Here is a 72089-nt window from a genome sequence, read left to right on the forward strand (position 1 = left end):
ACCTGATTTGGCATTCATTTTTACCATGAGAAACAAATATCTGTATTTAATTTCTTTTAAATTTCACAATCACTTTATCTTCAACTTTTACTACTGAACGCTTGCTCCTAAAAAGTGTAGCCTCTCTTCTTGTTGCCATTGTTTCCTTTCCATCTAAGTATCACCAATTTTTAAAACAAAATCTCATTTCAAAGCACATTCATGTAAACAGACGAAGTTCCAACGCAACCACAGCTACGTGGAATGAAAATACTGGCACATCTTTTTATATTACTTCTAGCAGACGTCTCCTGCAACCGTCTTTTAAATCTTTCAAGTTTTATTTGTTAACGGAAATATCTAAATTCTTCAGCAAGAGTTATCGCACTGCACAGTCTGTAAAACTTGATATACGGTACAATGCAAATTTCGATAGATTTGATCTTATACTGAAATAGAAGTATTAAAACGGAGATAAAACAAAAGTTATCCTCCAGAGCAAGACAAGCACCATGAAATTGTCGTTGATTGGTGCTACAAACTATAATAATTTCTAAAGCCGAGTAATGCATGTTTCTCCGTCAGTCTTATATTAATCTCGAAATATTTATCGCTTCAACGAGACAACAAATAAATATTATAAAAATATCGTTATAATATTAATATTACTCTAGTTTGTGTGTACCTGTCTTTACATCAGATACACGGCTTCCTCAAGTCAGATAAATTTCTTTCTGCTCGATGTTAAATTCTGGAAAGAACAACACGGGGTGGAGGGAAAGGCATAATTAGACTTCAATAAGCAATCACTGTGACACTTTTTACACAGAGTAACTTCTTGTTTTTTTTAATTATTTTTTTTAAATATAGTGATACCTAAGCACATTTCAGTCAGTCTAAAGGAAAAAGGTTTGTTGATTGGCTTGTAATAGAGGATCGTTCAAACTTTTCCAATAAAAATTGTAAAAAATCAATAGTTTCCTGGAAGTCACACATCAGGCTGCCTACACTGTTTTGTATGAACTTGTGTCCAAAAAATGGAATTTGTTGTGCCGAATTAAAGGGGTCCGAATTACGCTTGAGCATTACTCTCTGTACATGCATAAACGACTACGACATATATTAAGAATACACAGCACTTCTCTGGTTGCATCCACCGTAACCGAGCATATGAGGACCTAGGGAGGACAAGTAACCAAACGTTACACACTTCAGTTACGCTAGCCTTCAAGGTTTGCTCGATTCGTGTGACTTTATCAACAATGTCGCAGTCTTCAATTACATCACAATGCATGAGAAGTAGGATGTACATGTTATGGTAGTTTGTCTTGCCCAATTTGATGTTTAACCAGATCTGTGCCAAGATCTTTTACTGTTTGATAAGATAGATAAGGCGTATCATCAAGGAACAAGCGAGAAACCGTTTCATAGGGATAGTCACTGGCCAAGTTGGGGTTTGATGTGAGGATCAACTCTGATTTCTTACGATTTAGTTTCCGGCTTAAGGTTTGGGCTTATCTTATTATTGAACAAAGGCAGTAATTCATGCCTCATTTGGCAGAAACGACTTTCTTAGGACTGGCATATAGGTGAGAAATGATAATGACATTAGTAAACAAAACTAATGGACAAAGATCTGAACCCTAAAGGATGCCTGACTTCTTCATTCCACAGATGACTCATTGATACATGTTGTTCCCGAGAGATCCGTCAAGGCTCACCATTAACTTTTTGTTTTGTTTTGACTTATTAAAATGTTCATTCACATCTATCCACATCTCTTCTGACATCATCAGTCACCCATATTCATGCAGTAATTGTGCTGCGGCGTTATCAAAATCCCGAACGATATTTGTAGCAGGTTTTATTAATTTTAAGCCAGTTCACTACTTGATGATATATGATGATCTCTAAAGCTACGAATAGTGTGCAGTTTAATTCACACACGTGTTACACTTTGGACTACCTTCGTATCATATAAGGATTTATATGCACTCTGTTGTAGTAGTAGTAGTAGTAGTAGTAGTAGTATACATCCTTACTGGTACTGAAATTGAGCTATCTGCGGCCAGCGGAATAATGGCTTCGGCAGCGTTTTCAATCACGTCTACACTCACTACATCCTAGCCCATCACCTCAAAAGAGGTTCTCAACTTGACTTTCGTTCGTTGATATGTGTTATGAGACCAAGGCGTCTGATACATAATTGGTATGACCGATAAATTTATGATGAGTAAGAGCTATCTTTGTTTTGATATTCACACTTATTTATCAGAGTGATCTGAAAGTCCATATCATTGTAAGCTCGACAAGCAAAGTATTAGCACCAACGTAAAAGAGGACACTAGTCGCTTTGGAGATCAGCTACTAGGCGATCATCTGACGCTCCACCGGTGGCGTAAGTCACAGCAGTTACGTGGTGTGTATGTGTTGGCTCGTTGTATGGAATCTGTGCAGTAAGATGGGTCGACGTGTAGACGTGATAGAATGGCTGGAAGGAGCTGTGGTGTTTGTACTTTTCTGTCACCACACCGCGAATGAAACTGCCTGATTCGTTGGTGTATCAATATGCACTGCCAAACGTATATTTAAGGAATGGCAGTCATTTGCAACCATGTAAGACGGCGAAAGAACGGTGGTCGTAAAAACAGCCTAACCGACAGGGACTGAAGACGAGAGTACGCCTTCTCAATGACAATCGGTTTCAAACCCTACAGAAATTGCTCCTGTTAATAAATATAGGTTCCTCTCAATCAGTTTTCTAGCAATATTGTGAAGGGAACCGTGTTAGAGACCTATACCTCCAACATGGTCTTTCCTCACAGCGTCACATGAAGCTGCATGTGTTTAGTAGTATGGATGGCGTACTTCAGACAGGAGTGAGTTCTGTGATATTTGGGTGGTGTTATTCGTACCGTGACTAGGGTCCACTCGTTCAGGTTGACATGAACATGAAGCAGGGTGTTTACCTCAAGATTTTCGCTGACCAAGCGTTGCCCTCCCTTCTACATCCCGATGATGAGTATTCTGCAGACCCTCCCGCCTTCCAAGACGACATACGTTACTAGTTTGACGAACACTCACGCATCTTACTGTATCACCACTGGCCCTTGAAATGACTCTGTCTTACTCCCACAGAAAATGTCTGGAAGTATTTGGAATGTCGGGTGGAATGCCGGAATCAACATTCCCTCAACTGCGTAGCTCTATGAGATTTATAGCAATCGATTTCTTCAACTGGATATGGCATACCAGAAGAAACTTATGGGTTGTCTCCCTCACCGAACTGAGGCAATTATGAGGGGGAGAGGTGGCGTTATGCGGTATAAGAATGGTTTCTGCTGGGTATAGGTAATATCTTGTCCAGTGTCCTTACTTGTCATGCTGACTGATCCTCTTGTCGTTTGAAAGCTCATAAAATACCCTGAATAATACACTGGGTGAACATTAATAAAACCGACAAACTGCAGGGACGGATTTCTGACTGGATATGGAGGGAAAACGCTCGTATGAACATGTGTCCGGAAAACTCTGTCTAGGTTAATGCGTGTGTGATCGTTTCCCTATTCATCTCAGTTCTTTTTTCTAACATCATTCGTAGTCATTTTGGATAATCGCGGTGATCCGCCTCGTACTTACACGATATTTAGATTGCGCGTTACGCGATCGAAGTATCATGCAAACAGTAAACCTTATTTTCCAAGATGACAACGTTTAGCCGGAGAAACACGAAAACCTACCGGTTTAGATATCTTGCTTGGTTTCTTTTTCATACACCCAAATTTGTCTTCTGCTAATGTTGGTTATTCAGTGTATCCATATTTTTCTTTCTACTTTTCACGACACGGGTTGCATGTAAGTACAGGATGGCTACATCACCCACGCTATTTGAGCCAGTTTACAAGGAAAGTATTTACTGTGTGGGCACTCAACTTTATAGGAATGATGTTCGTACTTTACGCCACAGTATTTTCGTTGTCAATATTGTTAGTGTCGCGAGTGGCCGTTAGGCGCCGGTGCTGGTACGGCACGTATGGTTGAAATACAAGCGTTCGTGTGAATGACGGCTGCAGACAGTCAACACGAGTCTGGACGAGGTGAGCAGGGCTTTATTCGTATTCTCGTCTCATTAAAACATTAGCAATAGTGCTGCTACTCTTCGAGAGTATCGACGCATTAAAAGAATACGTAGAGGTCCTCTTTCAGCGGCAGATCACCGGATTTTGCCCCGTATTGCGTCCGGCTGTGGAGTAATCTGAAGGACAGTGTTTTTCAACGGGACAGTAACGCACGTTGGGGGTGTAAAATAAGCATAGCGAGAGAGCTAGCCAACATTGCACCTGAGATGTCTCGTGCAGGAGAAGAGCAATCTCTTTTGCACTTCCAGGCTGTCGTGGATGTGGATGGCCGACACCTCGAGTAACGTTCGTAACCTAGAATGTAAATAGGGTACGCAATAAACAAATGTTATGTTCTCAAGTCGAAATTAGTGTTTCTTCCACTGGTTTATTCGTTATTTCCCTTCCGTACGTCCTTACAAATGTTTACACAACGTTTCATTGTCCTACCATCACTCGTTCATAGGGGCCCCTCTCAAGCAGCGAAAGTTTAATTGTAACCATCCTAAAGATTCAAAGATGATTAAAGGATTTGTGTTTGTATCTGACAGCTTGATGGAGGAGACGGGAAGTGACGAGCGCGCGCTGCTGGGCTCTGGAGCCTCCCTGCGCCGGCTGCTAGGCCTGTGGTGGCCCCAGAGGGGGCGTGGCCGCTTCCGGGCCGCCGCCTCCGCCTCCTTCTCGATGCTCGTCGTCGCCTGGCTGCCGTCTTTCACCGCCCTGAAGCTCATCATGGACACCTCACAGGAGCTGGACGAGATCGCACTCTGCTCTCTCGTCATTTTCGTCTCTTTCGGATTTGTGACCAAGGTAGGCATCAAGTTTTTGTAAGAGCTGGTCCACAGATATGTCCATCTGTATGTGGTCACCTGCAACCGTCTGCCGACAACCCAGACTTGTACCAGCGTACTGAAGGAGCGTGGCTGCGCAGGCAGTGGTCTGGGTTAGCATCCGCTGATAGAATTGACAGTCAGAACCATCTACATCTACACCCATACTCCTCTAGCCACCTGACGGTGTGTGGCGGAGGGTACCTTGAGTACCTCTATCGGTTCTCCCTTCTATTCCAGTCTCGTATTGTTCATGGAAAGAAGGATTGTCGGTATGCCTCTGTATGGACTCTAATCTCTCTGATTTTATCCTCATGGTCTCTTCGCGAGATATACGTAGGAGGGAGCAATATACGCCGGCCGGAGTGGCCGTGCGGTTCTAGGCGCTACAGTCTGGAGCCGAGCGACCGCTACGGTCGCAGGTTCGAATCCTGCCTCGGGCATGGATGTGTATGGTATCCTTAGGTTAGTTAGGTTTAATTAGTTCAAAGTTCTAGGCGACTGCTGACCTCAGAAGTTAAGTCGCATAGTGCTCAGAGCCATTTGAACCATTTTTGAGCAATATACTGTTTGACTCCTCGGTGAAGGTATGTTCTCGAAACTTCAACAAAAGCCGTACCGAGCTACTGAGCGTCTCTCCTGCAGAGTCTTCCACTGGAGTTTATCTATCATCTCCATAACGCTTTCGCGATTACTAAATGATCCTGTAACGAAGCGCGCTGCTCTGCGTTGGATCTTCTCTATCTCTTCTATCAAACCTATCTAGTACGGATCCCACATTGGTGAGCAGTATTCAGGCAGTGGGCGAACAAGCGTACTGTAACCTACTTCCTTTGTTTTCGGATTGCATTTCCTTAGGATTCTTCCAATGAATCCCAGTCTGGCATCTGCATTACCGACGATCAACTTTATATGATCATTCCATTTTAAATCACGCCTAATGTGTAATCCCAGATAATTTATGGAATTAACTGCTTCCAGTTGCTGACCTGCTATATTGTAGCTAAATGTCTCATGAAACAGTCAGCATTAAGACTGCATAAAAATTTCTTTGTTAAGTGCAGAGGTGAGACCAGACAGATGACCTACAAGTGGTCGGAAGTGTCTGCTAAAAATCTGGAAAGAGAATTGTGTGCCAACTTGGACGATATGTGGACGAGTATTAGGGTAAGTTTGACACAGCTTTGGAAGACTAGCGGTGAAAAAATGGAGAAAGAACAGCATTCGACAACGTAAAGTGAAGTATGATGTTCAAAATCTTCTGAAAAATAGGCCTATGCTGCAGGGCGAAGCGGGTATCACATAACATGTTCAACCAAGAAGACCGTAATAAGAACAGGAGACCAAGAAATATGTGCTCAGATTAAAAAGGCTGGGGTACAATATTTATCCTTTACTGTTCAACATGTATATCGAATAAGTAATCAAGGGAACACAAGAAAACTTCAGAAATCGGTTTAAAAATCGGGGTGAAAACATATTAATTATAAAATTTGCTGATGACAGTGCTGATCTCTGTGAAAATGAGGAAGAATTGCAGAACCTGTTGACTTAAATACACAGTCTATTCCTACTCAATGTGGACTGAGAGTAAACTAAAGAAAATGAAAGTGCTGAGGAGCAACAGAAATGAGTCTAGCGACAAACTTACATCAAAACTGGGGGTGACGTAGCAGACTATGTCGAGGAACTGCGCTGCCTTGTAATCAAGTAACACGTGAAAGGTGAAGGAAAGAAGATGTAAGAAGTAATCTAGCTCAAACGGAGGGAGCATTCTAATTGAAGGAAGTCTATTTGTATGAAACATAGTTCTTAAGTTGTTGAAGAAATTGATGAGAACGTGCTCCTGAGGCACAGTATTGTATCGAAGTAAAATATGGGCTGTGGAAAAACAAAATGGAGTAGAATAGAAGAGTTTGAAATGTGGTTCGAGAGAAGTACGCTGAAAATTGAATGGACTGATAAAATAAGAAATCAGAACTAGCGAAGAAAGGAATACATGGAAGTCACAAACTTGAAGAAGCGACAGGATGGCAGGACATGCGTTAAGACAACAGGGAATTAGTTTCTTTCGTGTAGGTCTGAAAGAACAGACACTGTATGTATTCACTGACTACGAATTCGATAACGTCAGCTGTTTAGGTACGTATCTACTATCCGAATGTGACATATGAAAATTTGTGTTGGGTCGGGACTCGAACCCGAGCTGTCAGCTTAACCATTTCGGCTATCTGTGCACTATTGGAATTCCGAAGTGGTTAAGGCGCTCGCATGCGGCAAGCTGGAAATCCGGTTTCGAGGTCCAGTCCGGCACAAATTTTCATTTCTCACTACTGGATAGTAGATATGTAGCTACACAGCTGATTTTATGGAATTCACAATTAGCCAATACATTTTAGAAGAGTAAGTATCATATAATTTGAGAGGTCTGTAGAGAGCAAAATTAGTAGGGGAAGACAGAGATCGAAATTTATACAACTAATTATGTAGGGCTGTAAGAGTAAGTGCTGCTTTCAGATATAGGTTGACAGAGGAGAAGAAACCACAGCATGTTACATGAAACCAAACAGAAGACAAATGACTACAAAAAGTCTCATTAAGTCGAAACTGATCCACGTAATAAGAGAAGTATGAAATATGGCACTCGAAAAGCTAAGTCATGTGACAGAAACACTAATAAGTAAGCAACAACCATTAGACCGTGCGAGGTGACGCAGTGGTTAGCACACTGAACTCGCATTCGGGAGGACGACAATTCAAACCCGTGTCCAGCCATCCTGTTTTAGCTTTTCCATTATTTCTTTAAATCGCTTGAGGCAAATGCCTTTCCTTCGAAAGGGCATGGCCGACTTCCTTCCGTGATTCGAAGGGACTGATGAACTTGCTGTTTGGCCCCCTCCCCCAAACCAACCAACCAATCAACCATTAGAAGTTGTGATTAAACAGCGGTTTTAAAAGGCATCTTGCTTTTTGTTTGGAACGTCCTGTCACTGTCCACTTCCTTGATGGAGATCCATGCGCTACTTGTAGTTACTGCGGGCACATCTTGCATGAGACAAACAGCAAAGCAGATTAGTTGCCTTGAGCGGATTGTACGCTGATCAAAGTGAGCGAGTAGCTGGATTATTGCTCATCTCAAGGTCATGCATTTGGGCTTTGAAATACGGTCTCTCACGAAGTAAAACGAGGTCACGCGACCAATGTGCAAGGCACGCGATAAGCGCGTCACGTCTCATGAAAAAAATACCACCATAGTACAAGTTTTCACACAAAATTAATTTTCAGTTTACTAAAGATATCACGTAGACTGAAGTTAACGTTATGTGCCCTTAATCCATGAACTGCCAAATTATTGTTCTTCAACGTACATTTGTTTTTGGGCTACCTGATTGACATGGAGACTGGAAAAATGAATGTAAAATAATAAAAAAAGAAATGGAATGATCTTGAAGTTCAAAATGTTCAAATGTGTGTGAAATCTTATGGGACTTAAATACTAAGGTCATCAGTTCTTAAGCTTACACACTACTTAACCTAAATTATCCTAAGGACAAACACATACACACCTATGCCCGAGGGAGGACTCGAATCTCCGCCGGGACCAGCCGCACAGTGCGTGACTGCAGCGCCTTAGACCGCTCGGACCTTGAAGTACTCGATATATTTTAGACGATTCCCAAATGGGGGTCATGGTAGCTATCGGGTTAAGGCCCATGTTCACAGGGAGATCGCTCGGGGTACCTGTCTGGCCGACAGGTCTGCCGTTATTGGTCCCCCTCTTGCAGCGGTGTACCGTAGGTCTCTAGAAGAGCGTATCGTTCCAAAGGATTGGAAAAGGGCGCAGGTCATCCTCGTTTTCAAGAAGGGACATCGAACAGAAGTGCAGAACTGTAGACCTATAGCTCTAATGTCGATCAGTTGTAGAATTTTGGAACACGTATTATGTTCGAGTATAATGACTTTTCTGGAGACTAGAAATCTACTCTGTAGGAATCAGCATGGGTTTCGGAAAAGACGATCGTGTGAAACTCAGCTCACGTTATTCGTCCGCGAGACTCAGAGGGCCATAGACACGGGTTCACAGGTAGTGTTTCTTGACTTCCGCAAGGCGTTCGATACAGTTCCCCACTGTCGTTTAATAAACAAAGTAAGAGCATATGGACTATCAGACCAATTGTGTGATTGGATCGAAGAGTTCCTAGATAACAGAACGCAGCATGTCATTCTCAATGGAGAGAAGTCTTCCGAAGTAAGAGTGATTTCAGGTGTGCCGCAGGGGAGTGTCGGAGGACCGTTGCTTTTCACAATATACATAAATGAGCTTGTGGGTGACATCGGAAGTTCACTGAAGCTTTTTGCGGATGATGCTGTGGTATATCGAGAGGTTGTAACAATGGAAAATTGTACTGAAATGCAGGAGGATCTACAGCGAATTGACGCATGGTGCAGGGAATGGCAATTGAATCTCAGTGTAGACAAGTGTAATACATAGAACACAAAGTACCTTGAAACTTAGGATGTGTGAGACTTTGCTTTTCTCAGTTAACGGTCTTTATTATTATTTATTCAGACTTTAAGGAAGGTGAAAATTTGATAGTGATTAAGGACTGGAATCTGATAGCAGGATAAACAGGAGAAGGGAATACAGAAGAAAAATGTAGACTGGAGGCAAGGAACGAAAGATAAGCTGTTTGGCAGAATTTTGTACAGAGCACAAATTAATCATAGCAACACTCGGTTTAAGACTCATAAAAGACGCTGGAGACAACGAAGAAAGCATTAAATAATGACGATCACCACGACGAAGATTGCGTCTCTGATGATGCAGCAACAATGACAAGTTTCCCACATCTCACCACGCTCATTCAACAAGTTCCGACAGGCAAAATATGTGATTAATAAGCACTAGCCAGCAAGTTCTAACTTACTGACGAAGCATCACATTTCAGTTTTCCACATTCGTAAGGTACATCGTCTCAGAATCATGCAAGCTTCGAGATAGGCATATTCAAAGATACTCAATCTCTAAAGTGCGTGTTGTATCTCTGCATTTCAAAATTAGAGGAAAAAGATATGCATGTTGCAGGAACTAAAATGTTTCTCTGCATCTCTGTGTTGTTGCTGACCACAGTTTTGCAGTAAGGCGGATTATTGAAATACTGCTATTTAAAGAGTACAAGGTAATGCAAGCAAGCATGTCTCACATACCATATCGGTTGTCAGTGATCGCTAGCCTCCTCGGAGATAGAACATAACTCCAGCTGGGTGCTACTATAGACGCTGCAAAAATGATTCAAATGGCTCTGAGCACCATGGGACTTAACTACTGAGGTCATCAGTCCCCTAGAACTTAGAATTACTTAAACCTAACTAACCTAAGGACATCACACACATCCATGCCCGAGGCAGGATTCGAACCTGCGACCGCAGCGGTCACGCGGTTCCAAACTGACGCGCTTAGAACCGCACGGCCACACCGGCCGGCATATAGACGCTGCACTCTATTACATACCGAGGTGCTAGATGTAATACTGCCTATGTTTTTAGATCTCCTTTGAAATCGAATACAATCTCTCGTATCTGTTCCCAAAATCCAATACTTGGTGTCGATGCTGATAATGGTCTGCATTAAGATGAAATTGATGAAGACATTGACGAACAGGCACTCACGTCAAACTGAGGAAGATATTAATGAAATAATTAGACAGCCGCCTAGACATTAGACAGAACATTTGCTTTAGAGCAAAGTAATCCTTTTTTGTTTTACGAAGATTAAATTGAAAAATTAATGAAATTATCAGATTAATGTAAAGTTCTGTGTCATAAAACTTTTTATCGAAAGTATTTTTCTTTGGAAGATTTGTTTATTATTACTATAGTTGATGCAATTCAAAAGGATAGTTTATTACCACAAAAACTCAACAACTATGCTCTATTACACTAACCCCATGAATATGAGGTGTGATTCTATCGTCATACCACATGTGCCGTTCCTAGTTTAATGGTACAATGAATCTCAATTCCATTTTTAAAAATGAATCGTTAGCAAATAACTGCTGAACTATTGCATGCAAGTAAGAAATACAAAGAGAAAGAGAGAAATGGAATCTGACGTAAGATTAGCAGAGTTGATAAGTGTCGTGTCTCTTAGTAGGCCAGTCGGGGTCTTACCAGACACTCCCACTGCAGATATGTGAAGATCCTCCTTAAAGTCACTGTCACACTCCCCCCCCCTTTCTCTCTCTCTCTCTCTCTCTCTCTCTCTCTCTCTATCTCTCTTTTCTAGGCCAAACAGCAAGTGGTTGCACGTACATTAGTAGTATATCAATACAGAGCGTATGTGTGTGTGTGCGTGTGTGTGTGTGTGTGTGTGTGTGTGTGTGTGTGTTGCATGGGGGCTTAATTATTATTTTTGAAAATAATTTTTATTTTTCGTAGCTGTATGTCCGATTACGCTGTGTCGTAAACGGTTGGCCCTGACTAGTTTTAGTACGCAATCTGACTGCATAGAACAACAACAAAGAATGAAATGAAAATTTCCTGTTAACACAATTAATTAATTAAGTCCCCAGCAACTATAAAACCTACGAAACCAAAGCACAAGTGTAATTGCTCTGTGTGTGGGGGTGTGACTCAGCGTACACATCTCGCACGGTTCTTCTTCAACAAGACAAGAAATTTCAAATACCATTTATACTGACGTGATAGAAAAAAATTAGAAATACTATAATTGCGCAAGAAACCCAGAATTACACTCTAATACAAGAACACTCGCCAGATGCTTTGTTGACTGAACCTGTAATGACGCATTATTCAGGACACTGAAATAATGAGAGAGAAAAGAAATTTTTTTTTACCTTCGTTTATATTGATGAAAAGCACTCTAAACATTACAATCTCTCCACACCGACTCGCTACTATCACATCTCAACAAGAACTTTTCAGTATCACATCTCAGGAAGCACTGACTCCCACGAGTTCTCCCCAAGCACTCACTACTACGAGTTCTCCCGAAGCACTGCCTACTACGAGTTCTCCCCAAGCACTGCCAGTGGAGGCGGCTGAATAATACTCTTCGGCGCAATCTCTGGCGCAGTGGCTCAGTGTAGCCACCTTTCATATGCCCCTCCTCCACGGGCCAGAATTTGATGGTATTTTTGCCAGCATTGGTGGTGAAAATACCACCAAATTCGTCCACAAAAATACAGACAAAAATAAAAGATAATATTAATACGTAAATATCACATAATTAGATAAAATTTTGGCTTTGCACTGACCTTTCAATAACCTAATATATAAAATACAGTAAGCAATACAACTTCTTTTCATACATGTGACTTTACATAATATTTCACACAATACACAAAAAATCAGTTTATACAAATGTTCACATAAAATGCTTTCAATGATTAAAAAAAACAAGTAGTTGATAGTTCCAGCAGTAGCACCCAGCAATGGTCAACAGGTACAGACACCAACAAGTGACATTATTTCAGTAGAAGCAGTCCATCAGTGGCACCCAGTAATGTTGAGCAGGTGCAGACACCAACAAGTGACATTATCTCAGTAGAAGCAGTTCATCAGTGGCACCTAGCAATGTTGAACAGGTGCAGACAGCAACAAGTCACATTTCTCAGCAGAAGCAGTTCCATTAGTGGCACTCAGCAATGTTGAGCAAGTACAGACACCAACAGGTGACATCTTTTCAGTAGAAGCAGTCCATCAGTGGCACCCAGCAATGTTGAGTAGGTGCAGACAGCAACAAGTGACATTATGTCAGTAGAAACAGTTCATTAGTGGCACCCAGTAATGTTGAGCAGGTGCAGACAGCAAGAAGTAACATCATTTCAGTAGAAACAGTTCCAACAGTGGCACCCAGCAATGTTGAGTAGGTGCAGACACCGACAAGTGACATCATTTACATAGAGCAATGTTGAGTAGGTGCAGACAGCAACAAGTGACATTATGTCAGTAGAAACAGTTCATTAGTGGCACCCAGTAATGTTGAGCAGGTGCAGACAGCAAGAAGTAACATCATTTCAGTAGAAACAGTTCCAACAGTGGCACCCAGCAATGTTGAGTAGGTGCAGACACCGACAAGTGACATCATTTACATAGAAGTAGCTCCATCAGTTGCACCCAGCAATGTTGAACAGGTGCAGACACCAACAAGTGACATTATGTCAGTAGAAGCAGTTCCATCTGTGGCACTCAGCAATGTTGAGCAAGTACAGACACCAACAGGTGACATCTTTTCAGTAGAAGCAGTCCATCAGTGGCACCCAGCATTGTTGAACAGGTACAGACACCAACAAATGACATTATTTCAGTAGAAGCAATCCATCAGTGGCACCCAGCAATGTTGAGTAGGTGCAGACAGCAAGAAGTAACATCATTTCAGTAGAAGCAGTTCCAACAGTGGCACCCAGCAATGTTGAGTAGGTGCAGACAGCAAGAAGTAACATCATTTCAGTAGAAGCAGTTCCATCTGTGGCACCCAGCAATGTTGAAGAGGTACACACAGCAACAAGTCACATTTCTCATCAGAAGCGGTTCCATTAGTGACATCCAGCATTGTTGAACAGGTGCAGACACCAACAAGTGACATTATGTCAGTAGAAGCAGTTCCATTAGTGGCACCCAGCAATGTTGAGCAGGTGCAGACAGCAACAAGTGACATTATTTCAGTAGAAGCAGTTCCATCTGTGGCACCCAGCAATGTTGAACAGGTACACACAGCAACAAGTGACATCATTTCAGTAGAAACAGTCCATCAGTGGCACCCAGCAATGTTGAGCAGGTGCAGACAGCAACAAGTGACATTATTTCAGTAGAAGCAGTTCTATCTGTGGCACCCAGCAATGTTGAACAGGTGCAGACAGCAACAAGTGACATTATTTTAGTAAAAAGCAGTCCATCAGTGGCACCCAGTAATGTTGAGCAGGTGCAGACACCAACAAGTGACATCATCTCAGTAGAAGCAATGCATCAGTGGCACCCAGTAATGTTGAGTAGGTGCAGAGAGCAGTCCATAATATTCACTATCACTGATCACACTGCTCATCAGAGTTTATAAGCAGAAATTAAACATGTCCTAGTGGCACCAATCATGTAGAAAAAGTACAAGTAACAGTCCATAATATTCACTATCACTGATCACACTGCTCATCAGAGTTTATAAGCAGAAATTAAACATTTCTAAGTGGCACCCATTATGTTGAAAATGTGCAGGTAACAGTCCATAATATTCACCATCACTAATCACACAGTTCATCAGCAGAAATTAAACATGTCTAAGTGTCACACCCCCCCATGAACCATGGACCTTGCCGTTGGTGGGGAGGCTTCCATGCCTCAGCGATACAGATAGCCGTACCGTAGGTGCAACCACAACGGAGGGGTATCTGTTGAGAGGCCAGACAAACGTGTGGTTCCTGAAGAGGGGCAGCAGCCTTTTCAGTAGTTGCAAGGGCAACAGTCTGGATGATTGACTGATCTGGCCTTGTAACAATAACCAAAACGGCCTTGCTGTGCTGGTACTGCGAACGGCTGAAAGCAAGGGGAAACTTGAGCCGTAATTTTTCCCGAGGGCATGCAGCTTTCCTGTATGACTACATGATGATGGCGTCCTCTTGGGTAAAATATTCCGGAGGTAAAATAGTCCCCCATTCAGATCTCCGGGCGGGGACTACTCAGGAGGATGTCGTTATCAGGAGAAAGAAAACTGGCGTTCTACGGATCGGAGCGTGGAATGTCAGATCCCTTAATCGGGCAGGTAGGTTAGAAAATTTAAAAAGGGAAATGGATAGGTTGAAGTTAGATATAGTGGGAATTAGTGTAGTTCGATGGCAGGAGGAACAAGACTTCTGGTCAGGTGACTACAGGGTTATAAACACAAAATCAAATAGGGGTAATGCAGGAGTAGGTTTAATAATGAATAGGAAAATAGGAATGCGGGTAAGCTACTACAAACAGCATAGTGAACGCATTATTGTGGCCAAGATAGATACGAAGCCCACACCTACTACAGTAGTACAAGTTTATATGCCAACTAGCTCTGCAGATGACGAAGAAATTGAAGAAATGTATGATGAAATAAAAGAAATTATTCAGATTGTGAAGGGAGACGAAAATTTAATAGTCATGGGTGACTGGAATTCGAGTGTAGGAAAAGGGAGAGAAGGAAACATAGTAGGTGAATATGGATTGGGGGACAGAAATGAAAGAGGAAGCCGCCTGGTAGAATTTTGCACAGAGCACAACATAATCATAACTAACACTTGGTTTAAGAATCATGAAAGAAGGTTGTATACGTGGAAGAACCCTGGAGATACTAAAAGGTATCAGATAGATTATATAATGGTAAGACAGAGATTTAGGAACCAGGTTTTAAATTGTAAGACATTTCCAGGGGCAGATGTGGACTCTGACCACAATCTATTGGTTATGACCTGTAGATTAAAACTGAAGAAACTGCAAAAAGGTGGGAATTTAAGAAGATGGGACCTGGATAAACTAAAAGAACCAGAGGTTGTACAGAGATTCAGGGAGAGCATAAGGGAGCAATTGACAGGAATGGGGGAAATAAATACAGTAGAAGAAGAATGGGTAGCTTCGAGGGATGAAGTAGTGAAGGCAGCAGAGGATCAAGTAGGTAAAAAGACGAGGGCTAGTAGAAATCCTTGGGTAACAGAAGAAATATTGAATTTAATTGATGAAAGGAGAAAATATAAAAATGCAGTAAGTGAAACAGGCAAAAAGGAATACAAACGTCTCAAAAATGAGATCGACAGGAAGTGCAAAATGGCTAAGCAGGGATGGCTAGAGGACAAATGTAAGGATGTATAGGCTTATCTCACTAGGGGTAAGATAGATACCGCCTACAGGAAAATTAAAGAGACCTTTGGAGATAAGAGAACGACTTGTATGAATATCAAGAGCTCAGATGGAAACCCAGTTCTAAGCAAAGAAGGGAAAGCAGAAAGGTGGAAGGAGTATGTAGAGGGTCTATACAAGGGCGATGTACTTGAGGACAATATTATGGAAATGGAAGAGGATGTAGATGAAGATGAAATGGGAGATATGATACTGCGTGAGGAATTTGACAGAGCACTGAAAGACCTGAGTCGAAACAAGGCCCCCGGAGTAGACAATATTCCATTGGAACTACTGACGGCCGTGGGAGAGCCAGTCCTGACAAAACTCTACCATCTGGTGAGCAAGATGTATGAAACAGGCGAAATACCCTCAGACTTCAAGAAGAATATAATAATTCCAATCCCAAAGAAAGCAGGTGTTGACAGATGTGAAAATTACCGAACTATCAGCTGAATAAGTCACAGCTGCAAAATACTAACACGAATTCTTTACAGACGAATGGAAAAACTAGTAGAAGCCAACCTCGGGGAAGATCAGTTTGGATTCCGTAGAAACACTGGAACACGTGAGGCAATACTGACCTTACGACTTATCTTAGAAGAAAGATTAAGGAAACGCAAACCTACGTTTCTAGCATTTGTAGACTTAGAGAAAGCTTTTGACAATGTTGACTGGAATACTCTCTTTCAAATTCTAAAGGTGGCAGGGGTAAAATACAGGGAGCGAAAGGCTATTTACAATTTGTACAGAAACCAGATGGCAGTTATAAGAGTCGAGGGACATGAAAGGGAAGCAGTGGTTGGGAAGGGAGTAAGACAGGGTTGTAGCCTCTCCCTGATGTTGTTCAATCTGTATATTGAGCAAGCAGTAAAGGAAGCAAAAGAAAAATTCGGAGTAGGTATTAAAATTCATGGAGAAGAAATAAAAACTTTGAGGTTCACCGATGACATTGTAATTCTGTCAGAGACAGCAAAGGACTTGGAAGAGCAGATGAATGGAATGGACAGTGTCTTGAAAGGAGGATATAAGATGAACATCAACAAAAGCAAAACAACGATAATGGAATGTAGTCTAATTAAGTCGGGTGATGCTGAGGGAATTAGATTAGGAAATGAGGCACTTAAAGTAGTAAAGGAGTTTTGCTATTTGGGGAGCAAAATAACTGATGATGGTCGAAGTAGAGAGGATATAAAATGTAGGCTGGCAATAGCAAGGAAAGCGTTTCTGAAGAAGAGAAATTTGTTAACATCCAGTATTGATTTAAGTGTCAGGAAGTCATTTCTGAAAGTATTCGTATGGAGCGTAGCCATGTATGGAAGTGAAACATGGACGATAAATAGTTTGGACAAGAAGAGAATAGAAGCTTTCGAAATGTGGTGCTACAGAAGAATGCTGAAGATTAGATGGGTAGATTACATAACTAATGAGGAAGTATTGAATAGGATTGGGGAGAAGAGAAGTTTGTGGCACAACTTGACCAGAAGAAGGGATCGGTTGGTAGGACATGTTCTGAGGCATCAAGGGATCACCAATTTAGTATTGGAGGGCAGCGTGGAGGGTAAAAATCGTAGAGGGAGACCAAGAGATGAATACACTAAACAGATTCAGAAGGATGTAGGTTGCAGTAGGTACTGGGAGATGAAAAAGCTTGCACAGGATAGAGTAGCTTGGAGAGCTGCATCAAACCAGTCTCAGGACTGAAGACCACAACAACAACAACAAGTGTCACACATCAATGTTGAACAAGTGCAGGTAACAGTTCATAATATTCACCATCACTAATCAGACAGTTCAGGCATGAACAATAGTTTGAATCCACATACAAATGCTAATAAACACACAAATGATATCAGATAATTGTCATATTAACTATTACAAATACTCAAATATCAGTAAACCTATAATATTTATGGGTGTCAGTGCAAGCCACTACAAACAAATAAAATAATATTTAGGAGATTGGTGGGTAGGATTAGGAAAGGAAAACACACAAAACACACTCACTCATCTTTCATCCACATTAAGCACTACTGTGTAATTGAATAGTGTTAACTGTGTAAATGCAATTCTGTCAAAATTTCATGTTCATCATGTGTATCAAGTAGTAGTGGCAGCAATGTATAACAGTCAATAATAGTTAAGTCAACATCATAGTCATCATGTCAAGATCAATGTTTGCCAAGCCAGATCAAAATGTACGGTTGCTGAACAACTGTCAGTGAGCCAAGATATGCAACTACTTCCTCTCTTCAAAAAAAAGTATGTACTGCTTATTGATATAACAAAGTGTGTGTAGACAATCTTCCTTCCACTTTAGTGTTCTAGTCTGCTATCTTCATCCTCCTTGTTCCATATAGACCAACAAAAAAAAAAGAAATGCACCTCACTTACTTTACCTCTTATCCTCCAAAACTCCAATAATCATCAGCATCACATAATCTCAATACTTCAATAATACCTCTTACGTCGATGCATATAAATCTTATCATCAATATCATTTACCTTACCTCTTGTCCACAAAAACTCCAATAATCATCAACTTCACATAATCTCAATACCTCAATAATACCTCTTTAATACGTCGATACATGTAAACCTTATTACCAATATCATTTCGCTTCCATAACAACTCTTTCCTCTAGTCAGTCCCCTTCTAACAAGTACAGATAAAATCCTAATGCAAACCTCATCATCCCATACAATCCGAAGACACATTGTATCATTTACCTTACCTCTTGTCCACAAAAACTCCAATAATCATCAACTTCATATAATCTCAATACCTCAATAATACCTCTTCAATACGTCGACACATATAAACCTTATCGCCAATATCATTTCACTTCCATAACAACTCTTTTCTCTAATCAGTCTCCTCGAACAAGTACAGATAAATACTTATACAAACCTCATCATCCCATACAATCTGAAGACACACTGTCAACACACAACCTCTGTGTAATCCATCTGAGCCAAATCTTCTACTCATTATGAATTATAAACAAAGAAATGCATACATGACCTCTAACAGACTTAGTTCGAACAACTCTCAGTAATTAAGTACGATTACGGAGTGTGAATGATCATAATATTTCACAGTGTGTACACCACTTCAAGAATTATGGCAGAAGCAAACATGTGGAGTATTTCTTGTGTCAAGTGTCACTTCCTATTTCAATTGCTCGCTAAAAATGCAGTGTAATAACTGTCAATGGTCTAAACCTAGTTTTGGTATGTCATGTCGTTAGCTTCCTTCCTATTAGCATAAATTTATACAGCTTCCATAAAACCTCAGCTCATGTGACTTCAACGAAGTTCTTTGTACCAATGTCGTTCGTCGAATTATAGCAGTTCATTTTCTTATCTTAAAAATACAAGGCACTGAGCGTAAGCAAAACAAGCACTAGCGAGTAAATATACCAGTAGAGAACAGAATGTCAAAAAGTGGATGCAGCACAATCCTTACAACGAGGCTCTGCCAAGCAAACAGTCTATAATTAACACCATACTGTAACCTAAACTCTATGTTCATACACAGTATATCAGCATTTCTATATACCAAATTAAAGAGTAGTTATGACAACAACAGATATGTATAAATATGCAATCCATACACAAAGCAGTAAACATGTCATTAGCATCATATCAGCATAAGCAAATAAATGTTCATATGTCATCTTAATAAGCAAACATGAAGGCGCAAGCAGATAAATCACAAAGTATAACTTACATACCTAACCACATCAGCACGATAAATCAGGTGACAATTATAATTTAAATAAATAAGCACAGCAGGCACATAATAAAAAAATATGATATGAGTGAAAAAGCAGTGCAGCCAAACGATGCATAATATACACAAATTACGACCCAGTTCATTACTAATCATTGTCAAAATCAGTTAAATGTACGCAAGCACGTCGCTTCACACGTAAATTCATAGAACATGAAATTAGCACAAAGTATGAATCACGTAATCGCGAGCAGCAAATTACGTCTAAAGTACGTACCTAAGCGGAAATATGTTACCTGAAAAATGAACTCAATTAATAGTTACCTTTTTTAGTTTATTAGTTTCTTCTTCAAAATTACATTCTTCCTGAAAATTTCTCGACAGCAAGTCGTCTTAACGTCGGAGACACACAGAATTTACCTGGAGTTCTTAAATATTTTATACAACCGTATCCTGAAAAATACTGAACGTTAATAACATAATTCATCAAGTCACTATAGTTTTATACTGAATTTAGTCGGAGAAATTAGACTGTGTATTTGTTTACGGCTGTCAGTGCATTCGCACTGAGCGCTCGATCAGCTGTAGGCGCGTGACGTATGAAGTAGTTGTTTGCGGTCAACGACTGCCTTGTGCGGCGCGCAGACTTGACTGTTGCTTTGAGTATATGCCGCCGCCAAAACACAGGGCGGTATCCTTGTACTCTCTGCGTGTTTACATGTAGCTGTTAGTTTCTCACAAGTATGTCATTCCACAAAAATTTTCAAAAGTATATCATTCCACAAAAATTTTAACGTTAGATATATGATGTATTCCCTTAGAGCGTCGTGATTTAAGAGTTTCTACTTCGACAGTGTTACCATGTATAATTTTGTGAATTCTATATGGACCGTTATAAAGCAGAAAAAATTTGCGACACAAGCCTTTTCCTTTGTGAGACAAACGATGAGACTTAATTAATACCTTTTGGCCAACTGAAAAAGTTTTTAAACGACCAGGATGCTTAGCTGATTTCTCTCTTCTAGCAGCCGCAGATGCAATATTTTGCAGAGCCAGGTTGACAACTTCAGAATGCCGCAGTTTCCGTGAAGGCGGAAAAGGAACGATTTCAAATATGCGATTTGTCGGTGCTTTGTTTTTTAATATCAGTATAGGGGGTAAAGAAGTTGAGTCATTAGGAAGTTCATTCAGAATGTTTTGAAAAATATGAAGATACTGATCTCACGTTCTGTGATTCTGATGACAATAAAGACGACACAATTTATTGATTTCCTTCATCCATCTCTCTGAAGCATTAGATTGAGGGTGAAAAAGTGAAATGAAAATTGGTTTAATGTTACGACGCCGTAGAGTACGAAGCCAATTTTTAGAACGAAACTGTGATCCATTATCTGATATAACCTTATCAACATGACCAACTTCTTTAAGAAAATGGTTAATGAAAGCGTTAGATACTGAACGAGCTGTTGCTTTGCGTAACGGTGTAAAACACCCATATTTTGATGTCAACTCCACTGCTACGAAAATGTACGCAAAACCATTAGTAGAACGAACCACTGGACCGAACAAATCGACTGCAGCCATCTCCTTTAATTTCGCTGGAATGATAGGAAACAACGGTGCTCTGTGAGAAATTGTTGGCGGCTTAGCCTTTTGACATAATTTGCATTTGGCCAGAACAGATCGAATACGTTTTTCCATATTACTGAAGTAGCAATTTTCCCGTAATTTATGAAAGCATTTTCTGGGACCAAAGTGTGCATAACTGAAATGCGTATACCAAATCAGCTTATTAACCCACTCGTCAGGAATACAAACTAACCAAACAGAGTTGTCGACCGATTTTCGTTTAAAAGGAATGTCATTGCGAACTGAATAGCATCTAGTTTCTCTGGATCAGGAAGAATACCTTCTGTAGAAATAATGTGACCGAGAAATTTCAGATTTTTCCAAGTTCTCTGTAATGCCAACTCTTGCAAAAATACGTAATGATGAATCCAAAATTTTGTTGTGCTCACTCTAAGAATGTTTAGCAATAAGCATATCGGCAACATATGAAGTAATATTGTCACGAAGATAAACAGGTAAAATTTCGTTTAAGCTACGAATGAATGCTGCTGAAAGTATAGTAAGTCCAAACGGTAATTTCCGAAATCACTTTTAGGTAAAATAGTCATATCAGGTTATTGTTTATCTACTGTCTAGATAGATTGATAGTCGAAGAGTTGTTTTGACAGATGCAAAGAATAGTAAAAGAGTAGGCAGCGGTACAGAAAACTAAAAGGGAAATAGCACCACTACAGCTCGGGGCCCTATGCTCGCTACGGCACATATTCACTTAGAGTAGTGAATCCTCTGAGGACTTTAATAGCCACACATAATTTCCAGTTTAAGACTTAGTGGCAAATTTGGTGGAAGTGCGTACATAAATTGATCTAACCATGAACATGGATGTATGTCATTCTTAGAATTGCGGAAGATCTTAAATTTCCGAACAGTCAAAAAGTGTTTATAGTCAAAGTTTTCGCCTCATGGCGACAAAGACCTACCGCGTCTGTCCCAGTCCCAATGACGATTATTGTTAAATTCACGCGCCTGGCGCTCTCTTGTTGCATCCCGTAAATGAAAAAAATTATTTTCTTCAAACCCCTCTAGTTTCTGTGATTCTAAATTTCTTTTGCCGTCTTTTCCTACGATTTCGCCTTCAATTTGTTTGACTTGCTCTTTTAATGCCTCAAATTCCCTTTTCACGTGTTCATTAAACTTTCCCTGATTTTCAACATGCTTATTTATGTTCTGGTACTCTTCGGTTTCTGCAAATGCTAATGGAGCTGTATCATCCGAATCTCTGTCCCCATGTAAACTAAGATTTGCCAGTTTATCTGAAATTTCCTCAACTCTTTCCGATAAGTCACCTAATTGTTCTTTCTGTTTATTTACGTCTTCCGTAAGTGTCGCGACTCGGGTTTCAGTATTGACACATTTGGTAGTTAGCTGTTCATATTGTTGTGTTAGGTTATTTAATCTGTCATTTGGTACGGATTCCTCGATTCTCTCAAATATTTCTTCCTTATCCTTTGCACGTTGTAAATTTAACTCTGAAAATTTCTGTACCATTACGCGATCTCTTTCTTCCTGTTCTCTATCCTGTTCCCTTTGTCTAATCTCTACTGCAATTAATCTGTTATTGTGAGTATTCAAAATCGGTTGTACTTCTTCTCTGATTTCTTTCTTTAATTCATCTTTCATGTTTTTGAAACATGTCCCTATTCGTGAGTCTAACCGTGTTTCCATTGTTCCCATCTCAGTTTTAATTGTCCCTATCTCTGTTTTTAATTCAGATCCTAACTGTGATCCCACCGTGTTTCCATTGTTCCCATTTCTGTTTTAATTGTTCCAATCTCTGTTTTAAATTCAGATCCTAACCGAGTTTCCATTGTTCCCATCCGTGTTTCCATTGTTCCCATTTGTGAGTCTAACCGCGATCCCAAATTTAATATTGCACCCATCAACTGCTCCATATTAAATGATTCAAAATTCTTTTCACCCCTAACATTTCCCGCAAAACTAACTTCCTTCTGCATAGCCATAAAGCTATCTGTGTTCGATACTATTCCAGAATCTTCTGTTGTTAATCTCGGATTCTGTGAATTTTCTGATTGAGAAAAATTTTGAAATGTTTCCGGACTATTTTCCCGACTTATTAAATTGTTTTCCACTTCATTATTCATCACACTGTTCTCCTGTGTTGGCGAGTTCGCCATGTTAACAATTTCGTCATTCTCACTATTCATCATTTTTGCCTTTTTCATTGATCGTGTAATCATTTACAAAACATACAAAACTCGCCACTGTACGAAAATTACACACAATGACCCTTTATCTCCTACAATACCATTCACACGAAATGTTTCCCTCAAACACGATTAACGAACAATTGAAATAATTGCACTAAATTGTCAAACCCGTAGACAAGGCAACAAAAATTCAATTCTACAAACAAAAAAAAAAAATACCATTAGAAGAATGCCAATTACCAAATCTACACATGTAATATAGACTACAATTACTAGGCTACAAATTACTACAACAATACTACTGTCTACTATTTTTACAATCAGAAGAATTCCAAGGGACGATCCGAAGCAGCGGTCGCCACATGCATGGGGGCTTAATTATTGTTTTTGAAAATAATTTTTATTTTTCGTAGCTGTATGTCCGATTACGCTGTGTCGTAAACGGTTGGCCCTGACTAGTTTTAGTACGCAATCTAACTGCATAGAACAACAACAAAGAATGAAATGAAAATTTCCTGTTAACACAATTAATTAATTAAGTCCCCAGCAACTATAAAACCTACGAAACCAGAGCACAAGTGTAATTGTTCTGTGTGTGGGAGTGTGACTCAACATACACATCTCGCACGGTTCTTCTTCAACAAGACAAGAAATTTCAAATACCATTTATACTGACGTGATAGAAAAAAATTAGAAATACTATAATTGCGCAAGAAACCCAGAATTACACTCTAATACAAGAACACTCGCCAGATGCTTTGTTGACTGAACCTGTAATGACGCATTATTCAGGACACTGAAATAATGAGAGAGAAAAGAAATTTTTTTTTTTTTACCTTCGTTTATATTGATGAAAAGCACTCTAAACATTACAATCTCTCCACACCGACTCGCTACTATCACATCTCAACAAGAACTTTTCAGTATCACATCTCAGGAAGCACTGACTCCCACGAGTTCTCCCCAAGCACTCACTACTATGAGTTCTCCCGAAGCACTGCCTACTACGAGTTCTCCCCAAGCACTGCCAGTGGAGGCGGCTGAATAATACTCTTTGGCGCAATCTCTGGCGCAGTGGCTCAGTGTAGCCACCTTTCAGTGTGTGTCTTAAATTTAATGACCAGAGAGGACAGTACATACAGAGGACAAGCATTATTGTGCAGTGTTTGTGTGTGTGTGTGTGTGTGTGTGTGTGTGTGTGTGTGTGTACGGTCTTTGAAAATGACGCTAGTTCAAGTGTAGCTCATGTAAGTTTTCCGAAATACTGCATATCTTCTAACTTGGTGCTATTTCTATACAATTCAACTGACTGGCCATCTTACTTTAACACTAGACTGAGATTCACGGGTGCGGGGGAGGGGAGAGTGGGAAAGGGGGAGAGGAGGGCATGGAGTACAATGCACAACTCGGCTAGTTCTACAATGTCGCCATTTTAATATTTCCCACCATCATTGTGTTCTTGCATTTGATTAATTTACCACCGCTGTTACCCCGCATTTTTCAATTTCATCTTGCATTTTTAAATTTCCCATCACCACTGTATTATTTTCTTTAAATTTCCTGCCAGCAGCATCTCGAACTATTTTACTTTCTCACTGCTACAATCTTTGATTTTTTCGGCGACTGCTGCGTCAGTTACCGGCAGAAACCTGATCTATGAGTCAGAAAATATAGATATACTGCTGATCAAAACGACGTTTCCTTGATTTCCCGAAATCTTTCCAGGTGAATGGCAGGACGGTGCCTTTGAAAGGCACTGCCGATTTTCTTCGCTGTCCTTGACGCAATCTGCGTTTGTGCTCCATCTCTAATGACCTAGATATCGACGGGGCGTTAAACCGAATCTTTCTTCCTTGTTCTTCAAAAATACATTGTCAACTTTTACCTGCAGTCTCTCCCTGTAGCTAACCAACTTCTACCCTACCGACGACGACTTACAACCAACTCAAAAATCTCCAACACGTGCAAAATGCCCTGTCGTTACTAACTTCTGTTATCGTAACTGACTCGTCTAGTAACGGTCTTACTTATTTTCCAGCAGTAATACTTTAAAGTGATATTCCAGTCCTTTATATGGGCAACACTCTCTTCAGGATTTAGCAGAGTACTGAGTAATTTACTCTCTACTTTTCTGCTATTTGTCCTAAATTACAGAATATACTACAAATACGGGCAGTCTGCATTACGATCAGTAAGTTTACTAGTACTCGCGATTTGGACTGGATATGAAAGTTGATTATGTTTGCAGTCTACAAGTAAGTACTATTATAGCTGTTGGTATTATATGTTGGCAGGCCTCGTTCTTCATCTACCAGAGTAATACTCTGCACCAGCTGCTGCAAGTGCTGCATGAATCGAGGCGTTTCAACAGCGGCCGAAAAGACAGTGAGGAAATCCGGCGCCGATACCAAAAGCTGTCACGCCGCATGTATATCTTCATGCAGGTCTGGACCCACAGATTTCTATTTGGCAAATTATATTACAGGTGACACAGTTCCGCGCATGAAAAGGTTTTCTCCAATTAGTAATGACAGTTGATATTTTACATTAGATTAACGAAGAGAAGCAGAGTTCTGTAATGACAACTATGCCTCTAACTTAACTTCTTTGCTTGAACTAGTCAGCTAAGTGATGGTTTTTACAGAAGTTGAGCAAATTAATGTGAATATGGTGGAAGGCCGCCGTTTCACGTCGATATAGCGAAACATCTCCTGGGGATCGATTCATATATATCCTGAATGATGTTCAACCGATTCTGTATCATTCTTTGCAAATATTCAGTTCCATTCCCTTGAGAAATTGTGAAAGAGATTAAGGACCCTTAACTTACGTTTCCAAATATAATTAATACTGAAATTTAATTCTTATGGACGTCAGCAGATAAATGTCTCTACATAAACAATGTGAATAAAATAAAACATAGCTAAAATGTGACACGACCCACCCATGTTTTGGGTGGAGCAGTCTGTGGACAATATAAGCCTGATCTTCCAATAGCTGCCATAGTCCTCACGTTCACACTTATGAAATTCCGTTTTGTGACATTCCAGTTGGCGAATTTGCAGCTTTTTGCTCAAGATGGCCAGCGAATGCAATACCAGTGACTTACTAGCAACTCCTGCATCTCCAGTACTTCCAAAAAAAAAAAATCCAATTACTCACTTGTGTAACAGGCAATCAGTTTTTGATTACCAAAAGTTGTATGAGGAAGATATGATGATCTCAGAAGATGCAGTCACCTGCCGAAAATAATGACTGCGCCACTGGCTGATCATTGTCATCTAAAAAAACGTTTACGCCTTAAAAGTTATATTTCCTTAGAGTGTTAGCAGAAGACCGCAGAACATCACAATATGACAATCCAAATTATATGAGAAACTCTATCGAACTTCGCGATATGAATTAGAGGCTTCCAGTGATTTCGCCAAATGTAAACGCGTTCTGCGGTGGAGAACAGCGTAAAAGTCAACTCGGCGAATCACATAAAACATTCCCTTCGGCCATCAGTCGCGGTTTCTCTCCTATTGCACCACTGAAACCTCTTCTGGTTTGTACTAATCTTGTCGTTTCGACTCTATGCAGTACCGGCAACACTGTTTCCGTTGATAGTTTCATCAAGAAGTATGTTTAGTGGTTTTTCCCCTGTATTTAGAGCAAAACACGAAGTCTTCGTTATCTCTACCACATATGCGATTCTTGTTACAGATGCTACGATTAAACAGTTGTTGACAAATTGATCCGGTTGAAAGTTGTAAATTGCCTCCCACTATAATTCCCTTATTCTTAACTGGCGGCGATTGGAAATGTGTTCGAATCCTGCATCGGGCATGGATGTGTGTGCTGTCCTTAGGTTAGTTAGGATTAAGTAGTTCTAAGTTCTAGGGGACTGATGACCTCAGCAGTTAAGTCCCATAGTGCTCAGAGCCGTTTGCACCACTTGCAGATGTGTGAGGGATCATTAACAGAGAGAACAGACGTGGCTTTGGGTCTTGTCGACTCGTCTCGTATAGGGTGCCTAATGGATGCCGCGTTCTTGGAATGCTATACAACAATTCCAGAAAATAACATTAGTAGTTTTATTTCTATAAAGCAGGTTGACAGCACTTAACTTTAATGTACAAAGCGATTGGCGACATGCAACATAAATCCGAGTCCAGACTATTTAACATTTTATTATTACTGTTAAACACTGCATTCAGTCGGGAGAATCAATCGTGTGGACAATTTGTTCCTTTTACGAAAGATTGCGAATTCCAGATATGCACGAAGCCTTTTTGGACGATTTAAGACAGACTCAGTGATTGCAGGCTCTCTTCGACACAGCTGAAACTTCCCCACTAATTACAGGGCCAACGTGATCATCAAATGATTCAGAAAAAACTCATTCGTTCATTCACTCCAGAACCAAAAATCACAAACCTTATTTATGAAGGAAATTGTGTATTCAATCCATCTCCATTACATGTCCAGATCTCCGGTGATTCCACGTCTTAATTATTTTCCGTTTACAGTCTCTTTCTCTTCAAACAAACCGCTAGCGGTACAAATGTTAATTGGCTCGCTTTAGCGAGAAGAAAAGCAAAATATGTATCTCTCAGAAACACGTCAGTCCCTCAACAAATACTCCAGAAGCTGTCCTAGTTACCACTCTCACAACCATGGAGAATGCATATACATCTCTGTTATTTCAAAGAATAAACTCACTAGAAAATACTTTGGCGTCGTCGAGCTGTCGCCGCATATGTTACGGGAAAATCAGATCAGATACTTTTCCAAAGTGAATGAATGTGGATGGTTTGATTGACAATGATTAATTGGTGCGTGGTAGAGGGTATTTTCTGTGGGGACATTACAACTATACACAATGTTCCTGCAAGTTGACACACGTCACTGATAACGGTTCTCGTAACACTCTGTGCAAGGCCGTGCTAATACTCCGTGAACACTTTCCACTAATGTCCGGGCGAGGCTCGCGGGAGTCGCGCTTATATTCGCCACTTGCAGGTGTCGCTCCTGTCGTGGCGCGGTCGGCGGTCCTAATCAAGCACCACAGGCCGACGGAGTTTCACCGCCTTCTCTGGTCTTGCGTTCTTCGTCTTCGTTTCAGCGCTTGTGGTTATGCCAGACCGCTTGGTATGAAACCTGTCCGGGTTTCCTAAAACAAAAGCGTGACTCCTATCTTTAGGGAACATCAAAGTCATCAGTTGTTCAAATTAACCGAATCGGTTGCTCTGAACGGATAACAATTCATACTATTTACTTCGTTTATTCATTTCTTAAGTAACAAACCTCATACCAGTGGTTAGAGCCAAACAAACGCATTTTCTCCTAGTTGTCAGTCTTCTGGCTGGTTTTATGCGGTCTTCCTGAGCCAACCTCTTCATCTCACGGTATATGCTCAGTTACGTGTTGGGCGCATACGAATCTCTGTTTTCCCCTTCAGTTTTTACCCTCTACAACCCCCTCTAGTACCATGAAAGTAATTCTTGAAAGTAATTCTCTGATGTTGTAAATCATGTCCTACCATCCTGACCCTTCTTCTTGTCAGTGATTTCCTTATGTTCCCTTCTCCATCGATCCTATGAAAAACCTCCTCATTCCTTATCAATCTACTTACGAGGGCTGTTCGATAAAGAATGATCATAGTTTTCTATGGTCATAATTTCCCGCGCTAAAATTTAATCTTATGATATTCTGTTAGCTTCATGTACAACAAACACGCCATAATAGTTTCATTGTTGGGACTCCTGGTACCCGCCTGCGAGAGGCAGGCATGGTCAGACATATATAGTGTCGCCTATCGCTGCAATGGAAGTAGCACGCGAGGAACAATATGCGGCTTCGGAATTCTGCTTTCGTCTCAACAAATCTTCAGCTGAGGCCTATGCAATGTTGCAGGAGGCCAGGAGGCCTATAGAGAGTCTGTTCTTCCCTACAGCACCGCTCGAAGGTGGTTTAAATGTTTAAAGAGGGGAGACAATCAATTTCGAAGGTAGATGGACCCCGTGCTCCAATTACTGCTCTTACAGAAGGAAACATCAACTCTGCTGCTGTCATTGTGAGAGAGGATGGACGAATTACCTTTCTGAAATACTGAACATTTCATTTGGTGCCACCCACACGTTGGTGACAGAAAAATTACACATGACACCTGCTTGTGCGCAATGGGATCCAATACTGTTGATTCCCGAACAAAAGGACGTTCACGTGCAGGTTTGAATGCAATTAAAGCTAATGTTAGAAGAAGATCCGGAGTCTCTTTCAAATATAATCACTGCTGATAAAACTTGGCTACATCATTTTGATCCTGAGAGCAAACAGTGTGGAAATGTCATTCATCTCCAACCCCCAAAAAAGCAAAAGTGGTTGCGTCTGCTGGGAAAGTTACGTTCATCTCATTCTTTGATATTCATGGAATGGTTTATCAGCATGATGTACATACACACACATCAGTAACTGGACAATACAACAGGGATGCCCTGAAAAAATTGCCCATATCAGGCGCAAAAGACCACATTTCCGTGAAGCAGTTCGGATGCTGCACCACGATAGTGCGCTAACGCATATTGCGAATGTTGTTGCTGAATATGTTGCAAAACTCAACTTGAAGTGCATCCCTCACCCTTCCTATAGTCTGGATTTAGCTCCATGTGACTTTTTTCTATTTCCTGACATGAAGAAACGACTTCGTGGGAGGCATTATCAATCATCAGAAGGAGTGGTGAAGGATGCGGAGGCGATTTTGAAAGACCTCTCAAAACTGGTTTCCAGCATGTATTTGAAGACTGGCAGAAACGCTGGGACAAGTGCATCGTATTCAAGGGAGACTAGTTTGAGAAGGACCATCAAAATAATGAGGATGAGTAAAAGTATGTTGTCAAAAAAAATTATGATCATTCTTTATTGAACAACCCACGTACATTCAGATGGACGTAGGCTATATATTTTAAATAGATAACTATTTACGCAATATGTAAATGGGAAACTTTACCAAAAATCTAGAAAAGTTCTTGCCCAATTTACGTCAAATTTTTACACGATACTCTAATGTAGAATGATATGGACATAACACATTTATTTTTTTAATATATGTGCTGTATACATATATATGTAACGTACAAAGGGGAAACATTGTTACCAAAAATCTCGAAAAGTTCTTGACCAATTTATCTAAAGTAGTTACAAGATACTCTAATGAACGTTCGGCCATAGGCTATGTACAGTTTATTGTATACAATATATAAATATATATGCAATGTATAAAGGGGAACTATCATTACCACAAATGTCGAAAATTTCTGCACCGATTTACTGCAGTTTGTACACGATAGTCTCATGAACAGTCGGACAAACATATGCCACATAAACAAGTGGATGATATTTCTCCGAAAGTCTGATAGTATGTCGCCAACCCATAGATACTACACACCAACTTGAACAGTGTATGCTTGCCTTCCCCCCCCCCCCCCCCCATGGTTTCAGAAATTCAGGTGCAATGTTATCAATTCCTTCTGCCTCATTTGACCTCATGTCTTCCAGAGTTCTATTAAATTTGTTTGTACTACTGACACGTCTTCCATATCGGATCCAATTTATTGTTTTGTCGCTTCATAATGACAAGTCCTCCCAGTACTAGGGACCCTCAGTGTACTCTTTCCATCTACATCCTCTCTCCTCTGCTTTCAACAGCGGAATTCCCGTTGCACTATTAATGTTACCACAGTTACTTTTAATTTCACTCGTCGTTTTGACCTTTATATACGATGTCAGTCCTCCAGACGGCAATTTCCTTTTCGATTTCTTCACATCTTTTCTACACCCATTTCAGCCTGACTGCCCTGCACTTCCTATCTATTTAATTCCTAAGGGATTTATTTTCCTGTGTTCCCGTCTTGTCCTCAACACTTTTGTAACATCCTTCTTTCGTCGATCAATTTAAGTATTTTTTTTTTGTACCAAAAGTTTCTATGCAGTTATCTTCTTGTATCTATGTTGTCCAAAATCTGGGACTGCCCTTATAAGCAGTTAAATAAAATTTGACTTTCACAATGAAGTTTCCATTGTTGTTCTCAGTCTCCATACTGAAACATCACACTATAACAGTTCTCGGTAGCCTAATAATTGTTTATACAAGAATGTAGTTCACCGACTGCTGCTACTAACTAAGAATGACGATATTGATTTGTCAGCTGAGTTGTAATTACGCGCATTATCGGCAAATAAACCAGTTAATCATTCACTGCTGCCCTACCGTTTGACGGAAAACTTCTAAACTCATATTTGATCAACATCTGCAAACTGTTCAAGGTTTATACTACACATAATCTGAACAATGATATTTTCACCCCACATAAAGGCATTGGTGGTACTTGAATTAGATAGCAAGATATGTCTCGTACAGGAGAAGGTGCGCTTAGCTCCCAAAATTCCAGAGAACCGGCGATGCATAATGGATCACATTGATCTCCAAAATGAAGAGGTGGCACAGGAGAAGACTTTGTGGCGGGCCGCAGCAAACCAGACAGAAGACTGATGACACAAAAGAAGCAATACCTGTTAGGAAGTTTGCTAATACCAAAATAACGATGCAACAATGTAATTATCGCAGACGTACTGATGTGCAGACCAGTTTCAAAGATGATACCATTTTTGTGTCGTCACCTCCTCTCCTGTCCCAGCTTCTTCGTCTCAGAGTAGCACTTGCACCCTATATCCTCAATTATTTGTTGAATATGTTCCAGTGTGTCTCTTCCTCTATAACTTTGACCCCCTACACCTCCATCTACTACCATGGAAGATATTCCCTGAAGTCTTAACAGATGTCCTATCATCCTGTCTCATCTTCTTGTCAGAAATCATCCTGTCCTTTCTTCTTGTCAGTATTTCGATATGTTACTTTATTCGCCGATTTTACGGAGAACCTCCCTTCCTTATCTTATCAGTCCACCAAATTTTGAACATTCTCCTATATCTCCACACATCAAACACTTTGATTCTCTTCTCTTTTGGTTTTCCTACAGAACTTACATAAGCGAAAGGTCGACCAAGAGTGAAATGAATTACTGATAAGTTCCTAAACAAGCTCCTGATACAGGATGTGTATTCCTGGTTGTTCATGTTATTTCGTTCAGACCTTGAATATAGTGTATGGCACTGTTCTGTCGTGAACGTAACAGTTATTTTTTCTTTTTGTTTTTTCAGGTGACCTCGTTACAGGCGCTCGCCGGTTGGGTCTCTGCTCCACTACTGGTACGCGCTTTCCGGACCTCTGACGAGGATTCAGTTGAATCCTATCGCCAGTTTCCGGTTCCTCTCTGGTTCCCGGGGAATATATATTCGTCACCAACATACGAAATACTTTATCTAGTTCAGTTTCTATGTATAATAGTAGCACCTCAAACATCCACTTGTATAAATATCTTCTTCATACACATGATGCTGATGGTTGCAGCAGAACTCGAAGTTTTGAATGTCAACATCTCATCTATTCAGAAAGTTCACCTAAGGCTTGAAGGGTCTGAAGATCAAGAGCAGAGACGTCGGAATAAAGAAAAGTACGAAGAATTCGACATTAAAAGTAATGCATTTGTTCATAACACAGGCGATTCGTCGACGGAAGATGTCTCAGACGAAAATACAAATCTGCTACTGGTGAAGAACATTCAGCACCATCAGGTAATCCTCAGGTAAGCAAGAACGACTTCTGTGATAATTGGACACACATTTCAGATTGTAGCTACCACTCTACGGCAAACAGTGAGTCGTGTTGTAACTTCATGAAATATTAGAGCTGTATATTGGACTGGAGATGTTTTCAAAGACCTCAACGTGTAGATAGAAGTACGGATAGTTTGAAGATTTGTAAGAGAAAGGAGGGATAAGGCGTGGCTCCGCAGCTAATTCAGGAAGATCATTTCCTTCAACGGTGACGGTCGGAGTTCGCTTACGGTCTAATTCAGCTTTTCTCATGTGGCTTGTCGCGACACATTGGTGTGTCGCCAATACGTCTCAGATGTGTCGAGTGATTTTTAATGTCTTCTCTTCGGCTGATAAAATATCTAGAACATAGGAAATTGGTGCCAAATTGTTTCTTAGAGTTGCCCAAATTGCAAGAAATCGCCTATATTATAAGTGATTATAGGCACTTAAACATGTATCATATCATGGTAATTGGGATTTTTTTTGTATTCAGCTCTAAAGCGAACCATCCCGCATTCCATGGGTAATTTTCACCCAAGAGTACCGTTTTCGGTGGCGTGCAGCATCCATTGATCTATTTCCCGAGCGGTCTCCATTATATTTTTCGGCATTTTCGGCTGACTCAGTAAAAAATGTCGGTGGATACTCAAAGTGGATTTCTGGAAATACTGGATTATTTTTTGTCTATCAGTTCTATCAGAGCCAAAGAAACTGGTACATCTGCCTAATATGTGTTGGGCCCCACGATCACGCAGAAGTGCAGCAACACGACGTGGCATGGACTCGACGAATGTCTAAAGTGCTGGAGGGAACTGACAAAACGAATCCTGCAGGTCTGTCCACAAATTCGTAAGAGTACAATGGGGTGGAGATCTGGTCTGAACAGCACTTTGTAAGGTATCCCAGGAATGGTCACTAATGTTCATCTCTGGGGAGTTTGGTGGCCAGCGGAAGTGTTTCAGAGGAATGTTCCTGGAGTCACTCTGTAGCAATTCTGGACGTGTGGGGTGTCGCACTCTCATGCTGGAATTGTCGGAATGCACTTCATACGTGTCACCTGTCAGAGTCGTATCTAGGCGTATCAGGGGTCGCATATCACTCCACGCCCCACAACATTACAGAGCCTCCAACAGCTTGAACAGTCCTCTGCTTACATGCACGGTCCATGTATTCAAGAGGTTGTCTCCATACCCATACACGTTAGTCCGGTCGACACAATTTGAAATGAGACTCGCCCGACCACGCAACATGGTTCTAGTCATCAACAGTCCAATGTCGGTGTTGACGGGCCCAGGCGAGGCATATAGCTTTGTGTCGAGCAGTCATCGAATGTACATGGGTGGCCCTTCGGCCCATATCGATGACGTTTCGTTGAATGGTTCGCACGCTGACACTTGTTGACGACCCAGCATTGAAATCTGTAGCATTTTTCGGAAGGGTTGCACTTCTGTCAGGTGGAACGATTCTCTTCAGTCGTTTTGGTCCCGTTCTTGTAGGATCTTCTTTCGACCGCAGTGATGTCAGAGATTTGATGTTTTAAGAGATTCCTGATTTCCACGGGACACTCGTGAAATGGTCATATGGGAAAATCCCCACTCATGACTCTCGGAGATGCTGTGTCCCATCGTTCGAGCGCCGACTGTAACACCATGTTCAACCTCACTTAAACCATGATAACCTGCCGTTGTAGCAGCAGTAACCGATGTGACAATTGCGCCACACACTTGTTGTTTTATATATGCGTTGTCAACCGCAGTGCCGTGTTGAGCCTGTTTACATAGCTCCGTATTTGAATACGTATACCTATACCAGTTTCTTTGGCGTTTCAGTTGATAACAGGGCCGGCGTCAATTTCTCAGTATTTTATTTTTGGGTAATCAATCGTCATTTGTTTCGTTGCTCGGGCCAGTTTATCTACGAGTTTCAATAGTTTTCGTGCCTTTGCTAGTTCCTTGTGAGGTTGATTTGTAATAGGAAAGCAAAAAGAAAGCCTTAGACATCAACAGCTCTTCTACGTTTGGGGAGAGTGGAGATGAATACAGAGTTACTAACATTAGAAGCAGACCATAATTTGAGCCGTCTCTGGCATCAGCTCTCTATAACAACATAAAACCAGGATCAATCAAGGTCCAACATAACGGCCTCTGTAGAGAAGAATATATAAGTTTCGGGTTCACGTGCACAGGCGAGGAGGGCAATCCTGCAGTGAAACGTTTAGTGTGCGGCACGATTTTGTCAAATGAGAGAGTGGTACTTCACACGCTGGAAACCTTTTCAGAAAGATTTCAGAAAGAAACCACCCCCGCGTCTCTCAAAAATGTCGATAGCATTTTCAGTGTCTGTATGTTTCCACTCAAACATCTTCAGTCGTGATGGGAAAACAAGTAAAGCCCTCAGATAAAGCCCTTTTGGCAATATTCAAAATGTCTGAAATGATTTCCAAGAAACAGAAAACCCATAACAACGACGAAAAGCTTGTGTTCACGAGCATGTAAAGAAATTGTTGCTAGTATGTTGGGACCGGAAGGAGTCGGTCAGATTTCAAAAGTACCTCTGTCAAATGATACAGTTCATCGGCTCATTATGGATATGTCGGTTGATATTCAAAGTAATGTTATAGAAAATTTAACAAACACGCAGTTCGTCCCCAGCTACATGAAAGCACAGACATTTCCGAAAAAGCTCAATTATTATCTTTTGTAAGGTCTGTTTGTGTATCCGAAATTACTGAGCAATACTTGTTTTGTCAAGAACTGGAAACGGCAATCATTGGAGCTGATATATTTCTGTTGTTGCGAGTTGCTTTCAGCAAAACGGATTCACATTGACGGACTGCATTGAAGTATGTACTTGTGGCAGTGCTGCAACGATAGAAAATATAAAAGGGTTGCTAACTTTTGTGCGGAATAAAAAATCATCAGTAATAACTACTGATTTCTTTCTACATAGAGAGGCTTTATTAGTGAAGACTATGGACGGAAATAGTTTGGGGGACGTTATTCAAACGATTGTTTCAGTTACCAAAAAACTAAAAGTTCATCCTGTAAAATCGCGAGTGTTTGAGAAACTATGTAAAGTGATGGGTACAGATCATAAAGTGTTGTTATTCCATTGGAAAATCTGTCGGCTTTCCAAATGAAAAATACTTACCAGAGTCTTAGAACTTCAAGACGAGTTGCTTGCATATTTTGAAACTAACGATAATTGTAAGTTTGATCACTCTGATTGTCTTAAAAGCCTAGTCTGGTGAGTCGAGGTGATGCACCTTTCCAATATTTTCAACAAAATTCATGCTTTGAATTCAAGTGTGCATGACGGCATGAAACGATCATATTATCAGCGTATTTTCTAAGAAGCTCAACCTTTGATCTCAGCTGTAAGGGGGAACGATCAATCCGCTTTTCCAGCAACGGCTACTGCCTTAAGTTAGCTGAATACAGAAGAAAAAATCAGATAAGAAACATATGAAAGGGCACCTGTCTGAGTTACAAGAAGGGATTTTTCCCCATCTCGAGTAGTGGCTGGAAGTGTTCGATTGTACATCACGAGGAAAATATATTCAAAGCAGAATTAAACAGGTTCGAAAAACAGAAACTTAATGGAATATCATCGAAAACAGTCCATAGATCGAAACTTAAAGTAAATGTTCCCCATGTTTAATGGATCTCACACAAAAATGAATGTCCGGATAACGCGAACAAACCAATATCCATTACATTGTCCTTCTCAAAACTCTACATGTGCGAGGCAGCATTCTCTACATTGAAGTTTATGACGAATATTAAACACGACTACAAGTCTCGTGGATGGTTAGATGATTGTTGTATTTGTCAAGAGATCGTCCAGGCATGGGCCCACTTTGAAAAATTGCAAGTCTCTCACTAGTTTATGTCTTTTTGTATTTCTGATGTTACTGTTTATTTTTATATTCCTGCTTAAGAGTCGTAAGTTCCTTTTATGTTCATATGTTTCTACTCATGAATCTTATGTAATTATATTGTGAAATTCGTATCTCACAATCTTCCCATGAAAACAAAATATGTGTTCTATGTACTTTATGTGTTTTCGCTTTTTCTTTTATTCCTGTTTAAGAGGTATAAGTATCTGATCTGAATAATGAAACCTGCACCAGTTGCTTATTTTTTCAAGCTTAGCACAAAACACTTGGAAAATTTTTTCTCAAGTGCGTCTGTTTACATGAGTATCTTTGGTCAGGTCTGCGTGCGCGATTTTCTGCGTCTCACGCGTCTGTTTGAGGATATACTGCTATCGTAAGATCGAAAAAAAAAGAGTCTTTGAGTGTTCTTAAATACTAATGTTAGAAATGGTATTTTGTTTGTCTGACTATCGGTGTTATGCCTGCTCCATTTTACAGAATATCGCACACACACAAATCATCAGTTACACTGTTTGTTTTAATAATCAGAACATGCTACAAAAATATTACGATACTATGGTTTCACAAAGAGTTTGTACACAGTCAGAAGTGTTACAGTGTTTTTGGATAACATTATTTCTATAAGGCTGTCGATTACAAAATGTATTTCTGGCAGTACTGACTACTGAATTACAGATTAAGTTTTTAGAAAACTGAGAATATGTACATATTTATGAAAACTGCTGCAGCTATCTTATGCAAGAGAAACATTTATAGAAATTAACTGATTCACTATCTAGTCCGGTTCATGAAAATCTCTGTTATTGGGCCAGATCTAGATGAGCGCATGACCTCATGTGTTCGCTGATAAATGTTATCACTGAATGCAAAGTAATTCTATTTGAGAATTATTTTTAGTAACTCTATAAATTCAATAATAACAACTTGCGAACACTTTTTGTGGTTTATAAAGGTGTTCTTTGTTACTGCAATGGCATCTTTAACAGGGATATTGGAATATAGTTTTCGTGATACGAATATATGTTTCGTGATATGTGTGCAATACTGTAAAAAACCGAACCATATTAGTCAGGAAAATGAAAGAAATAAACTTTCCAGGAAGTGCACATTTTACAGCACTAGACATCACAAACTTACATTCCAATATCCCTGTTACAGAAGGCATTGCTGTAATAAAGAACAACTTATTAAATCACAAGATGAGTTCACTAGCTGAAATTACTGAATTTATAGAGTTACTAGAGATAATCATCAACTACAACTACTTTACATTCAATGGTAACACTTGTCAGTAACCAAATGGGATAGCCATGGGATCAGCCATATCTGCACAATAGCAGACATTTTCATAAAACACCTAGAACGGGAAATATTCAAGGAACCCTGCTTAAAAAACGTAGTATTCTAAAAAAGATATGTAGATGATACCTTAATTTCTCTCAAAGAGAACAGCATAGACATCAATAAGATCATAAATTTGTTTAATGAAGTAATAAGTAAAAAAAACTTCACAGCTGAATACTAAAACAATAATAGCATTAATTTTCTGGACCTGTGAGTAGAAAACAGAAACAACAGGCACAATTTCAAAATATACGAAAAAAGACAACTTCCAGAAACACAATCCATGCCATATCATGTTACCCACGTGTACAGAAGAGAGCAGAACACTTAACGACGGTACACGGAGCAAACAAAATCCCAATGAACAAAGATACAGGAAAAAAGAGTGTGACATCATTAGGCAAACTACAGAGGCCAGTGACTTCCTCAGGCTAATGACAGACAGTATGCAGAGAAAATAACAAAAAAATGTAATCCAAACACACTGTAACACCTCTGATAGTGTACAAAGTCTTTGTGAAACCATAGTATCGTAATATTTTTGTAGCTTGCTTTGATTACTAAAACTAACAGTGTAAGTGATGACTTGCGTGTGAATTTCTGTATAAAGGAGCAGGCCCAATACCTGTAAGTAGGCAAACAAAAATACTATTTTCCTTTGCGGCATACTTTTTGCCTAACATACAATCATCAAAATCTTGGATGATTTGCACAGTGATGAATTGAAGCAAATTTTGTCTCTAATCTTAGATTATTACTTCCCAGTAACTCCTACTATGCTGTGTAAGGATCTTTAATTAAAAAATAGTAGTAACTGATGTCAGTATATATACTGTAAACACGCACAAGTCCACATCCGGAAGCGGTGTCGTCAGTGAAATACAATACATTCGCATTGAAAGCAAATTTGTTACGAACACCAATTTGTAGCCAGAAGACAACTGACTTCCTGGGTGGAAATTGCAGCTGTTTATTCAAACATCGAATATTGCAGAACATACAAATATTAGAGTCGTTAGATATGTTAAGAACCTTCTAGTAATGATAAATATTAAATAACAAATAATTACTGATGGTCTGATTTGAAGTTGCGACCCAAGTACGCCAACTAGTGATACTAGCTACTACGCCATACCGCATACACCACAGCCATTGACACTGCTCTCTCTCCTAGAAACACAGTGACCCGCGGTTTCAGAACTAAAAAAAAAAAAAGGGAACAAGGTTAGAGTGTAGCGTCCCGTCGACAGTGAGGTCGTTAGAGACGGAGTACAACCTCGCGTTATCGAAAGGCTGGGGATGGAATTTGTCCATGTCCTTTTCAAAGGAAGGATCCCGGCATTTTCTCGGAGCGATTTGGGAAATCACGGTAAACCCAAATCTGGGTGGCCACATGGTATTTGAAACGCCGTCCTCCTGAATGGGAGTCTATTGTGTTAACCGTTGCACCACCTCTCTCGATCAGAAGTTCTTAGTGGAATCGACTACAACACCCTGGACCTAAATCTAATCCTTCTCTCCTTCGGAATTAGCGTACCTTTCATCAACGATCTCAAGACTGACCAGAAATTACGTCATAGCATCAACACAAGAAAACCACTACAACACAGAGGTGTATCCAAAGCTGAATGTTTGGGCTGAAGGAGAATCCTATATATTCTGCGGGTTTCAGATAAAACTGCTCTTCCTTTCATGATACTTTGTTTCAGTGAATAGATTTCAAGAGCACTATCATGGAAAGTCTACAAAATACCAACGAAGAACCTCTGTAACTTCTTCATTGGACTTTCTCAGCCACTGAAAGTTGCCTGTTCATTCCACTGAAAGTTATCTGTTCATTCAGCACATTTGTTTCTTCTCATTATATTTTGCTTTCAATATATTGCGACAATTATCTTTGGTGTATTTTCCGTGTATCTGCTATGATCAGCTTTGGTTAACCGATATAAGCACTCTGAGCAACCTTTTCGCGTGGTTGCTGTATATGAATTTTTGGGGAGTCAGTTCGTTTCGGCCAATGGGCTACCTTCGCAGTTTGTACTTCACATAGCTCACATCCTTTTGAATGGGCATTCTCTGTTCCCATTCGTATTCCTGTTTCTGTTCTATTACGTGTTCTGATGACGAGGAGTCGTGTTTTGTATTCCGACTTGTAAGACAAACTGTCTTGCATTTGGGGCGATCTGTGCTGGTGTGGACCTTCTACAGAGATGGAAGAACTGGATGAAATCATTTCAGTTATTTGTAGTGGTGGAGCTTAGATAAAGTGGTCACACTGTTTCTGGATAGCTTGATCACGAGTACTTCACCATTAGGGAGGCAGCAATGTTGTAGCGTATAGTAAAAGTGTATGAGGATATTGAAAGGGTAATGCAGTATGTAAAGGGGGACGAAAATCTAATAGTCATGGGCGACTGGAATGCAGTTGTAGGGGAAGGAGTAGAAGAAAAGGTTACAGGAAAATATGGGCTTGGGACAAAGAATGAAAGAGGAGAAAGACTAACTGAGTTCTGTAACAAGTTTCAGCTAGTAATAGCGAATACCCTCTTCAAGAATCACAAGAGGAGTAGGTATACTTGGAAAAGGCCGGGAGATACGGGAAGATTTCAATTAGATTACATTATGGTCAGACAGAGATTCCGAAATCAGATACTGGATTGTAAGGCGTACCCAGGAGCAGATATAGACTCAGATCACAATATAGTAGTGATGAAGAGTAGGCTGAAGTTCAAGACATTAGTCAGGAAGAATCAATATGCAAAGAAGTGGGATACAGAAGTACTAAGGAGTGACGAGATACGTTTGAAGTTCTCTAACGCTATAGATACAGCAATAAGGAATAGCGCAGTAGGCAGTACAGTTGAAGAGGAATGGACATCTCTAAAAAGGGCCATCACAGAAGTTGGGAAGGAAAACATAGGTACAAAGAAGGTAGCTGTGAAGAAACCATGGGTAACAGAAGAAATACTTCAGTTGATTGAAGAAAGGAGGAAGTACAAACATGTTCCGGGAAAATCAGGAATACAGAAATACAGGTCGCTGAAGAATGAAATAAATAGGAAGTGCAGGGAAGCTAAGACGAAATGGCTGCAGGAAAAATGTGAAGACATCGAAAAAGATATGATTGTCGGAAGGACAGACTCAGCATACAGGAAAGTCAAAACAACCTTTGGTGACATTATAATCAACGGTGGTAACATTAAGAGTGCAACGGGAATTCCACTGTTAAATGCAGAGGAGAGAGCAGATAGGTGGAAAGAATACATTGAAACCCTATATGAGGGTGAAGATTTGTCTGATGTGATAGAAGAAGTAACAGGAGTCGATTTAGAAGAGATAGGGGATCCAGTATTAGAATCGGAATTTAAAAGAGCTTTGGAGGACTTACGGTCAAATAAGGCAGAAGGGATAGATAACATTCCATCAGAATTTCTAAAATCATTGGGGGAAGTGGCAACAAAACGACTATTCACGTTGGTGTGTAGAATATATGAGTCTGGCGATATACCACCTGACTTTCGGAAAAGCATCATCCACACAATTCCGAAGACGGCAAGAGCTGACAAGTGCGAGAATTATCGCCCAATCAGCTTAACAGCTCATGCATCGAAGCTGCTTACAAGAATAATATACAGAAGAATGGAAAAGAAAATTGAGAATGCGCTAGGAGACGATCTGTTTGGCTTTAGGAAAAGTAAAGGGACGAGAGAGGCAATTCTGACGTTACCGCTAATGATGTAAGCAAGGCTAAAGAAAAATCAAGACACTTTCATAGGATTTGTCGACCGGGAAAAAGCATTCGACAATATAAAATGGTGCAAGCTGTTCGAGATTCTGAAAAAAGGAGGGGTAAGCTATAGGGAGAGACGGGTCATATACAATATGTACAACAACCAAGAGGGAATAATAAGAGTGGACGATCAAGAACGAAGTGCTCGTATTAAGAAGGGTGTAAGACAAGGCTGTAGCCTTTCGCCCCTACCCTTCAATCTGTACATCGAGGAAGCAATGATGGAAATAAAAGAAAGGTTCAGGAGTGGAATTAAAATACAAGGTGAAAGGATATCAATGATACGATTCGCTGATGACATCGCTATCCTGAGTGAAAGTGAAGAAGAATTAAATGATCTGCTGAACGGAATGAACAGTCTAATGAGTACACAGTATGGTTTGAGAGTAAATCGGAGAATGACGAAGGTAATGAGAAGTAGTAGAAATGAGAACAGCGAGAAACTTAACATCAGGATTGATGGTCACGAAGTCAATGAAGTTAAGGAATTCTGCTACCTAGGCAGTAAAATAACCAATGACGGACGGAGCAAGGAGGACATCAAAAGCAGACTCGCTATGGCAAAAAAGGCATTTCTGGCCAAGAGAACTCTACTAATATCAAATACCGACCTTAATTTGAGGAAGAAATTTCTGAGGATGTACGTCTGGAGTACAGCATTGTATGGTAGTGAAACATGGACTGTGGGAAAACCGGAACAGAAGAGAATCGAAGCATTTGAGATGTGGTGCTATAGACGAATGTTAAAAATTAGGTGGACTGATAAGATAAGGGATGAGGAGGTTCTACGCAGAATCGGAGAGGAAAGGAATATGTGGAAAACACTGATAAGGAGAAGGGACAGGATGATAGGACATCTGCTAAGACATGAGGGAATGACTTCCATGGTACTAGAGGGAGCTGTAGAGAGCAAAAACCGTAGAGGAAGACAGAGATTGGAATACGTCAAGCAAATAATTGAGGACGTAGGTTGCAAGTGCTACTCCGAGATGAAGAGGTTAAGACAGGAAAGGAATTCGTGGCGGGCCGCATCAAACCAGTCAGTAGACTGATGACCAAAAAAAAAAAAAAGTAAAATAGGAACCCGTAGGTCGCTAATACCTTACCGAATGGAAGCTGAATATAGCGTCGTTATTATCTCTTCGATTCGCGGTGTTGTCAGACTGGTCCCCCTTTCCGTATTGTGAAGCAGTTGTTACCTTCCTCAGTGTCGTGCAGTGGGTACGTGATTTTCCGATCCCTTGTCGTGAATTTGAATTTTGTGTCTATTGCTTGTAATTTTAATGGTTCAAATGGCTCTGAGCACTATGGGACTTAACAGCTATGGTCATCAGTCACCTATAACTTAGAACTACTTAAACCTAACTAACCTAAGAACATCACACAACACCCAGTCATCACGAGCCAGAGAAAATCCCTGACCCCTTCGGGAATCGAACCCGGGAGCTTGTAATTTATTTACTGTGCTTAAAAACGCTGTATAGTCTTATCAGTCTATTTCTTCCTGAATTATTTCGATTTAAAATGCATCATTCCTCGTTACAGGTGCATGCCACAGTTCATAAATATTGTGAGGTACCGAAAACCACATACTGAGCTACAGTCACGAAACATTAGTAACAGCAGCATTTGTTTGTACGTTATCATGTTTTACATGCATACAAGGTAGGTCGATGGATGCAGTTTCCACGATTGCTGATAGCTAAATATTGAGCTGAGCGATTTCGCTCATTTTTATCACGTAACATGAGAAAGATATTTTGTTCATCCAGTCGTATCCGAAGGCTAGACAATATTTTCCATTTATGTTTTTACTCTAGCCGAGATAATAAGTTAGAGGAATCTTCTTCGCATATTTCTGGTGGATGCATACGACACCGCCTGTTTTGAAATATGACCATCACTTGCTTTAACTGCTGATTCTTTTCTGGTGGCTAGCCGTTCCCCCAAAGGCAACACATCAGTGGAGGACAGTTTTCAAGAGAAGATAATTCAATCATCCATTCATTAAATGTCGAAAAAACGGGACAGCTTGCTTATAAAACTTTGCTTAACAGATTTGAATAAATTTCCATTTGTAGTTCTCCAGTTTATCCATTTCATTCAGTTCAAGTTGACACATAACTTACGGTGCGACATAACAAAAGGAAACTTCATTGTGTCATCCCAGCAATATCAATTATCTCAAAACTTCCTGACATGTTAAAATGTTAGCTAACCCAAGTTTCTCAACCGTTTTTGCTTTGGGGCACACCCAAGTACGTTTCCAACTTTCTTGACACTCTTATGTGCGATTTCTTCCCTAAATGCAAGAAACCAAACATACAAAGTAAATACAATAATTTTTTTGTAATCAAACGATTATTAGGTAAAACTCTTCAACAGGCACATATGAACACAGATATAAGGCCCAGTTTATCCATTTCATTGTAATATACTCACCATGACTACTTTAAAAAACTTTTAAACACATCTGTCTACAGTTCAAGTTGACACATAACTTACGGTGCGACACAACAAAAGGAAATTTCATTGTCATCCCAGCAATATCAATTATCTCAAAACTTCCTGACATGTTGAAATGTTAGCTAACCCAAGTTTCTCAACCGTTTTTGCTTTGGGGCACACCCAAGTACGTTTCAAACTTCCTTGACACTCTTATGTGCGATTTTTTCCCTAAGTGCAAGAAACCAAACATACAAAGTACATACAATAATTTTTTTGTAATCAAACGATTATTAGGTAAAACTCTTCAACAGGCACATATGAACACAGATATAAGGCATGCAGTAAAATAAACTCATTACTTAATTTTGTTCGGCGTATTCGGTGTTTCTCAACCACTGACAGGTTTAATAATGAGTATCAGAGGTCATTTTTTACATTTAATGTTGTACCTGTATATATTAATTTGCAAAAAGGAATGAATATTGTGAAGCAATGATGAGATGCATAGAAGATGACTGTGGGTGAATATCGAATATTATTCTTAATGGTTGCTTTGGTGCAATCGATACTTTTTTATGTGATAACCCCAGAAAGTTGTGCGATAAAGCACCATTGAGTAGAAATGTGAAATTATTTAAGATATTGATTCATTTAGCTTTGAATCTTGCTATTTTATCAAGAGATACAGTTTTGCAATTTGTTGAGTAAATTTCTAATTTATTGTTTCAAGGTCGAATTCCAATAAATCTGCATCCTCAGATACATACATTATTCTACAGTATTCACTGGCTCTAGTATATGTCCTGCATTAAGCGTTGGAGGCAACCTGCAAAAAGTTCATTAACAATTCTTTGTTAAACCTTATTAACATTTTCTTCTGCTGCTGCTTCTCTAACATAATTAATGTTGTAACACTTGTATAATCTGTAAACATTTCAAACTGTGCATGTCATGTGTTTGTGTGCGTATGTGTGTGTGTGTGTGTGTGTGTGTGTGTGTGTGTGAGAGAGAGAGAGAGAGAGAGAGAGAGAGAGAGAGACTCCATTTGTGATTTATTCACAATCACAATACATTTTTCTTCTTCCAGTATTCTCTGAATTCTTTAATGCGACTTATTGTATCAGTTCTGGCGCGTATAATTCAGATCAGTCGTTTGTAACTCCACGAATCCCATAAATCTTATATATTTCTGAAAGAGAACATGGGCATACTTATTTAATTGTTGTGTGCAGATTACAAAAACTATTGGTTAATGATGTATTGTTGTTTATAGTATGTAATATTAGCTCATTAAATGTGAAAGTTGCCTTATCAGTTGATCAAAGCTGCTCGAAATCAAAGTTGTGATGTAAGTAAATTATTTCTTCTTATGTGTAACACTAGGCTTGAATACATTCCTTTCTCGAATACTCTGAATAAAGATTACAGGAAAAGGATAATATCCAAGTCCCTTATCACAAAAAGATTTAACAATAATATATTTTAACTGTCTAGAAAAATTTCGTGTTTCACTCATATAACAACTATATACATTAATCAAAACATTAGTTATATATCAGAGCTAAACTTCATCGTTATGTTTATATTTCTAACGACAGCATTTAATTTTTTGGTTTTTGTAAACTTCTATAACTCTATTAATTTCATTAAAGATTGTTCATACTACTTCTTGTTAACTATCTTTTTAATGAAATCTTTAAAGTACGTTATCTTCTTTCATTTTAGACGAAACTATTTGACTTCTTTTCTTCTCCTAAATTTGGAAAGTGATTATTCAGAGTAATTGGAAGTTGTCAGTCAGAGCATAACCATTAAGTTTAATTGAGCAGCTGTTGTGTGTTCTGTCTCTCATTTAACTGTACATAATGCAGTTTGAGTACTGTTATCAGTATCATTAATTTCTGAAACGAATTTTCAGTGTCTCATTGTAAACTAAGACAAATACTGCATGCTTTTGTAAGTGAAATAAAAGAACTTATGTTTCTACGTTGACAGAAGCCACAGGTCTCGATAATGTGTCTCAATATAGCGATTCATTAATTTTTTTGAAAACAATGTTCGATGCCTTTACGTTAGTAAATTAAATTTGTTTTAAATTGTAAATATTATGCAGCTTCTTCATCATCTGTACAGAAGTATGATATACTTCCGTTCAGTGCATTAATTCAGTGAGGCAAACCTAAACTTCTTTGTTTCATGCTAGAATTTAATGTCAGTACTGTAACTTTTGTTGCAGATCTGTCTACCTGTTGCAGAGAGTGATGAATGTATCAATCTTCATCCTTCTTTTCGTCAATATGACTGGGTTGTGTTCCTGTCTGTTCGTTACAGCTGTGGTAAGTAAATTATCCAATTTTTTGATGTATATAACACGTCAGCAAGCAATGTTACATTCAATTCGTGTCTTTGTTCGTAAGATATTCGGCGTTAATTACAATTTTTTCCACAGTACGCAGAAGTTCGTACACGAGATAGAAATCGCCTACAACTTCTCCTTATCCTTTGTTTGTTTCCATAGCCACAATTAGTAGCGACCACAGTCCATATTAAAAGACATGTCTGTTATCTGTCCCGCAGCCAGCTTATACAGCAGCTAAAAGGCACAGTTATATTTAACACAAACAAGAGATCGAGCAACCAGATCTTGCACCTGGGTATTATGTTTACTTCATTTATAAGCTGATCAATAAGCATGCAGACTCTCCCATTATCACTTCTTTTCATACATTCAAATCGATTTTTCTTTAACTTGGTTAAGTACCTGGTCACAGCTCATAATCTTGGACGAATCTCTGATACGAATTAGCATACTGTAGAAATGACAGTGTCTCCTCCGCAGCTTTAGGTACAGGAAAATTATCAGCTACTTCTGTAAGTTTCACAGAAATTGCACATAAGATTCCAAAAAGAGTTCTTTTTCTTCTTCCGTCAGAACCTATAATGTAGCTCATATACAGCACTTAATTCCGCAGAAAAACATTTTTCCAACTTCAGTCTCAAGTTTGGCCCCTTGTAGGCCTGAAAGTACACTTTTTAGTTATTCGACATGTTCCTCTATTGTCCACGAAAGGCAATGATATCATCAAGTTATAATATATACATTGTCGTTTTCTACACCTATAATAACAGATCCCCAAACCATTGGAATGTAGTGGGTGCATTTCTCAAACCTAAAGACATTCTAAGAAGTTCCAGAAAGGGCAAAAAAGCCGTTTGAGGCCTGTTCTGAGGCACAATAGCAATCTGATGAAAGCTTGAATTCATATTAAGAAGAGTGAAATACTTACTGTTTGCTAATCCGTCAAGTGTCTCGTGCACGTGAGGCACCAGATACGTATCAGGGGTGGTTACCCGGGTGTGACAATGTGACATCTTTGCCCTCCGTTCATTTATAAGGTGTGGCCCGATTGTGTACACGTCTCATTGGCAATGACCTTTGCTTTGATCTAATCTGAAATGGCACTCCTCCTATTCATCATGAGGTGTCTTTTGTAAGCTGGCCAGCACTGTTAAGCACGGAATTTCAACATCTCTTCTTCCACAATTATTTAAATAAACACAGAGAATTTTCCCCTCTGCATTTTCAGTTTCACAGATGACTCGTTTGGCACGAATCTGAAGACGATCTATAGCTTCATTCTAGCAGAGCCGCTCAATCAGAAAGGTTGTCGTGTTAATCCCTTAGATGGTGACTGGCACCTATAAACCTCACCCCACGTTCCCACATGCTGGCGCTTAACATAAAGACACACAGTCCAGCGGAATCTTAGGGAATAGAAGTTTTTCCCTTAGTTCGTTGCAGGGAAGCATAGCTCCGGGTCTTTTCCCTGCCCCAGCCTCCCGTTGCCTCTGTAGCTTTCAAACCTTTTCTGGCTTCACTTCGCTCCATGCCACGTCTGACGACACTCAACACCTAGATGGCCAATCTCCCTACAATGAGGGCTGGAAGGAGCCCGACACCTGTCAGCTGTGTGACCCGCCCACTAGCATCACCTACAGTTTGTCCCATTGGTGGAAACACTGCGGGGGTCATTATTGTGTGAAGGTAACGAAACAAAACGTTCTACATTTTGTCATGATAGTGCAAGACAAACTGCCTTGTGCAAGGAAGAGAGCGATGTAACGTTTAGTTCGCCTCCAATTTTTGTATTCCTCTGGTAAGTACATCAACAACTTCGCCGCTGCTTCCTCTAGCAACACTTCGTTCCTCGTTCTATCCAACCCCAGGATATAAGTCTGGCACGAAATTGCACGGATACGATCGACAAATCCTTCAAACCCTTCTCCCAACCTTTGTCTAAGAGTGGATAGCTTTTCCTTATAGTAACTAAGTAACTTATGCTCCTTTTGTTTGAATCTCGCTCTGCTAATCTTTTAGCCAGCACCTCGAAGCTATAGACATTTTTCTTGATTCTACGTACGCTCACACGCCTCCCGGCAAATTCAACAGTGCCATGTTCAACTGAAACCCATCCGGCCACGAACAAATATGATGGCATCTCTTATATTCAGTAAAAATGTAGAGTCTACACCGTGGCACAAATGCAGGTATGTGGGCATCGGAGGAATTTGTCAATTAAGGCAAAGTAGATAAAATTCCATATATTTTCCTTATGGGATATAAAGGGTACACTCTAGAGACAGCGTACTAACCACCATACATTCGGAGGAGCCATTGTGGCTGATCTGTCATGGACCAAAGTACAAACATAGCAGAGGAGTCGGAAGGAGGAGTGCATGCTGTCACTTTTGGAGCTGGTAGCAGGAAGATCATGGCGTCTTCAACCACGTTCTGTTCCCGTCACCCGTCCCTCATGTGACACTTCTCCTACTCGCCCCGTTGCCTGCCACTGATACCACTCAGAAAATTGCCGCCTGTCAGCAGCCTCACTGAAATAAATTGCTTCTGACCGGAACTACTGGTTGACTCAGTCACGTATACCACATGAAAAAGTGTCGAGTACGGACTGTACATCCAAACGTGAACTTTTTCTTTAAATTTTTAATAAACTACCCTAGGTAGCATCCCACAGGGATGGTGGCGTGGACATTAGTTAATTATCAAATACTTCGCTAAAATGTCACAGTTTCTTGGTTATTAAGTGCTATTTTTCCATTTTGGTCTTTGAGCCAAAAGTTTGGGTGAGAATATTTACTTAAGTTTATTTTAAAAGTCTCATAGAACTTAATATTATTGAACATTTTGAAGTCATTGTCTCTGTTTTGTAAACGGTTTTTATCATCTGAGTAGTCATGGTCACTTTGGCTGTTTCAACGAATCTTATCGGTTTTCCGTGTTCTGATCTTTATTCCAGTTTTGCCACGCATTTAATCTTCTTATAAGTGCTGCGTCACATTGCAAATTCCATCACATCTACCGTTGGATTTCGGTATAGAGAATTATTTCTTTTGCTGTTCTCAATTTCCTAGATTTTTTGTTTCTAGTTTACTGCATACGTTTTTCCACGTTTGCGTCTGCCACTCATTTACTGCAGAATCATTGGTTTGGCTTGTCTCTTGGTATTTCATTTGGGATAGACAGTGGTCACAATCTAACTCAGTATTTCTTATTAACTTAGCATTCTGGCTTTCTTGGGAGGATTCGCAGGATGTTCCAACGTAGCATACTTGAAATTTACCTATATTGAGATATGAAGAACTCCACGTTTTCTGTTTTCTGGCGAAATGCTTCAAGTCGGCGGATTTCGTTACTAGTCTGGTTACTCTGCAGAGTTCTATTAGTCATTTGTCGTTCCTGCTTGTTCCTAAATTTTTTTCCCTGTGCAGTTATGCATTAATATCTTGCAGCAATATTGTAGTATACTTATTTGGAATTTTTGTCATAATTTCTTCAAGTTCTTGAGTATTATTGTGTGGTGTGAGATCAGTCATTTGGTACTGACGGAGAACATCGGAAAAGTTCAAAGAAAGGCAGCTTGTTTTCTATTATCCCGAAATAGGAGAGAGAGAGAGCCACGGACATGAAATGGAGTGGCAATCATTAAAACAAAGGCGTTTTTTGTTGCGGCGGGGTCTTCTGGTGAAATTTCCGTCATCAACTTTCTCCACCGATTCCGAAAATAGTTTGATGGTGCCCACCCACATAGACAGAAATGATCGTCTTGATAAAACATGAGAAACCAGTTATCCCAGAGAAAGATTTAAGTGCGCGTTTTCCCGCACGACCGAGCGTGGTAGCCGCGTGGTCTTAGGGACTTTGCCACGGTTCGCGTAGCTCCCCCCGTCGGAAGTTCGTGTCCTCCCTCGGGCATGGGTATGTGTGTTATCAAAATGGTTCAAAATGCTCTGAGCACTATGGGACTTAACATCTGACGTCATCAGTCCCCTAGAACTTAGAACTACTTAAACCTAACTAACCTAAGGACATCACACATATCCATTCCCGAGGCAGCATTCGAACCTGCGATCGCAGCGGTCGTGCGGTTCCAGACTGAAGCGCCTAGAACCGCTCGGCCATAGCGGCCGACGTGTGTTTTGTCCTTAGCTTAACAGTTTAAGTTAGATTAAGTAGTTTGTAAGCCTAGGGACTGATAATCTCAGCAGTTTGGTCCCGTAGTATCTTACTACAAATTTCCACTTTTGCCGCACGCCGTTCGAGATTGGAAAGCTTGAAACGGTACAGTAGTTTCCGTTCTATAAGCAGCAGGTTTCGCTGCTCGCTCGCACCGGGAAATAGCAACAGAGGCGACTCCGCAGCCAATTTTATTACACGGCGTGGCCGGCCGCGGGTGCAACAGAACCCATGTGGAGGGCTGGGAAGAAATGTGTGAGGCTTCATAATACGTATTATGCATTTCTTGTACGTGGATGTGAATCTGCACATGAACTTTCCTAATCCTCCTCACACCTTTCCGTAAAGCGTGGCCAAATATTTGTTGGGAAGTAGTTCTGTAGTGTGGTAGTGCCAACTTTACTCCTGGCTAAGGGATCAGAGAGACAGCACAGGCAGGTAAAAGTCAAAGACTTTCCAGTGTCACAAGATCTGGGGTGGAGAGGTTGGTCACGGCCAAGTGGTTCGACCACCCCCTCCACCGGGGCCCAGGAAGACCTCCGGGTGCCCGCCATATTCTAGGAGTGTTACAGAAGACGAGTAAGTGAGCAGACGTGCCCTCAGTGCGTCTGTCTCAATGTTCACGCATGGAAGAGAGGTATTTGAATATTTGTACTAATTCTTTTATCTCCAGCTTCGGATTGTGTAAGGTAATGAATGTGCTCGTTTAATTCCGGAAATTTGACCCCCTGTGTTAATGTATCTGGTTCCCAGTTCGCCCGTTATCCTCCTCACATAGTGGATGTCCTATGTAAAATGTTGGGAGACTTTGCTGATATACATTTGGCCAACGCAATTCCGTCTTACCTGTAGAAATGTGCGTGCGGTTTAGTATATAATATACCCGAGCTATAAGTTGAAAATTTGTAATATCTGTAAACTGACACAATTGCTGTTACTGGTGTAAAGTCGTGTGATAATGCTTAAAATAAATAGGAAATCGACTGTCATCAATCTTTAACATACCTTAAAAATCACAAAGAAGTCAAGGGAATTTATTTAAAATGAAAGCTATAGAATGCAGGGACCCACACATCAGCGTGTGAGCCTCCCAGCCCAGCCCCTTGCCTAGTAACGTACAGAAAGAACACGCTCTCTAGGTACCGTCCTCAAGCTCGTCTCCCCAATTATCCGTTGCGCAATTTTGATTCAGGGCTTGACATCAACTTTCGTCTGGCGTCCCTAGGCAAGGAGATAAGACGGTAAACTTTCAAGCTAGAGATACAGCTTGAATGTGGTTCGATGAACCCTCTGCCAGCCACTTAATTGTGAACTGCATTGTAATCATGTAAATGTAGATGTTGAAGCTTTTTACAAGATTTATATATTTCTTCTCTGTTTGTTTTAATTCGCCTAGTTAATTGTGCATTGTGTGGACCTTATTTGTGCCATTAGGCGACTGGAAATCGTTGTGGATTAGAAAACTTTTCAGCTGACAACGAAGATTGTTTTTAAATGTGGGACATTTTTCTTAACCCTTTACCCTACTTTTCATTTGAAAATTGTATAGCCGTCTAATTCAAAGGCCTGCTCGTCCGCAAATCTTGTTCCTTATACTCCTGTTGTGAGCATGTTGCATTTAATAAGAGCATTTTCATCTATTAAATTTATCGTTTTCAGAAGTAAATTCGCGTTAACTGTTACAGAAAAATTATTCTGTTTCTGCATAATTTTGTTATGCCCGTTTCCAAGGAACTTCAATTTTTTCCGTCATGTTAGTACAGGTTCTCCAGAATCCGATGACTTGCTCGTGTTGTCCTTGGTAACAGTGGACTGGATACCACCTGCAGCAGTTTTTCGCATTTGACTTTCCATTGGGCTTTCTGTTTGAAAAATTGTGTCTTTATGAGATTAACAGTTTCAGCGAAATCAAATACATGAGGTCTACTGCGTTGTTCTTAATTGGTTCTTCCCGCTTTAGGGACTATTTCTCATCCCGGTGACAACAGAGTTCCGTGTTCCTCTGCCCGTTCTTCCGCCCTTAAAGGCCCGTGGCACTTGCTAGAGGATTACTCCTTATCCCGTAAGTCATTTGGTACCTACCCAAGTTCGCCGCCAGTGCGTTACCTGCTTTCCGCCATTAGAAGGTATGCGTTGGGTTTTTCCCTTCTCCGAGTGTGAAACTTTAAGACTAGTCTCATTTCTTTTCGGAACTTTCGGAGAGCATTGCTGTAGTGTAAACTATAAAATATTACTGTAGTGTTACATAATTTCAGATATTCCAGCGCTCTGTGTTGCTCCAAACTGACCATGAAACCATTCTGGCCGTTCAGTACTGTTGTTAATTGTAATTCTTTTAAAGTATATGTCAGTGAATCTCATACTGTGAACTGATAGCTGTTGCAGAGAGACGGGAGTCTGGCAAAGGCGTTGAAGTCACTGTTAAGCATACTACCTCTCCTGTACGAAACTGGCTTGTACTGCATCTTCGGGCAGATTTTAACGGATCAGGTAAGAGACACACTGAGATGGGAAGTAATGTTCACATCTCACACATAAGGCAAGTTCACTGTAGGCAGTACTCGTTTGAAGGGTCAGGGGATTGAACCAGATCAGTCTCTTTTTATCGAAACTGAGATATTGCTACATTTCGATTCAGACTGCTCATACGCATCTGCTGAAGGGTTAAAACGGGAAAAAATCACATGAGTTCAGAGAAATTAGCATTCAAAGTTTTCTGTACAGGGAAAGAATGAGGCAAGTCAGTACTGACTCACTCGGCCACAAGAGAGTAGAGCAAAGTTCTTCTGCAACCTGTCGCCCATCCCACTCCCCAGTGGATTGGATTCAAGGAAAGATAAAAATAAGGTGGCTGTTGCATAGACTTCGCAAAGAAATGTATCTCTATCATACACTGCAATCAATGAGTTTACTTTAAGCGGCAACTTTCGATGTATTCGTTTCATGTCCATGTTTGTGCAACAGGACAATCCTTTTTATGTTTATATTGAATGCATTGCGGAGAAGGACGCAAATGAGGTTATGTCATTCTTTTTCCACTTCATCACTTCAGTCTTGGATGAGGACACTGGGGAGCAGTATACAGGGTGTCACTGGATGAATGGTCAAAATTCAGCGATGTGACGGGAACCATCAATCGAAGCAAAAAATCTCTGCTAAACATGGAGTCTAAATTGCATACTTTAAGAGCAATGAGCACTTCTTCAGCTTCGAGACTGTGAAACAAATCTCTCATACTGCAAGCTGTTTGCTTTCTATAGTTTTTTATTAAATAATATTGACCAAACCTCGAAAAAATAACTTAATAAACATAGGTTCTAAATTGCATATATTAAGAGCTATGACCACTTGTTCAGCAGAAGACATTCGTTTCACTAAAGCAAAGATGAACAATTGCTCATATCTCTTCAGAAATGCACTTTACAGGCCATTTTTATTTGACTTGCGGCTTCGAGTGATCGTTACTGTCATAGCCCTGAATACCGACCATTCCTCCTAGGACATCCTGTATATTTTGTGATTGTGTTGGTGATCAAAATAAAAAATTCATCTTCCCCTGCATTCATTACATAACTCTCAATCAAATTAGTGGCCGGAAGAACAGCAAAATTACAATCCCTGTGCATGGCCATGGAAACACAAGATTTCAGGGAAATCCAGATGCAAGCCATCTCCTTTGACTGTGGTCAGAGTTAATCAAGAAATGTAAAATACTGTTTGACTCAAATACTGTTTGATTCGAAGTGCGATGAAAAATAGCCTTTCAAAATTAAGCCTATTGAGATTAATAACATCTGAATCCAGCCACTGCCGTATATTGAAATATCAGACGACTTATCACGGAGGAATCCAAAGTGGCATCATAAGGACACCATGATAATGTCAACCAATGGGCGGCTTGTTTGAACTGCCCATATCTTACAACTGTCTAACTTTAGAATTTCTTTCTGGTCCAGTACGCAGTTATCTTTTGTTCAGTGTAATCTAACTCGAACAATTCCGTTCTCCTTCCAGCTTCGGGTTAAAATATAAAGATTTATATAGCGTGATTAAGTTTTTCCGCGATGATACGACGAAGTTCTTCTGTTACGTGCCCCACATACATATGCGGTATGAGTACTATCACTGTATTATCACAATCAAAATTCGTATACTGTTAATTATAATGGAATTATTGCTCCTGTTTTGCCTGACTTACCTTATAGAGTGACGTATGAATGCATTTTGGGAAATTACTTCATTCGTGAACACACCGTATGCCAATAACGCTATTTCCACATTCGGCGGTGCGCCGATGCTTAATCTGTGAAATAAAAAGTATTGTATGTGCTTATATACTGATGTAAGCACAGTTCAACCACTGAAATCGATTTTTCTCAAGTTTCACAAAAATAGACTTACCTGCTTCTTTCTCCTGGTCCTTCATCTGTGGAGCCCATCGTAGCTGAGAAGGTATGAAAACTCAAGCGAATTGTGATAGGAGTGACTGAAGCAGCAGCATAAGCATCAGCAGTAGAAACAACTGTAGTGACTGACAGAATTTTCCTTTAATGGGCGTAAGACGTCATGTGGTAAGTGCTTAGCATAAGTTGATTAGATTTCTCTTCACACCACGCAAATTGACTGACGAATGGAAAGCAACATCAATGAACTGTATTAAATATTTTATTGGCATGTGGATGGCATCCATTTTTTCTGCAAATAATCATCACAGTGGATTAAAAGTACAGCTACCATATCGATCGAGAGTAGAACAGACTAACGGAGTGCTGAGCCTGAGAAATCATTATGACTACCTTCAGTGGGAGCTGATCAAAAAATTTGTGGTTTGTGAGGCAATAGGGAGTCACGTCATGAGAGCAGTACGCAGAACTTCAGTGCCCTGTATTGTTCGATGTGACCCACCAGTTAGTATTTGCAATTGCTATTTACTCCAGACGTCAAGAGCTAGGAGCGCTTCTTCATCTTAGATACTATGAAACAAATCTCCTATACTGCGAGCCCTTTGCTTTTATTATTTGAGAAGAGGTAGTATGGACCATAAAAGAAAAAAATTGTCCAGTATATATGGGCTCTAAAATGGGTAGCTTAAGAGCTACGATCGTTTGTTTAAAGAAACAAGTTCCACAGTAGCGAATGTGAACAAGTGGGCATAGCTCTTAAGGCAAGCATTTTAGAGCCAATGTTTACTAGACTGTTTTGCTTCAAATGATCGTTCATGCCATATCGCCGATTATTGAGCATCTCTCCAGGGACACCCTGATATTTACGCTCATAAGGCAGCCACTGTCTACAATATATTGAAATGGAATATATCTATTATACCGCTTCGCATCATTTATCTGTCAACATCAGTGGTACAGACTTGCCGAAAGAGTTGTCTCTGATATGCCTTAGTCCCAACAAACTATTTATGTCCTCAGGTTAGTTAATGGTAAATGGCTGCATAATACGTATCAATTATTGTGATGTTAAGTGGATGTAAACAAGAGGGACAGTTTCGCTTACACACGGTAAATGATCACATAAAGTAGCTGTAGGTGTGCAGGACGGTTATAATTAAACTTTCGCTACTCTGGCCAGTATAGACGGAAAACTATTTATCGTATGGATGCCCATCTTTATAGGAATGATGTTCAGATTGTGGGCTGCAGGATTTGCATTGTCAGTAGGATTATTGTCGTGACTTGTCGTTAGGCTCCGCTACTGCTAATCCGAAGTAGGGATGAAACACAAGCTTGAGTGTGGATTATAGTAGCAGGCAGACAACATGGTTCGGGACGTTCTGAACATGGTGAGCAGGACTTTTCTCGTGAAGTTGTTCTACCAAAACAACATAAATAGTTCTGCTGCTGTTCACGAGTATCGATGCATTAAAAGAAGACGAAGAGGTTCTCTTTCAGCACCGGGGTTGATGAACATGAAACGGCGTGGCTACCAGGCTCACCGGATTTGAACCTAACACAGACTAGAAGCTGAAAGGGGGATAGCGAGGTTGGTAACCCACATCCTACGTAAGATGATTCGAACAGCAATCGAGCAGCCTCCATAGCGGTTCCTGGCTATCGTGGATGTGGTTGGTCGTCAGACTGAGCAACGTTTGTAGCCTGAAACATAAACATAGTACGCCGTTAACAAATGTTACTTTCACAAATATAAATTAAAATGTGTTTCTTGCGACGTTTTATTTGTTATATGTCCTTAAAATGTTTACAAAAAGTTCAATTGTCCTATGATCAGCGGTTTTTCATGGGGGCTCTCAAGTAGCGAAAGATTAATTATGACTACCCTCTATACACTGAAGCGATAAAAGTCGTAGGACACCTCCTAATATCGTGTCGGACTAGCTTTTGTCAAGCGTAGTGCAGCAGCTCGACGTGCCGTTGGACTCAATAAGGTGTTGGAAATCCTCTACAGAAAAACTGAGCCATGCTGCCTCTATAGCCATCCACAGCTGCGAAAGCGTTGCCGATGCAGTGCACGAACTGACCTCTCGATCATGCCGCATAAATGTTCAATGGGCTTCATGTTGGGTGATTTGGGTGGCCAAATCATTCACTCGAGTTGTCCGAAATGTTCTTCCAACTAACTACGACCAGTTGTGGTCCAGTGACGTGACGCGTTGTAATCTATAAAAATTCCATCCTTGCTTTGGAAGATGAAGTCCATGAATGGCTGAAAATGGTCTCCAAGTTGCCGAACATAAACATTTAAAGTCAATTATCGGTTCCATTGGACTAGAGGACCCAGTCCACTCCATGTAAACACAGCCCACACAACCATGGAGCCACCCACCAGCTTACACAGTGTCTTGTTTGACAATTTGGCTCCATTGCTTCGTGGAGTCTGCGCCACACTCTAACTTTTCCATTAGCTCTTTCCAACTGAAATCGACACTCATCTGACTAGGCTACGGTTTTCCTATCGTCTACGGTCCAACCGATATGGTTACGAGCCCAGGAGAGGCGTTGAGGGCGAACTCATGCTGTTAGCAAAGACATATGGGTCAGTCATCTGCTGCAGTAGCCGTTCGACGCCATGTTTAGCGGCACTGTCCAACGAATACGTTCGTCTGAAGTCCCCTATCGATTTCTGCGGTTATTTCACGCACTGTTGCTTTTCTGTTAGTACTGACAGCCCTACAGAAACCCCGCTGCTTACGTGTGGTTAAATGAACGCAGTTGGCCACCACGCTGTTGATTCTGAGAGGTAATGCCTGAAATATGGAATTCTCGGCTCACTGTTGACACTATGGATCTCGGACTACTGGATATCCCGATCATTTCTGAAATGGAATGTTCCATGCGTCTAGCCCCAACTACCATTCTCCGTTCAGAGTCTGTTAATTCCGGTCGTGCGGCCACAATCTCGTCAGATACCTTTCCATATGTATCACTTGAGTACAAATGACAGCGCCGCCAATGCACTGCCTTTTATATCTTGTGTACGCGGTACTGCGGCCATCTGTATGTGTGCACATCGCTATCTCATGGCTTTTATCAAATCATAAGATGTAAGGTGCCTAATTTCAGAATGCCTTTTAATGTTGTTCCATGCAGTATTCTTCTGAGGATCGTTAAGGTAGGCACGTACGCGTGTTTCAGAGTGAAAAGCTAGTCAACTCGGCCGTCAGCTGTGGCTGGGCAGACTGCGATACCCGCTTCAAGAGGAGCCTCCTGGTTTTCCTGACGGTGGCTGGGCGGCCTTTGGAAATCATTGTAGGCAAGAGGAGCAAGCTGTCCAAAGAGACGTTGGTTCAGGTCAGTGAAAAAGAGTTTAACGTTTCCCATCAGGGCTCTGGAAGTCCGTATACGATCAGAATCGCTATGTACTACTCACGTGAACAATTCAGAGCACAACTGTCCATCTAAACCTGCAGAATACGTAACATCCTCACTCGTAAACCGAGAAAGTGAGAGATCCCAAACCAATGTTCCGAGCATCGTCACGATTCATGGTGTCTCTTTCTCTCCAATAGCTAAAGGGTGCCTTCGAGTTATTCTCATCCCACTTGTGGCTCATCATCATATGACTTCATATCGCCTGACACTGTTAAGTGTGCTACGAATACAGAAGAAGGAAGTTCCTCTCCTTTTTGACCAGTGCCTGATATGGTGAGTTATTTCCCCCGTATGGAATCAAAATCGAGTCAGCTACGTCCTCCTGGAAGGTCCGTCGTCTAACAGTAAGTGGGAGTCCACACTTCATGGTAAACAGAATTAAAGCTGATACGTGCAGACGTCAAGCGGTGACAGTTTGAAAAGAAATTACCCTCCATGTTGTGTCATCACCCCTCTGGTTTCCAGCTTCCCACAACTAATTCCTCACCTGTGCCGATCTCTTCACGTCGGAGCAGCAATTTCACCTAACGTCCTCAATTATTTGTTGAATTTATTGCAGTCTCTTTCTTCCTCTATTTTTTTACCCTCCCCTGCGCCCTCTAGTACAATGCTTACCACTCCCTGGTGTGTTGGCTTGTGTCGCGTCATTGTATTCCTCCTTCGCGTCAGTGCTTTCCACACATTTCTTTCCTCACCCATTCTATGAAGAACTTCCTCATCTCTTATCAGTCCGTACTTCTGTAGCGCTACATCTCAAAGACTTCGATTCTCTTATTTTCCGGTTTCCTCACGGTCCATGTCTGATTTTCACACAATGCTGTGTTTCAAACGTACATTCTCAGAAACTTCTTCCTCAAAGTAAGACCTATGTTTTTTCATTAGTATACTTCTTTTTGGCAGGAATGCTCTCTTTTCCCATATTAATCTGCTGTTTATACCCCCCTTTGCTTCGTCCATCATGTGCTACTTCGTAGCAGAATTCCTTCATTTAGTCCACTTCGTGGTCCTGCAATCCTATCACATAGCTGTTGATTAACGAATTTCTCTATCATCATTTGCAGATGAAGAAGCACACAGTACATACGATACAAAAGTGGTTTATTCCCAGTTGGGATTCTATGCTGTGTTACCGGGGACATTGGCAAAGATCTATTAGGACTAAACAGGCCTTCAAACTCTAACAACTCCTGCAGTCCTAGTCTTTCCATTCTTCCTAAGTGCTTCACTTTCTCTGTCTCGTGCAATGCAATCCCGAAGCTATCTATTACGAGGAGCACTACATCCTCACCATCTATCTCCCATAAATACACAACACTTCTTCATACACAACACCGTGCTTTATCGAAGTGATCATTCTCCTTCAATGGTTCAACCACACATTGTCAAAAAAATGGTTCAAATGGCTCTGAGCACTATGGGACTTAACATCTGAGGTCATCAGTCCCCTAGAACTTAGAACTACTTAAACTTAACTAACCTAAGGACATCACACACATCCATGCCCGAGGCAGGATTCGAACCTGCGACTGTAGCGGTCGCGCGGTTCCAGACTGAAGCGCCTAGAACCGCCCCGCTACTCCGGCCGGCCACACATTGTCAATCTGTTCCATATGGTCACCCACAGTAGTTTCCCTGTACCTTTCAGTACTCCGACTTAATCCTTAGTGGGCAAGCACACATTTAACTGGTTCATCTTTCATGAGAGATGAACGTTGTGAAGTGTGGGTCCGTCAGCAATTTTACCCAGATGAAACTATGTGCCATCGAGCTCTACTGCACACTATTCAAGGTCAATTTTAGCGTGATGTTCACATAGGAAATATAACTCTAAGACAGAATTACAACCATCATCTACATGAAGCAAAATTTCCACAAATCCCGTGAAATGTTTTCCCCCATCAATATCGCTGATCCGAATGAACACGTATCACTACCCTTCCACTCCACACAACTTGTCTCACGGTGATTATAACCACCTTCTTCCTACTAATCTTCGTACATCTATATTTAAATTTGATGATAGTGAGACATCAGCTGGTACAATTTTTATTAAAAACGAAACTCCTTCAGCTGTACTTAAGATTTCATATTTATTTGGCTACTAGTTTCGACGTTTCGTCAACGCCATCTTCAGGCCATATGTAACAGACCATACATAAAACAAACAATGTGAGACATCAGCAGTCTGTGAGCTATTGTACAAAATAAATATATTGTAAACATATTATATACAGGATGACTTCATTAAAAGTAGTTATATTTCCTTCATTTGCATTAAGATGCAATTTACCTTGACATTAGCCATTTATATTGTACAAACAAGTACAAATGAGGTTATATACAGGGTGAGTCACCTAACATTACCGCTGGATATATTTCGTAAACCACATCAGATACTGACGAATCGATTCCACAGACCGAACGTGAGGAGAGGGGCTAGTGCAATTGGTTAATACAAACCATACAAAAATGCACGGAAGTATGTTTTTTCACAAAAACCTACTTTTTTAAATGGAACCCCGTTAGTTTGCTAGCACATCTGAACATATAAACAAATACTTAATCAGTGCCGTTTGTTGCATTGTAAAATGTTAATTACATCCGGAGATATTGTAACCTAAAGTTGACGCTTGAGTACCACTCCTACGCTGTTCGATCGTGTGTATCGGAGAGCACCGAATTACGTAGGGATCCAAAGGGATCGGTGATGGACCTTAGGTACAGAAGAGACTGGAACAGCACATTACGTCCACATGCTAACACCTTTTTATTGGTCTTTTTCACTGACGCACATGTACATTACCATGAGGGGTGAGGTACACGTACACACGTGGTTTCCGTTTTCAATTACGGAGTGTAATAGAGTGTGTCCCGACATGTCAGGCCAATAGGTGTTCAATGTGGTGGCCATCATTTGCTGCACACAATTGCAATCTCTGGCGTAATGAATGTCGTACACGCCGCAGTACATCCGGTGTAATGTCGCCGCAGGCTGCCACAATACGTTGTTTCATATTCTCTGGGGTTGTAGGCACATCACGGTACGAAAAAAAATGGCTCTGAGCACTATGGGACTTAACTTCTAAGGTCATCAGTCCCCTAGAACTTAGAACTACTTAAACCTAACTAACCTAAGGACATCACACACATCCATGCCCGAGGCAGGATTCGAACCTGCGACCGTAGCGGTCTCGCGGTTCCAGACTGTAGCGCCTTTAACCGCTTGGCCACCCCGGTCGGCCATCACGGTACACATTCTCCTTTAACGTACCCCACAGAAAGAAGTCCAGAGGTGTAAGATCAGGAGAACGGGCTGGCCGATTTATGCATCCTCCACGTCCTATGAAACGCCCGTCGAACATCCTGTCAAGAGTCAGCCTAGTGTTAATTGCGGAATGTGCAGGTGCACCATCATGCTGATACCACATACGTCGACGCGTTTCTAGTGGGACATTTTCGAATAACGTTGGCAGATCATTCTGTAGAAACGCGATGTTTGTTGCAGCTGTTTGGGCCCCTGCAATGAAGTGAGGACCAATGAGGTGGTCGCCAATGATTCCGCACCATACATTTACAGTCCACGGTCGCTGTCGCTCTACCTGTCTGAGCCAGCGAGCCAGCGAGGATTGTCCACGGACCAGTAATGCATGTTCCGTAGATTCACTGCCCCGTGGTTTGTGAAACCCGCTTCATCGATAAACAGGTAGAACTGCAACGCATTCTCTGTTAATGCCCATTGACAGAATTGCACTCGATGATTAAAGTCATCATCATGTAATTTCTGATGTAGCGACACATGAAACGGGTGAAAGCGGTGACGATGCAGTATGCGCATGACACTACTTTGACTCAGTCCACCGGCTCTCGCAATGTCCCGTGTACTCATGTGTGGGTTCATGGCAACAGCAACTAACACACCAACTGCACCCGCTTTTCCTGTGACGGGCCAGTTACGGACCCGTTTGCGTGCTACGACCATACCTGTTGCATACAGTTGGCGGCAGACGTTTTGCAATGTGCGGCACGTTGGATGCTCTCTGTCCGGGTACCGTTCTGCATACACCGTGCAAGCTTCAGCTGCATTTCGTCGACACTCGCCATAGATGAGTATCATCTCCGCCTTTTCAGATTTCGAATACACCATGGTCACAGTTCCTACAACACTATACTATGACAGACGTCTGGTAACACGGTGTACTGCAGTTGGTCTGCGTGCGGAGACGAATGCAGAATAAGAATAGCAGCAAGCGCTACATGCGGATACTGCGACAGCTAGACCAAACAACAACAGTGCACTACAGCCACACTCGTAAACACGGTTGTCATCGTAAACATGTCCCTGCAGATGCTGCTCGCCGACCGTGGCCCGTGTTTGTTACAACACGCAACTGAACGTCGGAGGTTTCAAGCGTCAACTTTAGGTTACAATATCTCCGGATGTAATTAACATTTTACAATGCAACAAACGGCACTGATTACGTATTTGTTTATATGTTCAGATGTGCTAACAAAACTAACGTGGTTCCATTTTAAAAAACGTAGGTTTGTGTTAAAAAACATACTTCCGTGCATTTTTGTATGGTTTGTATTAAACAATTACACTAGCCCCTCTCCTCACGTTCGGTCTGTGGAATCGGTTCGTCAGTATTTGATGTGGTTTACGAAATATATCCAGCGGTAACGTTAGGTGACTCACCCTGTATACACGGTTATTTGCATTACAGATCAATACCAGACATTTGAATAAAATGGGGGTATATATACTTCTAGGTGACAAACCGTTACTCTTAGAGACAATAATATAGGCATGAAACAGTACTAAAATTGTGTTAAAAGCGAATAATACTGCCCTAAACCCTTCTTTGTATGCACAATTTAACTAACAGGAAGGAAAATATGCATTGCCAATCAGACATATGTAATGTATGATTCCATTGGTTATAAATAGTGAAAGGTGGGAAAGGTGGAAAGGAGTTAACGTTTGCATAACGCTGTATCGTCATCACTATAAAGTAACAAAGTGAAATAGGTTACTTAAACAACATCATCCATAACGATATGACACACATATGAACTGAAAGAATGATATGGAACCCAGTTAATAAATTAAAAGGTAGTCAATGGTGTAAAATAAATACACATGAGTCAATTCATAAATCTACTCGTTCCAACAAGAGAAATGTAAGCTAACATGCCACCATAATTTACCATTTCAGTCTCGATGCCTCATTTATGGCCGTAACCCAGGTGTAAAATAATCTAATTCTAATAGGCCTGCACTAGTAAAAGAACGATCAAGTACATAACAGTGCTCCAAACAGAAGTAAACAGGATGTTGTCAGTCAAAACAGTTCGTCACATATTAAAATACTCGTAGTTTCTCTAGTAACTAATTACTAAAGAATAGTACACAGTAAGATATACAAAGTATAACTCTCGTATTGTTATACATAATCCAGTCAAGGGTTGACATAAGTCAGCAACAATCATTCAACGCTTAACCATCCACTTACTTGGACGACTAAAGTCTAACTTTTATATCGTCTCTACACCATAAGTACTCACTCATTTCTCCTATGCTTATAAACCTGCTCTTGCATAAAATTACTAGTTTAAGTATATTGACTATCCACTCATTTACGAGAACGATCATGAGAGTGGGGGGTAAAATTATTCTGAATAAAAAGCCCGTCAAATGATTAGGATAAAACTGGATTATAGCATTGACTCCTATAAACGAAACATGATATGTGTCAAGTATAGATTCTGTCTAAGGGAGGCTTGTTCTTTCATTGAAGTGACAACATGGTGACCTCCGTAGTACATATAAACGAGTACAGAAACGAACTACTTGTATTGTAGTCAATACTAAACGAAAAAGTCTTCACACCAGGGGAATCAATCCAAATATACGAGATTCGACACAATCTAGAGTCAAATTCCCATATATAAAACGGATAATCATTAAAATCCTTCTTAACGATTCGTATAATGGTTATTAGACATCCGGTAACCATTAACAGAAGGACATATCTCGCGATAATGCATCCTGTGATCCTACTGGGTCCAAACTTGCCAAAGACACAGGCGTTATTTGTCCAATAAAAACTTATGTTTCCTACCGTCGACTAGGTCAGTTAAGCAAAATTCCTCCTCTGCGCACGTTTCAGTTGTCCTAAAATTTAGTGGGTGCGCCGCTCGCAGCCTTGGTGGCACTACTGCCGTTTAATAACAGGTGACCATTCGCATTGCGTGCTTTTCCGCTGTGCCCCCTATTCTGTCTTCAATCCTCTTCCCAGTGTCTTGTTTTGCCACATTAGCAACACTGCAGCTGATAGCAGTTTCGCCCGGTTGACCATATCACGCATATTTATGAGCAAGGATAACCGTAGAAGGATGCAGACGCCAGATTCGGTCTTTAATAGTTTTAGTAGTTTCAGTCGGTTTTGGGATTTTTGTTGGATGGTAAGGAGTTGTGTATCCCGTGTTAGTTTTCTATCTAGAGTTAGTTCCAAATACTTGACTGCGTTAGTCAGAGAGATAGGTTGGTCGTAGACGCAGAAGTGGAAATCTGGGCTACACAAACGCTGAATCGTGGAACTAAAGATAGTCCACTGGCTGTTTTGCGGTTTTTCTTGAAGTTTCCACTATCATTCATCATAATGGTTCGAGTATTGTCGGCCCCGTAAAGAGTCGAGATGCCATCGCAGAATGGTTGACTGGGTAGCAGGCACAAGAAACTAGCTCGACAGCAGCCATGAAATCGCAGATGAATCGGTAATAACTACATACTTATTTATTTATTAGTAGAATTCATACAGTCAATGTAGACAATGTCCCAGTGGCACATACAGACTCTGGGCAACCGTTTTGACCACAGCAAAACAAGGCAGCATGTGGAGAAGCGGTAGCAGCTTTGCTCAGTATCACATGGCAGCGCATAGTTCTTGTGTGGTAAACACGTCCCTGAAATGATCGGGTGCTGATACTGCACAGTCAACAAGCAGTGTTAAGCGTTGGCGGGTGTAGCCCGGTGCCCCAGCAGTAGTGTGGAGTTACGATACACTGCACCCTCAGTCTGGGTCCTCAGGGGAGGATACAGTGCCAGCAGCCCGCAGACGCAGGTCTCTGGCAGCAGACTGTGATCAGGGAAGACAGAAGTTAGTCAGGTCCGGATGATATATACCTCAGACCGTATGTCAAGGATTCCCAGAAGACACCGTGAAGGTGAAGGTGCATCAGCCGGGAGTAGGCCTCAGCTGGAAGGCACCCGTTCAGCTGCTGGCCGTATCAGGGCTAGACGTGGCCCGTAGACCAGCAGCTAGCGGAGACAGTAACTAGTTGCAGTTGAGGATGATCAACATCGGATCGATGGCTGGCATGGAGTTCTTCTCTATTTATACGACAGATACAGCATAACTGGAACAGCTTTCATTTACATTAGCCTGACCTGGTCTTTATGGCATCGCCTCCAATCACGTGCAGGTGCATGGAGATCTTTAGATAACCCATCACCTCACTATGCCAGGCTGCTGGCTTGTATCACGCTATCTGAGCAGTGTTGTGGCCCTGCCAGCGGAATTCGAATGCAGCGTATTCGCTTGCCAGCTTTTAGGTCGTGGGGAATGCTAGGGCAAGTTGCTAGTGCAACATTTCTCCAATCTTTAGAAGATCCGGTCCAACAGATCGTCTGTTGGTTTCACCCCTGGAAACCACTTAAACATTGCATTTTATATGTCCTTCTTTACATTTGTGTACACTTCTCGTTCCAACTGCCATTTTACTAAAGCAGTCCAGTTTAAAATGTCCTCCACACCATCGGCAAGCGCGCGTAAGAGCCTTGCCACAGGCAACTGGATATCCATTAGTGCTAACGGAGCCCGTATTATACTCTAATTCTCGTTTTTCAGAATTGATTGCCGTTTTGATATAACTGACTAGCCCTGCCATTGAACCCTGCAGCATTCTAGTATTATTCAGTGCTTGCTGTTCCAGATTTGTTAGCTGCATTTCGTTCCATGGTTCTGATGGTTTCTGGTGGCTTTCTGTACGTGTCCTTGAGCCCCGCACGGAGTTCACGGCTTGCAGCAGTTGGTCCTGGAGGCGCTCGTACGGGATACGTAGCAATTGGTACTCCCCTTTTGCCTCACTTAACAACCCTTTCTCCCCAGCTTCCAGGTTTAATTCCAAGAAAACGTCGTCTTGCTTCCATACCTCTCGTTTCTTACGTCAGTCTCAACGTCCACTTTTCGTTGGGCAAGACGTCTTCCTGCCTGCGGAAAAGCAACCCTCCCTTCAGAGGTCATTCCTGCAAGATGTTCACCCCCTTACCCCTGTAATGGTGCAGCACAGTCACTAATATGATACACCCCCCGGTCATCTTCGTTGGTGATGTCGCCTGAAGGAACGAAGCCGTAATCACTTTCTCTTCCTCAGTTTGAGTGTCCCCGTTCAATAAACAAACTTCATCGATGTCATCCAACGTTTCTGTGCAAACACAACAAATCCTCGAAGTACTACAACAATATGGTCAATCGATCCTAGTGAATGAGGTATACAGCATTCCCCAGCACAGTCGTTAAGCTGTGAGTGCAGGCTTTCTCGGCGAATTTCATATATGAAGTCTTCACGGGTTGTCAGCCGAGTAGCGTCGTCGTCTCGTAGCAACATTTCGATGGAATGTGTCTCCATCATCTTCCATCGAAACGTTGCTACGAGACGAAGACGCTACTCGGCTGACAAACCGTGAAGACTTCGTGTAAGTCGTTAATCTGTCACAATATGAAATCCACCCTCATATTATTATACGCAAATAATATCTCCAAATACCAAAAAACGTTCTTCATTATTTGTACAAAATTGACATATCTTTGTGAACATGATACATTACACAAAAACCACACTCAATAAAACACCAAACTCTTAAAATGCTATCACTTGTGCGACCTCAACGCATACGGTAACGTGCGAGTAGCTTGCGCGGGCCCTTCTTCAACTACAAGCCCCCTACTCCTTTTTCCCGATGCAGCTGCTGCCGGCAGCAATAAATCTTGCGCGTATCGTAAAGGACATATATTTTTGGCGTATACAAACTTAATATGCGCTGCTCATGCAGAATGCCCGTGATGAGATTGTGAACAGCAAACGAGAAGAAAAAACCACAGCTAAACCACGACCACACAGACGGCGGACAGAGACCGTCAAGCATTGCAGAGGGTGGTTGTAAAATGTTTCATGAAATCAGCGAAATGAATAATTCGTGAGTTCCAAAGTGCTACCTGCAGACCAGCCAGCACAATGAGGATGCGTAGGGAGGTAAAGGATGAGTTACAATGATCAAGCAGCTACTCATAAGCCACATATTTCTGTAGTCAACGGTAATCTACGATTGAGGTGGGGTAAAGAGCGACGCCCTTGGACACTGAATGACAGGAAAAGAGTGATTTGGAGTGTTGAATCTTGCTATACCCTGTGACAATATGATGGAAGGTTCTGGATTTGTCGAAAGCCTGGAAAACGTTACCAGCCCGCCATGTGTAGTACCAATAGTGAAATACAGAGGAGGTGGCGTTGCAATATGGGGATGTTTTTCATGGTTAGAGTATGGCCACCATATTGCTCTTAAAAAAACGTTAAATGCGGAGGTATATAAACGCTTTTTAGAGCATTGTGGACGGTGCACAGTAGAGGAACAGTTCGGGGACGATGACACTTTGTACCAGCAAGACAACAGACTCTGTCATAAGGCAGATAGTTTGTGAAGTGAATTGGCCGGCCAAGAGTACCGAGGTGAATCGAATGAAACACCTCTTGGATGAGTTAGAACGTTCACTTCGCTCCAGACCCCAGTTTTCAACATTACTACCTATTCTGGTTTCGGCTGTCACCGACAGACCCTCAGACACCTCAATGAAAGTGTGCCCAGAACAGATAAAACTGTCATAAAGGCGAAGGGCGGACACATTACACTTTAATGTTCACCAACTGGTGTCCGCATACTTTTGTTGCTACCAGCTCTCAAACGAACTAGAGTACTTTTTAAACCTAGTGTGAAAATTTCGTCCCGTCCGACATACATTTTTTTTCTTTTCATCCATCACAGTTACTTTTGAAAATTCCCGCCGTGCAATATGTGTAGCGCATCAACCTATTCACTGTATACTCAGTACAGAAAGTGCTGGCGTTTTACGAACTGGTGCGTGTAATATTTACGTTTGCTACGTTGGTAGGGGAACTCGAGAATCTAAACGAGAAATGAAGACTGTAAAGTCAGACTTGGCAAGAGATAGTGAATTGAAATGAGAACAGAACATATTTCTGTTCGGACGACCTAACGGTAATAAGAACAGTATCAGTGAACGGTGTAAGAGGTAGTAGCATCTTTATGAATAGAAAGGTAGGTGACAGAGTGAGTTACTATCATGCAAAGCCCGAATTATTCTCCACTGAAACTAAGCCAGCACCAGCCATCACAGCAAAAATTTCGATTAAACGATACGTGATATTTAGAGATTTAGCGAAAATAATATCCACACCAACATAACGCGGTAACAAGTGATGTTTGACGGCTGAAACAGCTTGCATTGCGCTAGAACTGAGACCGTGTGCGAATGTGATTTTACTGTATATATTTCTAGCAAAGAAACTTCCCAAATGGTCAACAGATACCAAAGACAGTAAACAGATTTTTAATCCTTACCTATTACATAGGACAAAGCTCCAGTCACGTTCCATATCTACGGGTTTCGATGCCCAAAAAGGTGTATTATTTCATCTTCATATTCTTCAAAACATACTTAAAATGCCTAAACAGGTACACCTTGCAACTGAGAGACAACTACACTGAAGAGACAAAGAAACTGGTACGCCTGCCTAATATCGTGTAGAGCCCCCGCGAGCACGCAGATGTTCCGCAACACGACGTGGCATGGACTCGACGAATGTCTGAAGTACTGCTGGAGGTAATTGACACCATGAATCCTGCATGGCTGTGCATAAATCCGTAAGAGTACGAGGGGGTGGAGCTCTCTTCTCAACAGCACGTTGCAAGGCATCCCAGATATATTCGATAATGTTCATGTCTGCCGAGTTTGGTGGGCAGCGAAAGTGTTTAAACTCAGAAGAATGTTTCTGTAGCAATTCTGGACGTGTGAGGTGTGGCATTTTCCTGCTGTAATCGCCCAGTCCGCAGATGCAGATGATCAGACAGGATGCTTACGTACCTGTCATCTGTCGAGGGTCGTGTCTAGCCGTATCAGGGTTCCCATATCACTCCAACTGCATATGCCCCACACTATCACAGAGCCTCCACCAGCTTGAACAATCGCCTGCTGACATGCAGGGTCCATGGATTCATGAGGTTGTCTACATATCCTTACACGTCTATCCGCTCGATACAATTTGAAACGAGACTCATCCTACCAGGCAACGTGCTTCCAGTCATCAACAGTTCACTGTCGGTGTTGACTGGCCCAGGCGAGGCGTAAAGCTTTGTGTCATGCAGTCATCAAAGGTACACGAGTGGGCCTTCCGCTCCGAAAGCCCCTATCGCTGTTGTTTCGTTGAATGGTTGGCACGCTGACATTTGTTGATGGCCCAGCATAGAACCCTGCAGCAATCTGCAGAAGGGTTGCACTTCTATCATGTTGAACGATTCTCTTCAGGCATCGTTGGTCCCTTTCTTGCATGATCTTTTTCCGGCCACAGCGATGTCGGAGATTTGATGTTTTACCGGATTCCTGGTATCACGGTACGCTTATGAAATGGTCGTACTGGAAAATCCCCACTTCATCGCTACCTCAGAGATGTTGTGTCTCACCGCTCACGCACCGACTGTAACACCACGTTCAAAGTCGCTTGAATCTTGATAACCTTGCAGTGTAGAAGCAGTAACTCATCTAACAACTGCGCCAGACACTTGTTTTATAGAGGCGTTGCCGACCGCAGCGCGTATTCTGCCTGTTTTCGTATCTTTGTATTTGAATACGCATGACTACACCAGTTTCTTTGGTGCTTCAGTGTAAAACAAGATGGGAATTCACCCTCAGCTTCTTGCTCTATGTTTCTATTTAGCTATTAGTAGTCTACTATTATTTTTCTTACTGAGTGAACTATATAATAATGAATTATCGCTAAATAACTGTGGCTGCCTATTTAAAATCTCACGTATTACGCTATTAATATGTCGACACAGAAGGTCATGCGCAGTTTACTTTAAATACTGATATTACAACGCACTAATTAAAGGTTATCTTGAGGAGTTTACGCAACGTATTTATGTAATATCAGATTATGTCAGTTGAAACTGACTAGTGTTTACGACCAGCAATTTGCGATCATGTTACAGCATCTAGCCTCTTGCGCATTTGCATTTGTGAGACACAATAGTAATTTATATTGTCTAGTCTTCCACTAACAATTTCCTGTGGATGGCACTGTCTACTTCTAGGAGAAAATGTAAATCTTACAAAATACACAGCTTTTCCTTGTGACTTAAGACTTTTACAATACTTCCTCCATTTCAATAAGAATTTCACTTGAGTCGCATAAGAATTCATAATCTAACTTTGTCTTCCTACATGATACATACTAATTTAGTTAAAAGTAATTAAAATGTAATTAGTAGTCAGTGCATTAACATTGTTTTTTTCACAGGTGCTGAATGGATCGTATGGATTGCTGAACTTGCTGTATCATTTTCATAACACTCAGTGAAATTAAAGAATACCGAAAGTGTTGTGCAACCCGTACTACAGAAACGCAACGTAGAATATTTTTTCCTGGAACAAATTTTTATACAGAAGAAGGTTGCACAGCTCAACGTTGTTCATAAAACACAGTGTATGAGAAACTTGGACTAAATCTAAAACAAAATAACTTCACATTTAGTAAAATATTCTTGAGACAAGAACACATTTCTTCAGACTGCAAACGTATCTTTATTTTATTATATGTGTGCTTATTCAATCCCTTTGTATGTTAATTCTTAATTCAGATAAGGGTGTTTCTCATTCAGCGTAGTGCTTATTATTATTGTATGATTATAAGATACGTCGACACCACTTGCAGCTACATCGGTGCAATTTCTTTGATATTTTAACAGTCAGCGTCGGCAAACAAGAGAGTAAGCGAGAATTCACAAAGAGAAAAGTTAAGATCGCGCTAGTTGTTAATACTGCTTCCAGATATAATTACATGAGCAC

This window comes from Schistocerca piceifrons, chromosome 1, assembly GCF_021461385.2.
Source record: "Schistocerca piceifrons isolate TAMUIC-IGC-003096 chromosome 1, iqSchPice1.1, whole genome shotgun sequence".
Lineage (NCBI taxonomy): Eukaryota > Metazoa > Arthropoda > Insecta > Orthoptera > Acrididae > Schistocerca > Schistocerca piceifrons.